Below are 63,904 nucleotides of genomic sequence, written 5' to 3'. Positions count from 1 at the left end.
GGGGGAGGGGGGAGGGGTGGGGGGGGGGCCGGGCCCCCCCTCGGTGCGCGGCCTCCGGGGGTCGGGGCCGGCCGGGGCCTGTGGCGGCTCCGCTCCGTCGGTCGGTGGCGGGGCCTTCGCCGCTCGGGCAAAAAACATGCGTTTTTCTGAGGAGATTTCTTTCAAATCTTTCAATAAGAGCCTGGAAGGCGCGGGGAGCCCCGGTAGCGCCGCCGGCCCCGGCCGCCGAGTGTTACTAAAATTGGGCAGAGGGAGCGAGCGAGGCTCGGTGGGTCGGGGCTGGGGGGGTGGGGGGGGAGGAGGGCTTTGCTGCCGGTAAAAAATAATAATCGGGTTTGCTTATTTTTGAATCGGGAACGGACGTGTTTCAGCTTAATCGGGATAATTTCCCTGCAGCTCAGGAGTCCCTCAAAACGGCTTTTTCTCTGTAAAAGCTTGCATTGGATGCCGATTTGCCCCACTCAACCTGGACAATAAGGCGTAAAAAAACAGCAAAGGAGTTAGAGAAACTGTTTTTCAAGAGTAAAATGTTGCCACCTGAGGTTGCCTTGATGGAATTGGAATGATTAATTCTTTTGGGCTCTGTGTCCTCTAGAAAGAACTACTTATGGGGGGGTGTGTGTGTGTTACCTGGTTCCCTTTTCAGTTTAAAGAGGGGTCTCGTGGACTAGAATTAAAAATTTAATTGCCCTAAGCCAGAACTTACTCGTATTTGCATATGGGCAAGGGAATTACTACTGCTGCCCGAAGTGCAGAGTTGCCTGGCTTTGTGGGCTACCACTTCGATGGCTCTTCCCTCCAACTACGTTTCGTTTTCGAAGACTGTCTTTCATTATTTAGGCCATCTGCATAATTAGTTCTTAGATTCACGTTGTAAATTCATACAGCGTTGCAAACGTTGCTCAAAGCAGAAGTTAAAGCAGCTCCATTTCCTTTCTACTCTGCTTTGATTTTGTAATATTTACAAAATACAACAAATACCCGCAGATCCATCAGTGGAATTCTCTTTTACCAAGAGAGTCATAGCGTTCTTCCATCTGTATTTTCTCGAAAGGAACCAACCAGATGGTACATATGCTTAAAATAGTTGAGAAGGAAGAAGTTGGATTTCCACGGAAGTGTTTCCCGAGGGCAATTGTGTTTGTAAACACAGGAGTGCAGAATGGAAAAAAAAAATTACAGCTTCATGGACCACTCCACCACGGCGTTGTGTGTTGTGTTGGGTCATGGCACAGCCACAAGCCCATCGCTCCTAATAGGAAAGATCTAACTTCGTTAGGATCAAATGGTCTGAATAACAATGCGTAATGGGCTGTATCATGCTCTGCTTTTCTTCCATCTTATTTTTGGATAACTAGTCTGGGAAGTACATGGGGTGGTTGACAGTAAGAGCTTGGCATCGCGGTTTGTCGTGACGCCTCTGGTGCGGCTGAAGCTCCTTGAGGGTGATTCTCTGCAGAGACCTCGCAGAAGGGGCTGTCACAGGTTTATTTCCCTGGGGAGAGCTCCTCAGCAGCCTTTAAAATATGGATACCTGCCTCTAATACTGAGAAATTTGCCTTTATCCGGGATAGCGGTGTCGGGGCTGGCTGCTGTGCGGGAGGCCCAGGCGAAGCGCTTGCCGCCGGCCCAGCTGCAGTCGAGTCTTTCCCTCGATCTGCTCTTTTTTCCTGCCTGTGTCACTTCCTTCCCCTGGCTCGCACGCGCACCCGGAGCCCAGCTTCAGCCGCACTGACACCCCCGGAGCCGGGCTCAGCCTGCAGGTTTGGACCAGCTGAAAATTTGGGGTTTTTCATCAGTGGGAGAGAAGCGGTACCCCAAATACACACCACAAGGCTCAGAGAGAAACTCTGATTTCTCTTCTAAGTCTACAAACTGTGTCACCCCCGGAGCCGGGCTCAGCCTGCAGGTTTGGACCAGCTGAAAATTTGGGGTTTTTCATCAGTGGGAGAGAAGCGGTACCCCAAATACACACCACAAGGCTCATAGAGAAACTCTGATTTCTCTTCTAAGTCTACAAACTATCAGTTGTGATTTCCTAAAAATTGGGCAGACCAGCCTTTTGTTACCACTGAGACTGTCCACGCGAAGGACTCAAAATTAAACTTTTTTAAAAATTTTTTTCAGAGCTTTAACATAGACTCTGTTTCTCTTCAAACTTGTGAAATTCCCTCCTTGCTCCTGGAGCCGCAGATCCCTTGCCCAAGCAACCAGCTTTGCTGTTGTGGTGGTAGATAACAAACACACACTTATTTGTTCACTATTTTCTTTTCTTTTATTTTTTTAGACAAACATGGCACCACGTCTTCTATTATCATGCTATATAAAATAGCATCCTGGTTTATAGGGGTTTACAGACTTCCTGTTTTTACCAACGTGCAGATGCTGTACTGTTTGAACTTCATGATTTTTTTTATTTTTTTTTTCAAAACTGTTTCCATTTCTGCCCCAGCAAATCCACTGACTTGCTCAGACCTGTGTAACAAACCACCTATTAGTTGAAATAAATGCTTTATGCAGAGGAATAGCTTTCTCTGGGAGTAGCAGTCCCCTTTTATCGATGTTATAAAAATCCTTGAGTGTAGTTTTTAAAACATGAAAAGCATTTCCTGGACAACATCTTTCCCGCACAAAGCAGAACTGTGTTTCCCAGACCTACTGGAGACCTGGCAAAACAGGGTCTCTCAGTGCTCTTCAAAAATTGCCTACTTCTCATTTGTAGTAACCTTTGCATTGTGTGATTAATGGGGATGCTGCTGCACGTGCTTCTTTCAAGTCAATCTATGGAAATCCTCTATTTTGATGGAAATAAAGAAGTATTCATGCTTCTCAACATTAAATCCATCGCATTGCTGTCCGAAACGGAAACATTTTTTCCATAGACAAGTTCAGATCAATATTTGGCCTTAATTTTGTGTTTTAAAAAGATAAATACTTCATTTCTTATCTCACCAACGTAGGGATGAGTTACATCGTGAATGTTTTGATACAGGGGAGCCAATAGCTCAGTGTAAGACTGTTAAAAAGTCTATCATCTGTAAGATTCAAATTCACCTGAAGTCGTTCCATCACTCTTTGATGGCACATTAAATGTTCCCTTTTGCATGGAGGCAAGTAAGATTTCAGCATCAGCTGCTCTGACTGGGGTTTAGATACTGGCCAGAAGATGCTCTTAAGAGTTTAATGTTTTAGTGTCGTTTTGCAGGTTGCCTTAGCTAATAAATGATTTCACTATGTAGATGAGCTACAATCTTTTAAGAGGTAGAGAATTGGTTACGTGCGTGTGCTCTTTGCCCACTTCCCCATACAAATCAGACACTGATTTTATACACAGCCTGGGCTTTGGCATCATAGAATTGTCTGGGTTGGAAGGGACCTTTAAGATCATCGAGTCCAACCATCAACCCAACTCTGATAAATTCCATCACTAACCCATGTCTCTAAGCTCTATGTCAACCCGGCTTGTAAATCCCTCCAGGGATGGGGCCTCAACCCCTTCCCTGGGCAGCCCATTCCAAGGCTTAAGAAGCCTTTCAGTGTCAAAATTCTTCCTCCCCTGGGCTCTGAACCTCCCCTGGGGCAACTTGAGGCCATTTCCTCTTGTCCCATCACCTGTTCCTTGGGAGAAGAGACCGACCCCCCCTGGCTACACCCTCCTTTCAGGGAGTTGTAGAGAGCGAGAAGGTCTCCCCTCAGCCTCCTTTTCTCCAGGCTGAACACCCCCAGCTCTCTCAGCCTCTCTTCATGAGATTTATTCTCCAGACCCCTCACCAGCTCCGTTGCCCTTCTCTGGACTCACATCAAACACCTGTAGCCCACGATTGCCTCGTAACCATTGATCCTTATTTTCAAGTGATGTGCAAATTCTCATTCATCGACATATTCCTTGATTGACTTGATTTCTTGTCATGAGCCCTCGGTTATAAACTGCTTTCATAGCTGTTTTGCTTCTTGCCCAAAGGAACTCTGCCAAGACAAGCTCTTCTTCATCCTCCTGGTATCTGGCCAAACCCAAACTGCACTGTAGTGGAAAACTTGTATCCCAGCTCTTCCCGGCGTGTTTTGGGTGGTAGGAGCTCCGGGGATGTGCCAGTCCAGAATTTGTAATATTTAGTTGTGCAAAGTTCTCGTCTTTGTCTGCCAGGTAACTCCTAGGCTGTGCTTAATATCAAACACGATGAAAGCATCAGAATAAATTGGAGACGCTCCAGTAAGGTAAAAGGTTAAACATTCAAATGTAAAGTTGGAAACAACTTTAAAAAAAAAAAAAAAGAAAAAAGGGGGTAAAAAAATAAAGTTGTGCTCTTGGTTACCTGGAACTTTAACTTGATTCACAACTGGTTTTTCACATTTTCCTCCCACAAGGGGTTACTCGGTGCTGAGATAGAGCCGAGCAGTTATTGCCTTTGGCTGATGTGCTTTTCAGAAAGCAACCTTTGCTTTGGTTGTGTTACTTATACCCCTCGCTCCTTGTGCATGCAGTTGGAATTTCAAGGAGTGCTCTCCCTTCTCCGCTGCCACAATGTAGGTATTGTCTCCTTGGGCTTATCTTGGACAGGAGAGATTTGGTGGGTTTTGATTTTGGCTTTTTTCGAGTAACTTTATTTTCACTGCTCTGCTCGCCTTTTTTTTTTTTTTAAGGAGTTTTACTCTAATTAACACCTTTTGCAAATGCATTGGGAGATTTCTGCCCTTTCCCCACTATACTCTGGATGTTTCTGGTAGGACATCCTGGAGTCCATGGTGGAAGTCCCTCTGCTCTAGTGCTTAATACTCTCAGAAAGCTACAGCAGAAGCTTCTGGGCAGAAGCTATTACCTGGTAATGTTTGTGTGACTTTTGTCCTGACTGGGACTTTTTTAGGTGCTGCCCCCCCCTTACAAATAGGTGTATTTTTTCCTCCTTTTTTGCTTCTCATTTTTGGTAGCATTCACTCCCTGCGTGCTGTAGGAGCTGGATGTCTCCCACATCTGTCATCTTAAAGCATTGCGAAAATCTTGTTTGTTATTCAGACATTGATTAATTAGGAACCCAGGATCCTGCATAAAACGTAAGCTTCATTAAGAGATACTCATAAGCAAATGCATGACATAAATTAAAGAAACAGATAGTCCCAATGAGTCCCCTTTAGAGAGAAATACAGATGTGAGACAGTCCATCATTATGCACAGCAGCTGGTCCCAGGATGACACTTCCAAATATAAGCCCTTACCCACCCGAACCAGTGCCATGGATCGAGGATGAGTGTGTAGCCATACTGGATTTTTAAAATCAAGTTTCAATTATTTAGAAATCAGCTTCAAAAATTCTAATTGCTGTTCAGGCACGTCGCAGTGACGTGTGTAAGGACTTTGGGGAGACAGGAGGACTGTAGCGTATCAGGCGCTGCACACCTGATCTGCTGTCGTAAGAGCAGGGATGTGATAACCCCACCTACACATTTACTGGTTTGCATCACTTCCAAAAATTCTAATGGTCAAAAGAAAAAAGCTTTTTATCCCAAGCCAGTGGTCAGATCCAAGCAGACTCTTCAGAAGGGCACATTCTTCTTCTGGGCATGTTCAGAGCTGATCTCATCGCTGCTTCAAATTTCATGCCTTTCTCTTAGTATTAGGAAGGATTGATCTGGACATGTTATTTGCCAAGGAAATAACGTGTGATCCCTAAAAACTGGAAGGAGTGTTGCTGTGTGAAGCAGCAGCCCAGCAGTCAGGAGGTGTGAGTGTGCCAGCGGCAGGTCGCTGAGTGGCAGCATCTCATGCTGCTTTGGTGGTTGGTGGCAGTTGGTGACACAGCACCCAGGAGCCACACAGCTCTTGCTATCCCCTTTCAAACTTCACCTTGTCACTTTTTTCCCTTTTGCAATATCGAGGAATTTAGGATTGTTGCCCTTAAAAGCAAAGGATTATTTTCAGTAGCTCTTGGGCACCTTGTTTTATGCTGTATCCATCACAGCCCAGCTCCTCTGCATTTCCCTCCTTTTATGTCTTTTTTTTTTTTTTCCTTTAGAACTTCATGCCAAGTTCTGCTAAACACCACTTCTGTCCTCAAAACAGAACACGTTAAATTTGTTACATTAAGAATCTTAGCCTCAGAAAGCAATTTTCAATAGGTAGTATGTGTAAGAAATATTTCAACGTGTGTTTTTTATTTCCTTGCATTTGCAAAAAGTCTTGAATTGAACCTGCTGCGTTTTACGCTGCCAGGAGACAGTTCTTAATGCTGGGCAATTCAGTAGATCTCAAAGTGTCATTAAATGGTTTGAACTTTGTTCCATCAGCTTGTTTTGGGGGAAGAGAGGAATGTGTTGGGGAAATCAGTGCAAGTGGATTTGAATTCAGAGCGATTCTAAGATGACTCTTTGTCCAGTTTTTCATTTTTCTTTCTGCTGGCCGTGGTTTGTTCCGCTAACAAGCAAGAATTCAAAGTTAACAGGATATAAAATTGGAAAGAACAGATTCTTACTGGGTTTTCCTTGGCAGAAGCACATCAGTTTGCCCTTCCTAAATGACCTATGATGATCTAGCAAATCTGTCCAAGTTGTATTGTTTGTTGAGAAGCGATTTGAACAGAACCAGGGGCCAGGGATATTTATTCTGAACTTTACTATGGCCAGATCCTTTTGTAACGTTGGACAAGTGACTTAAAATTTATCTGTCTGTTTACTACTTCGTGGTGTGAGGTTGACTCTGGGCTTTTTCTGACTAAATGAAATTACAGTGTATTTGTAAAGATCCTAAAAAGGATTGTCTTTCTATGAGCCAGGGGAAAACAAGCGCCAAAGTGTTATGGTTAATACCCCGGTAACTTACTGAAGTTCTTGTGCATCACAGATGAACAAGAGGCCTTGAAATCCATCATGAAGGACCTGGTAGCTCTCCAGATGGGCCGACGGCACAGGCTGCCTGGATATGATACCATGAAGAATAAAGACACGGCTCACTCCAACAAACAGGTAATGGGCCATTTATTGAGTACTTGCCATGGTTACCTGGAGGCAGAAGGGACAGAGGAGGTGACAGTGGATCTGCTGCCTGCCTCCTGCCTCGTGCTTCCCACTGCTGAAGCATCCCAGGTGGATTAGCTCCCTATTCTTGCTCGCTAACTATTTTATTTACTTAACCTTTATGGGCTAGGGAGGGCACACTTTTGATAATTTGCAACATTCTGCCTTCCTCCCAGATGTGTTTGTGATGGGGTTTGGTCTGTGTAGATTCACTAAAAGGTTTACCAAGTGGTTTTCTAGCTTCAGGATCATATTGCTATTTTTTTTTTAAACTTACTTTTATTATTTTTAAAGAAAAAACACAATGCCAGCAGTCCACCTGTCTTGGGCAGCCCTGCAATAACAAACCAGTGTGCCTCTGCAGTGGAAGAAAAAAAAATTCCGGTAAGAAAACTGGCTTCCCATTCAATATTGGCAATTAGATATTAGGAACATGTTTTCAGGTGGTGTGCAGTGACCTTTACAGAATTCACTTCAGCAGGGGGGAGGCCAGGAAGGCTTTTCTTTGCTGATGCTGTCATGATGTAGCACTATGATGTGCTTTTCGTTGTAGGGGAAATAAACTTTAAATTCAAAAGGAAGCAGGGAACTGAGCGGCATAATGATGAAAAGGAAACAAGTATTTCCATTTCTGCTGCAGTTTAAAGCTGCATAAAGGTGTCTGTGGGATAATTAACTAATGTTGGTCTCATCTTCACGTGATTCAGGCTGCACCTGAATACAGAATTGAGACCCCAATAAAAGGTGGTGAAGCTGAATTTGATCCAAGAAGAGTGGAGGGAATTGTCTAAAAGGCCCAACTTTAGTGAAACTGAAATAACTTTGCTTCAGTGAAAAAGGAAACAGTTATTTACAGGTGTCTGATTGGAGGCAGTGTCCCTATCAGGGAGGATTGTCTGGAGTTCCCCTGTCATCTGTCTCATGAGGAGGGGAATGAAACCAACCCTGATTTGGGTATGGGGATGAGAAGTCCATTTTCCAAAAGAAATTCCTTTCCCAAGCTAATAAGTGGCAGGGTCAATACTTGAAAGTCTCTCTGGGTTGGTTCAACGTTGCTAGAAACTTTTTTTTGTAATACTTGAAAGTCTCTCTGGGTTGGTTCAATGTTGCTAGAGACTCTTTTTTTTGCAGAGAAAATTATTGCATTGACTTTCTGGTAGAAAGAAAGGACAGAGTAATATTGCTCTGTCCGAATATGCTGCGTGTCATTTGAATGAAATACTTCAATGGCAAAGCAACAGTTTCAGTCAAGAATTGTGTGTTCATTGTTGTATTAAAGAATTAAATCAAGTTACTGGCAGTTAGACTAACGTTACCAGAAGTGGCCTATATCAGTAAAATAACTCTTTTCGGTTATATTCCTATTACAGGCTTAAGCTTTTTAGAGCAGGCTTTAAAGTTCATGTCTGTCTCTTCCTTATGCTTTGTCTGCTCATAATCTACTTGTTCAGCTGGGATCTGGGATTTCCTCGAATGTGCTGGACAAATCCGCAGACGGAGGAGTACAAAATGCTTTCCAAATCACTTTGAAACGTAAATTAAGAGATGTCTTAAATTGAAATTGCAATCGTTATTTATGATGCTGCATCGCAGACCTGGAGCGCTGAAGTACTAAACTTGGATTTGCTTTCTCACTCATCTCTCAGGACACTTGATGGCAGTTGCTTCAAAAAGTGGTTTATGTAGGTGATAGGTTCATGCTTTCAAAGGAAACAAGACTAGATATTTAACTCCTCTGGGTTCTCTCTGAAATGTAGCCACTAAGATCACTTTGAGTAGCTTTTCTTAGATCTCTGAAAAATAGACACAAATGGCCAGTGTCTGATCCTTTGGAAAAATGACAGGAGATGGATGCCAAATCCCACCCCCTTCCCTTTATTGCAAATTACATATTGCTACAAGTTGCACATTTAAAAGCTGCAGTGCCATTGAGAAAGATCTCTTGGTTTGCACAGGTACCAGGGAGTTGAAGGGAGGTTTGCAAAGAACTCTGAGGATCTTCTGGCGTTGTCTAATTTTAACTAGTGGGAGTTTTGTCACTCAGCTGTTTCATCACCTAAAACACATCTTGAGGCTAGAAATTTAATCTGAAAAATTACATTAATTCAATTTAATCCAAGCAATTCAGTTTAATCATGTTTAGTTCCCTTAGACTGGGCTACTTAGAATAGTGCAATATTTAAAAAAATAAAATAAAATAAAATAAAATAAAATAAAATAAAATCTAGGGCTTTACTTCCCTGAAAATCCTAATATAAAGGGGTCATTCCTCCAGCCATTATATCTAAGAAACAACTGTTTCAGCAGTAGTTGGCTGGTGGACATCTGTTATAATTGATTATTCCTACGCTGCTTGTTGCTTTTTTCCTCTACTGCTCATTTTAAGGGAGTTATGTAGAACTTGCTTCATTTTGGTGTCGTTCTAGAGTGAGTTCCTTCTCTTCCCCCACCTGAGAAAAGAGCTTGGGTGGGAATGACCCACCTGCAGGTGACGGTGGCTGTAATTGGGGAGCTCATTTGTCAGGCTCAGTTCTGTACCTGGGGTCTGGCTGCAGGAATAGTGTGTGCTCACAGTGATTGCACGGGTCCCTTTGAACTGCATTCTTGACCACTGGGCCTGCCAGATACTTCCTCTAGCTAAAGAGCATTTCCTGGCCACATTTTTTTGAAGTTCCTAGATGTATGATTGCCTATTGTCTTAAGGCTTTCACAGATGGCTTAATCTATTCCAATCGCATAAATTGTGCAGCAGAAATGATGGAGTCTTATCAGAGCAGATTTTTTTCCCCTTTTATTTTTATCTTTGTGACCTAAATTGGGATTTGAACTTTGATCTCTGGAGTTGAGAGTTCAGTGTGTTGACTCTTCCGTGCCACGCGGCGTCTTCGCAGTTTGCAGGGAAACACACAGGTTACATGGTCAGTGCTTTTAACCATCTGGCTGATAGGGATGATGACCCCTTGGCACTTTAAAAGATGGCACAAGGTCAACTTGCTTGGAACTTCGTAGTTGGAGTTTCAGGGGCTGTGTTGGTGCAAAGGCAAGATTTAGTCTGTGCCTTAAGAATCAAAATATAGCACATTCCCTGAATCTCTCTCTTTTTTTGCTATAGAAGAAAACATGCTGACATCAAGAATGCACAAAGAAAATTTAGCACATTCCCTGAATCTCTCTCTTTTTTTTGCTATAGAAGAAAGCATGCTGACATTGAGAATGCACAAAGAAAATGAGCTTCAGTTCAGAAGAATATTGTTTTTTCAATTCAATTTCAGATTTTTGCCATGCAGTGTTAAAGATGGATTGTTCTTTTTAGTTAAAGTATATTCAGCCTGGAGAAAAGGAGGCTGAGGGGAGACCTTCTCGCTCTCTCCAACTCCCTGAAAGGAGGGTGTAGCCAGGGGGGGTCGGTCTCTTCTCCCAAGGAACAGGCCATGGGACAAGAGGAAATGGCCTCAAGTTGCCCCAGGGGAGGTTCAGATTGGAGATTAGGAAAAATTTTGACACTGAAAGGGTTCTTAAGCCTTGGTTGAGGCCCCATCCCTGGAGGGATTTAAAAGAGGGGTTGACCTAGTGCTTAGAGCCATGGTTTAGTGATGGTTTTTATCAGAGTTAGGTTGATGGTTGGACTCGATGATCTTCAAGGTCCCTTCCAACCTTGACAGTTCTATGATTGCATATCTCAGGATCCTCTGTTTAAGTGACAGTTAATAAAAATTGCAATTTAGTTTTTACCCCTTTCCTTCTCTTTCTCCTTTCAATTTCTCTATTCCTCATGGAGCTGGGTTCACTTTCTGTCCACAGTCTGTATCAGCTTCCGTGGAGAAAGCCGTCAGACCTGTGTTCTGGTTAGACTTTTGAGGGGCTGATGCCTCCTGTGATCACAAATCTACCTGCTTCGTGTTTGGGCCTTAAAATCATTATATGATCTGGTTTTGTGTTTTTATGCATGTCAGAGTTTCATTGTGAACTAACCTTTTGTTCTTTCTTGTGCAGAATGATGTAAGGATAAAGTTTGAATATAACGGGGAAAGACGGTAAGTCTGTCTTCACTGCTTTGGTTCTTTGCTCAGTAGAATAATTTAGTCATCAGTAATTTAGGTTAAATGTTTTCTTGGCTTCACTTTCCTGGTTGCTGAATGAAAAACACACAGTAAAGGCAACAGGGAACAGGTCATACACAACTTGGTTATTTTTAAAAATCAGCGTATCATATAACACTTTTCTTTGATTTGTTTTGATAGTATCTATTTGTAAGTGAGTTGCAGCAATATTAAACAAGCTCTCCAGCCTGAAAGAAATTCAACCTGGTAGGAACACATCTGAAATAAGACTATTTGTTTCATTTAACTAAAATCAAATGAAACTGGTCAAATTAGTGTCATTCTTTTCTAGTTTCTCACTTCCTGATGACCTGTCGCTATCCCTGTCCTGCTGTGACTGGGCAACAGATACAGCAAGGGAAGATTTTTTTTCATTGGTCTAAAAGTTTCCTTGTTATTTCCTTTGATATTTAGTTTTGAGATGCTTTCTTTTACAAAAACTCAGCGTTTTTGGTGTTTGCAGTATTGTTTCCAATGGATAAAATTAGCTAAACATTTCAAAGCAGGTCTCAGAAAGCCATCTCACTGAGAGGAACTCTCGATGCTGCTGCAGCTGTTGAGTGGCTCCATGAACCTACAGAAAGGCTCCAAACTTGTTTGCAGCCTCTTAAAGGCTGTTTTTGAGCCCTCACTGAGGGAGAGAAAAAGGGATCTTGATGCAGGTTCCAGTTTCCTTTTTCTGAAGGAATTAATTGAATTGTAAGCACGAATTTATATGCTGCTCCTCACAGACATCCTATGGGAATCCTTTAGTTTCTCCCATCCCAGACAGTACTTTCAACATGAAGTAGTTCATGGTTTCATGATAAAATATGAATTTAGTGTTGATAGTACAACAGAGCAAGTTGTATGTAGTGATACCAATATCTTGTTACTAGCAAAGGTTACTGGCTGAGCTGCTTAAGCTCCTCCTCAGGTTTCCTCCTCTGTCAAATTAAGGGTTTTTTGTTAAAACAGAAAAGCAGAGGCACTCTTTGCTAGGAAAGCAGAGAATAATTTGTAAAGACTTCCTCAAAAATCAGACTGTTTCATTCCCCAAAGTAATACGTGGTGAATTCTGTCACTAAAAAAAAATCTGACTTTTGGGGCCTTGAGGAGAAAAATAGAAAAGTAATGGTAGCTGGGATCTGCTGCCACCTTTATCAGCCAGATCTCAGCACTCTGCTGTATCACAGGCATCGTGTGATGTGTGAGATATCACAATTGCTTGTGATACCGTGGTAGGACAAGGTAACTCAAAAGCAAAATCTTGTCACCTCAGCCCTATCATCTTGCCCGTCTTCTGCCCCGGGGCATTCAAGATGGCACAGAGCTCAGGGGAGAAGAAAGGGTTGGGTTTTTTTTTTTTTCTGCAGGAGCATTAAAATGAAAAGGTTGATTGTGTGTTAGTCTAATTATGCAGTTACGCTCGCCTGAATTCCCCATTCCCAAAGTGGTATGCAGTTACAGACAGCAGGCTCGCACCGAGAATGTAAGTGTGTGTGCTTGGTTTCAGAGGAGCTGCCAGATCTAACCACAAATATTTAAGGTGGTCAGGCAGGAATGGGCTCCTTAAACCCTGCAGTCCGTGATTTTGTGTTAGAAGAGGGCGCAGAGTTTTTTAAACTAATAGAATTTGTGGCACCTGAGAACAGCTCTGCTTTTTAATGCATTGAGTGTAGAATGGAAGCCTTTATAAGGGACTTCGGCTCGACTGAGAGCTAAATTACGTTTGTACGGTGCCAGAGTGCTATAATTTCATGGATGGGTTTCTTAGTAATATGTAGAAAATGTTATTGTGGGCTGCTTTTTAACAAGGACAATTATTTCTAAATAGCTGAACGTTGTAGGTCTGGGAGCAAGATGAACCCTTCCTGGGAAGGGGCTAAGGAAGCCAACTAACACTAGAGCTATTTAAAACAAAAGCTGCTTATCGTGCAAGGATGCTGAGTGCTGGCAGAGCAGCTGGATGGACATTTTGGAAACTAACTCTTCTATCTAAAGCACAGATTCAGCACGAAGTCTTGTGAGCTTCCCCGGAGGGTTTCGGTGAGCTCAGAGAGTTGTCCCAGTGAGCAAGAAGAAGTTTCTGTAGATAATCAAAATTTTTCTGGTAGCATTTCAGCTCTGGCAAAGCAGAGTTGTTCTGAGTTGCAGGGGTGGGGGATGCAGATATCCAAGGAGTCCCGGAGCTTGCCAAAGGCTGTGGCCCCAAGCAGTGAGTTTAACTTGTTGGTAGTGGAAATGCAGTGTAGTCTCGTTGCCCGTGGAAGCAGATGGTGAGAAGTCTGGTTGCAGGAGCCCCAAGGCAGGAAGAACCGACCATCTGGGCCTTGTGCTGCAGAGAGAGATGAAAAGCAGGTTTCTGAGCAGGAGATGTCCTTCGTGTGCTAGAACAGCAGGTTGGAAAGTATAGTTCACACTCGAGTCCTCCAGGTCTTGACTCAAGATATTTTACTCGCTGACTCTTCTGAAGAGGGTGAAAATTGTCCTTTTCCACAGCTGTCGAGGTAGCGACTTTCTGAGTATTTGGCATCTTCATACAAAAGAACATTCCAGCAAAATAAACAGTTTTCGATGCTTTGCTGGAGCTTCATGTTAGTACTTTGCCTAAAGCATTAGAGTTTCTATTCCAAGGTAGGCAAAACGGTAATAAAAACCCAACAAGGAAAAGTATACTGTCGTTTTCTGAAGAGCATGTGTGTGCCCCAGGATTGCGCAGGGTGGCCCTGGGACGGCTGTGCCTGTTGCCATTTTGGATTTCTTGAGGCTGCTTGTGTCTGAGAGTCTAAAACTCCTGCCATTCAGCTGGTGAGGAGACAGCTGAGGGCTGGAAGTGGGAGATCAGTGTGTCAGAAGGTCTGGGCTAAGGAAAGGGATCAGAATAATTTACATTTGTGCATATTTCGTGTGTCAGTCAGTCCATGAAGGTGCCCAGAGACGCGTTACGTATGAAGAATACACAAGGGAGGAAGCATGAGACTATGAGACATGAATATTCTGCTTAGATATCTGTCTTACAGGAATATTTGGAATTATTGCAAGTCAGCTGTGCTATATCTATTAGGTGTCTGTAATTAAAAAAAAAAAAAAGGCAGTTTTTTTAAAATAAAGCAAGCTGAGATTGACAAACAGTTGCCCGGTTCCAGTCGGATTTGCCTTCAGCTCTTGAAAAAAACCCTGCTGTGTTGTGCAGGATTTGAGGGATAATGGCAGAGCCTGTAGTTACTGGGATTCGGGTGTTTGGGGATGTTTGAGCTGGGCACGCAGAGGGCTAACGTGGAGCTAAGGCCACTGGCCACTCTTGGGAGAGAGGGTTTTCAGATTCCTTTGTGTCCCACTGGTGCCTTCCTGCAGGAGCCAGGACTAACTTTGCTCTGGGAATGCTTGTTGAAACCTTTCAACTGGAACGCCTTTTGGAAATTTTTAGGGAGTGAGTTGCGAGCATGGCAACTGGAGAACTTAAACTAAATCCTTTTTTGTTCTTTGGGCCTTCTGCAGCTTTTAATTCAACTCTCACTGAATGTATTTGTTTGTGTTTTGTGCCCGAGGCAGTATTCTTTACGCCAAAGTGCATAAGAGATTTGTATCCTGTAATGTGAAAGAAATTTATTCAGTAAAGGATACTTTTCTATCCAGGGACAAAGGAATTCTATTTGAAATCTTCAGTTGAACATTGCATTCTGACAAAATATTTGGAAATGGACGAGAGATGAAGAATTCCTTGCTAAAATACTTAATATCAGTTCAAATTAGAAAGGTTCGCTACCTACTTGAGGATGACAAGAGAACATTCAAATGTGTTTTTGATGGTTCAGGCATCTAATTTGATTGCGTTGTCAAGTATGTCTCTGAAATCAATCAGCGATTCTCTTTTGTTCCAGAATTATCCCATTTGTCCGTCCCGTGCGCTATGAAGACGTGCAACAGAAAGTGAAAACAGCCTTTGGGCAGCCCCTGGACCTCCACTACATGAACAACGAGGTACGGAGCCACGTTACCAGTGCTCAGAACCAGTAATGCTCTCTCTGAGTGACACCTCCTCTTCCCATCCCAAATTCTCTACCCTTACGTTTAATTTTCAGTCCTTCCCTTTAATACAGACCACAGCTCAGTCTCTCTGCTCCAGGGAAAACGTGCTGATAGTGACAAAACATCACACAGTGTTGTGTGAACATCAGCATCTTGCTTCCTTGCTCACTGGTGGGTTTTGGGAGACTGTCCTGGGGAAATAAGAAAAAGTATTTCAAGTATTATGACTGTTGACTGTTCAAGATACGACTGGACTGTAGAACAGAGAGCCTCTGAACATAATTCCATGGGATCTTGCTACCAAATTTAAAATTCTTCTTTGATTCCCTCTTTCAAAGTCTTAATCTACTTTGTACTATCTGAAACCAATTTTCACTTGCTTGTTAAGTCTGGATTGGTAAGTATTCTGAGCCAATGTTCTCATCAGGGAGTCAGGGGCCCATGTCTGACTTGTTCTTTGCAAACAACAAGCTCAGGTAGCAATTAATGGTTTTGTGGATGGTGTCTTGGGAGAAATTTGCATAAGGGCAGCCATTTCTCTGATGGCGTGGGAGGAAAACCTTGTAAAAAAGGACAGTAAAACAGTATTGTAAGGAAAATTTGTGGAATAATTGAACAATCAGAATCCTATCTTCTGATTTTTTTTCCTAACATTTGCTTCAATACCTATTGTGGAATTAGACTTATTTTTTCTGCCTTTTCTAATAACAATCAGAATCCTATCTTCTGATTTTTTTTTCCTAATGTTTCTTTCAATACTTATTGTGGAACTAGACTTATATTTTTCTGTCTTTTCTAATGTTTTTTTTTTTCTCCTGTTCTTTATTTTGCAGCTCTCTATTCCTTTGAAAAATCAAGATGACCTGGATAAAGCAGTAGATCTCTTAGACCGAAGCTCTAATGTGAAAAGCCTTAGAATATTGTTGCTGTCTCAGGACAGAAACCATGTAGGTAACAATTTCTGTCCCTGCAGGAAAATGATGGTTTTTACCCTTAAGTCTCTGAAATTTGATGGTTGCCTTATCTGAGAGTACAGGGATTAGTAAAATTACTCTTCACAGACACGAATGCGTATGTTTATCCTCTTTGCTTTGGCTTAGTTATAGATATGTCTTTTTTTTCTTTTTTTTTTTTTTTCTGGCTTCAGCAGCTGTTCAAGGACTAAAACATTGCAGCTTTTAAAGCTGTAATATGAAGGCCATTTTATATCAAGCACCCAATGACTGTATTCAGAAAACACTTAATGAGTTCGGTTCGCAGAGAACATTTTTTTACCTTTGATTAATGGCAGAGTGTTGAAAGAGCCTGTGATTATCTTGCCTGAAGAAAGCACAGGTTGTCCTTGAAGACAAGCAATTAGCACTTTTTTCCTGGGTGAGACGCCTGAGGACAGCTCCCAATGATTTTTCAATTCTGTAGCCTATTGCTCTGAATCCAGCCTTACTCTTAGTAAGACACTAAGTTGCTTTTAGCTAAATAATGGCATTTTCGCACCTGAGATGAATTTGATTGTGTCTTGGTTCACTCTCCTATAGCACAGGTGGCTGGGGCAGTGAGTGTCAATGCAGTTTTCAGCAGAAAAGATCATAACTTGAGATAAGTCTTGAAGTCAAGCACCCAAAGCTGCCCATTTTGGGCAGTGAATTGAGCTGCAACCTGAAAAGGGCAAAAAGAATCAGGAGTTTCCCTTATTCCTGATCTGTGAGTGGACAACTTTGTTTACTCCACCAGTGTCTTTTTGTCAGAATTAAGGTCATAAACTTTTTCAAGCCAAAGACCTTGATAGCTTAGATGTTTTATTTGCAATTTACTGAGTTCTCTTGAAGAGTGTGACACAAAAAGCTGTTTTGTCTTGAAAGCCCTATTGGTGGTAGCTTGTTGATCTTGAATGTTCATCCCTGTTCAAGTTCTGCAGACTGAGCTCAAACTCTTGAAATAATCACACCTGTAATTCTTGGAACTTACATGTACTTCTTACTATTGTTGAATTTGATACTCTATGTTAATGGAAATACAAAGACCTTCAGGAGTGTTAACGGCCTTTTCCCAAATGACTGGATGCCAAAAGCTGGAAAGGTGTAGGAGGGGATGATGCTGTTCCTTGTCCTGTGCCCTTTCCCCAAGCGTTCCTTCTGGCTGCTCTGAAGACAATACTTGGCAAGAAGGCCTTTGCTCTGACCTAGAGTAGTCAGACTTTGTTCTGCGTTGTCAGGAAACTGTAAAAGGTGGCCTCAACTTTTGGTAGAACACAGTCAAACAAACCTATTTTACAGCCCTCTATTAATTTTCAGTGTCTTCGGGCCGCAAATCAGATGTTAGATGACACCGTCTAAACTTTACATAAGCCACCTATTGTAAACACCTAGTAAATCTCACCCTACACCAGCCAGTAGCCAGTACTGTGGTGTTGTCCTTTTATTAGCTGTTTTTTCCTCTTTTGCTCAAAGCAGAAACAAACAGCGAAGTCTTCAGTAAGTGCCACTGTTTCCCCCCTCTCCTCCGACTTCCTCTTCGGCTCTGAGTTGCCTGACAGGAGAGCCCTCCATGTGATAAAGCCAAAGCCCACAAGGCTGAAGGAGGTTTCTTGGCTGCATGATCTCATCCCACTGAGGGAGCGGGAAGCATTATTTTTCCTGAAGTACAGGATGCAGATTTTGTTTTGGTTGTGCTCTTTTCTTTTTCTGGGGATGGAAAGGTAATGCCGTGACTTTGGCACAAATACGTATATAAAACAAATTAACTTTACAGCAGTAGCTGTATGACTAGCACTGAGAGCCTGTGTTTGTGAATAGCATTTATGTTAATTATATTAATTTTCTTGTGCCTCTTTCTGTGGCTCATTTGTGCTTTCTTTTATCAAGCAACTCACTTGTGTTGTCAGTCCTTTCTTTCTGTTTAGAAACTAATGGGAAGAAGTGGTGAAGTTGAACATCTAGAGTTCTAAAGCCAGACTGTCAACGTAAACGGTGGGACCTCTGCAGCCTTTATTCAGCTCCCATGAATCTATTCATGGTCGAGTTTATGTAGTTTAAATCAGGCTCCCTCCTTACTCTGTGCAGGGGAAAATGCTTATTAAAAGCAACTATTCGATATTTCACTTTTTTGATTGTGTGGCCTCACACTTTATTTGCCAGTCATATAATTTTCAGAAATCAGAATTAATTTCCTTGGGGTATCTTTGGTTCTGTTCATCTCAATACAGTACGTTAACATTAGTTAAATTCTGTAACACCCAAGAGGAAGAGAATATTATTTCCTCTTGTAAAAGCAGGTACTTTGGGACAAGAAGATTGAAATTGGAAGTGTCCCTGTATATTGAGCCCCTTCTTTGACATGCGTAGGGTCTCCTTTGCTTGGGAGAGGTTGGCAGTTCACAGTATTTGTGTGTTCAGACCTTAATGCACCATCCTCAGATGGTTAGTGGCCTGTTAAGAGACCACATTCCCTGTATCATCCATGGAGAGAGCACAGAGGTGTTGGCTGCCTGAAGCTAAATATTTCCAAGGAGGGACCAGTTCTCTCAGGCAGCATCCTATTGCCCTAAATTGCAAAACCATCCTGCAGTTCCTCTTCCTACAAAACCAGCTGGAGTTACCCCTTCCATCGTTCTCAACAAATGGAGAAATCCTCTGTGTCTCCTTTCATTCCTCTTCCTGATCTGAATGAGAAGATGACACTGTGGAAAAATGATCTTTTTCGATTATGTCTATGTACGTTCAGGGAAGGGTGAATAAAAGCAACACGAGCAGCATTCATCTTGGCATCTCCAAACTCTTTGTGCTCTCTGGAATTTATTTCGACTGAGACTGTCTGAATTGTCACTTCACTATTTTAAAAATTGTGAGGAGTCAGGCTGCTGTCTGACTGCTTCTGAAGGAGTAGAAGATCTGTAATTTACCTCTGCTGGCCAAGGAGGCTGATAGAAGTCGTAGGTTCTTCCATGGTCTGGTCCCTGGTATGAGCCCCTTCCTGGTGGTTTCATGGGCAGCTGCTAATGGAAGATGAACATTGAGACTTGGGAATCCTGCATTCCCTTGAGGCTGGAGGGCAGTGGGCTCTAGTTGTTCGACTCCTATTTTACGCAGTAACTATGAAGCTTGCTCTCTTGCTGCCTTTAATTGTTTGTGTTCTGTGAAGTTAATAAGATTTCAGGCTTTAGAACTGTTTTTCAGCTACTACTGTTTCTCTTGCTGCTAAACATAGTGATATTTTTGAAAGTACAGCCAAACTGCTTGAGCTCCTTAGCCTCATTTTATTTATTTATTATTTTTTTTTCATTTTACCCAACAGACCAGTTCTTCACCCCATTCTGGACTGCCCAAACAAGTCAGGATTAAAACTTCCCAATCTGTGGGGGATGTGAACGTACCCTACCAGCAGCCAGAACCCAGAAGTAGGCATCTGTCTGTCAGTGAGTATTTCTGCCACTTCTGCCTGTCTTTGCTATGTGAAATGCGTTTTTAGGGCACTAGTGTTTATGGTACAGCTTTATGAAAGCCACGAGAAATTGAAAGGTTATTCAAGGACAAGGCAGTTCATTTTCAAAAGCTCTTAATATGTTTACAATAGAATGTTTCAAAGTTCCTTACTGAGTTGTTGAACAGCTGAGGAGCTGCTAAAGGGGATGTCCTAAAGCCAGATTCATTGAGGTTAGAGATTTGGAAAGCTTACGTGAGTCCATTAAGCTTTTTATTTAGATTGGCAATTCCAGTTCATGAAACCTACATTTGTTTGGGGTTGGTTTTTTGTTGGTTTTGTTTTTTTTTTTTTAATGTTGGGCTTTGGAATCTGTCCTCACTCCTGTAATCAAGCATTTTAGTAGCAGCCCAGGAGTTGGCACTGCGTGTCTAAGCAGTGCCCTACGTACCGAGGTCCCTCACCTCTCACTCCTAATTACCAAGGCTAATACCATAGGTGATTGGCACAGCTGCACAAAAGATAATGAGAAAAGTCAGAGTAGCATGTAGCTTTATCGCATTTCCTTCATGTTTCTGTTAGCTTAGTGAACTCACGTTTAGTGGACAGGTCCACATAAGACTCCTGTAATTTTTATGATTTCTATCTCTGGTAGATTTGACGGAGTCATCCCAATTTCTGTGTTATAACCCCCTGTGTAACTGTGCAGTCCTGTTCAGATCTGTGGTTGAAGGATGCTCAAAGCTGTTAACTTTTTATATGAAAAACTAAAACATCTGAAACTGCTTCAGAGACTTGTGGGTCCAAAAAGAAAAAAAAAAGTCTGTGGTTTAGAATCTGGCTCCTTGGTGTGAAACTGAGCGAGCAGCGAAAGAGCAGGCAGAGGGTGAGCAGCAATAGGGATCTGCAGTATGAGGGCTGGAGCCTAAGATGATGTTCTATGGAAATTACTTTCACTTTAGAAGTGAGACAGGCTAAATTTTGCTGGAAACAGCAGCAGAGGATGGCTGTGTTTGTTACAACAGCTATTTTAGGGTTTGTCAGACCTAATGTTTCAGATGGCAGGTGCTGCAAATCACGAGGGCAGAACTAGGAGCTGGGAATGTCAGAGGTGGTTTGTTTCCAAGTTCCAAACCAGTTCCCTGTGTGGAAGAGGAGTGTTTTGGTTTCATTCACTGTGTAAGCTTGAGGCGTAAGCGTTACAGGATTTTTAGATCAGTATTTGAAATGCAATCTTAGTGTCAAATTAAATTCCAACAGTCTCCATATCGGGAGACCTAAACTGGACTCAGATCCTCACCATTCTGACCAAAAAGTAGTTGGGAGAGGAAGCTCAGTAGGGAAGGACGTGAGAAGGAGACCACTAGTTCTCAACACCAGACGTGCCAGCAAACCTTACTGTATCCTGTCTAGAGGCTGCCGATCCCCTTCTATAGTTTGCTTTCATGAAGCAGCAAACAAACAAATAGAGAAGTGCTGAAAGCTTGTGAAGTACGTGACTGAAACTGGGACAAAAAGGGGTTTCCCATCCTTTCTAGTTTGAAGTTAATATGCATAAAAAGAGCAACATTCCTCAGTCCTGTGAAGACGGTATCTGTGCAAGTCTGAACACCACGTTTCTTTTTTCACTGACAAATTCAATGCCAAAAATATTTAAAAAAAAAATAAAAATCATTCTCCTTTATTGGCATTCTAAGGTATCCAAATAATGATGCCAAAGCTAACAGACTGTACCGAGTGTCTGTCGTGGGTAAACTGTATAGTAATAAGGGGCCCCTTTGGTATCCCAGATGTACAGACTTTTTCCTCTTATCCGAGCTTGTGATGCTTTCTGATCAGGCTGTCATTCATCAATCAAGAAACCATCAGTTTTATTTTCTGAACATGTCAGAGTACCAGACTGTGAAATTACTAAGAGGTCCAGAAGAGCTCCGGTTCTGTCAGAGGTCTGATAGTCATTTGGCAAATAGCTCAGTCTTGAATCAGTTCTTTCTTCCTTCTCTTCTCCTATCTTTGATTTGGAAAAGGAATGTGCTCCTGTCTCCTGGTGTTTCAGCCACAGAGATTTTCCTATTCATACCACGTCATGCGATGAAAGTCGAAAGCGGAGTTCAACAGAAGCTGTTTGCATGCAGGAGATGTATCTGTGTAGTTCCTGTCCTCTTTAAGTGGTCGGGCCTCAAGCCTGCTGTCCCCAGTTCAGAGGTTTGGAAGTAAAGATAACTTTTATTTAAAAAAAAAAAAAAAAAAAGTTGCTAAGCATTCTGGCAGCTCTTGTGTTTTTTCCACTCACTTCCTTTGATATACATTGATTTAGTGCCGACTTCCTTTTCCTGCCCAGTGATGGTGGCCCCGTCCACAATAGCGGCTGGGCCGGTGCCAGCGGGACATGGGCTCCCTTTGGCCGGCCATGGCACCGCGTCGGAAAGAGTGAAAGTCTGCTCCCGTGACTCAGGGCCGCCCCAAAGCACGTTCTCTTGTTTATCTCCACGCCAGTTGGCTTGTGATGTCACGTGAGCCCCGCAGCGCTGCTTGGAAAATCAGCTGGTAGCTCCAAGCAGTAGATTTTAAATTTTTTTTTTTTTTTTGCATACAATTCACCCCCCTGCGCACTCTAAGCGGTGCCAACCTTGGGTTGGCTTTTCTTCCCTTCTGTGGTCCTCTGAAAGCTGTGTGAGCTGCTTTTCAGTTAGCTTAGAATCATAGAATGGTTTGGGTTGGAAGGGACCTTAAAGATCGTGGAGTTCCAACCCCCTGCCCTGGGCAGGGACACCTCCCACCAGCCCAGGTTGCTCCAAGCCCCCTCCAACCTGCCCTTCAACCCCTCCAGGGATGGGGCAGCCACAGCTTCTCTGGGCAACCTGGGCCAGGCTCTCCCCACCCTCACCCCAGAGAATTTCTTTCTAATATCTAATCTAAATCTCCCCTTTTTCATTTTAAAACCATTACCCCCTGTCCTATTGCTACAATTCCTCATGAAGAGTCCCTCCCCATCTCTCCTGTAGCCCCCTTCACGTACTGGAAGGCTGTTATAAGGTCTCCCCAGAGCCTTCTCCATGCTGAGCAACCCCAGCTCTCTCAACCTGTCCTCACAGCAGAGATACTCCATCCCTCTGATGACTTTCATGGCCCTCAGCTGGCCCCACTCCAACAGGTCCATGTACTTCCTGTGTTGAGGACTCCAGAGCTGGACACAGTGCTCCAGGTGGGGTCTCACAAGAGTAGAGTAGAGGGGTACTCTGCTTCTGCTGGTGTTTGCCTTCACTCTGTATTACAATAACTTCTGTAGAAAATATTTTCCTTGGGAGAGTGTTTGCTGATCTTTACCCATCTTTCATAGCACCTGAGTACACACAGTTAATTAAAGACAGCATCGTAAAGAGTTGATCTTAAAATGCTGTCTCTGGCTTCATGGGTGACCTTGAGCACCTTGGCTGGGCCACAAGGGTTTCTTGGCACTCACAGTCTGACTTGGTGGGAGCTGCAGGTGGGTAGGTCACTGCAAAAAGGGATTTTGTATCTTCCTGTTTCTGAAGTATCATTTTCTTTGAGGTCTGCAAGGAAAAAATAAGTCCTAGGGGGGAATTTTGAAGTTTCTCTCAGTAGGTAGCACAACATAAACTCTTGAGGTAGTACCGTTAACAGGTGATTAAAATGCTTTTCTCATCCTGCGGTCTCTAAATGTACTCTCTGTCCATCTGCTGATCTCATCCAATTTAAGAATGGGCCTCCATGTGTTTTTGCCCAGACTGGTCATAGAATCACAGAATTGTCTAGGTCAGAAGGGACCTTTCAGATCATCTAGTCCAACCATCAACCGGTTCCCATCGTACAGTTTCATTTTTTCACTCAGTACACCAGAAATTGGAGGGCTATTTACCAAGGTACCAGTGCTCCCATGTGATTCCAGAATTGCTCAGGGTCTGTATAATTAGCTCAGGTGACGATGATGAGCAGGGATGGTGCTGCCACTCAAGGTAAATGATACCAGTTGAGGCAAACTTATAATCAAGAGAGAAGATTGGTTGCCCTGACACGTGTGGTGGTTAGTGGAGATTAGTAGCAAAGTGAAGTTCATGCCCAAAATCCAGGGATTCCTGGGCTCCTCTTTCTTCCCTGAGATACTGAAGTTGTGCTTAAAAGGCTGAGAAGAGGTAAGAAATAGGCACTTGCTCTGTTAAAAGCTTCACCAGTAATAATACGTTGACCAAAATTTCAGTGCAGCTGCTCCTCAAACGATTTGCTTTTTGAGATGGCACCTCCTGGTTCCATTTCTGTCCAGCCTGTGAGGTTCACTCCAGAGTTGCTGTGATCAGAGAGGTGTAGTGTTAGAGGTTGAATGTTTGGATTTTGTGCATGTACGGTCTTGTTTCAGTGAGTGTAAATATCAAAAATGTCCTTCTTTCTAACCCAGGTTCCCAGAACACAGGCCGAAGTTCACCACCTCCTGGGTACGTTCCGGAGAGGCAGCAGCGCATCGCTCGGCAGGGCTCCTACACCAGCATAAATAGCGAAGGAGAATTCATCCCAGAAACCAATGAACAGTGTGTAAGTAGGAGCAGGAGGGTGAAAATAAGCAAGTCTGGCTGCTGAGGAGCTCTCTGGGCCCTCTTTTTCACTCCAGAATATTCCCCAGCTGCATTTGCATTAGCACCTACTAGTTCTGCTTTGTTCATTTGAACTGTGCTTCAAATCTGTTTGTAGTTGCATAGTTCAAAGCCTTTGTTGAACTGCCAGAAGCAGTTGCCCTGTGCCTTGGGCATTGGATCTTCAGCTCCGAGTGAGCAGTTGTGGTGTGTGTTACACACATATGCCCAGGTTTCCTATTCCTGGGTTTTTGTGACCCTCTTGACCCTCTTGTGATGCTTTGAAGCTGCACTTTCCATTCAAAAAAGTCGGAAGCAAGGCCAAAGGGCGACGTGCAGGTGGAGGCAGCGATGCAGCGGCACCAGCAGAGACCTTGTTCCTGAAGTCAGTTGGGATCAAAACAGAGCCCCAGGCTGACTTAAACTTTCATTTTTCCCAGTTTTAGGTCGACACCTAAAGCAATATCTCAAATTTGCTTTGTCCTTAATAATTTCTGTGGGAGATAAAGGAAAAATGTACATTCCAAGTAGTTTTAGAGTCCCCTTTTCATCTGGATGCCCTCCAGTCCTTGGGACCCTGATCCTCTTGCACAGCCTCTGTCAGGCCTTAGAGGGAACTGATGTTGCCATGTGATTTCTTCTGTGTTGCAGATGCTGGACCCGTTAAGCAGTGCCGAGAACTCGGTGTCAGGAAGCTGCCAGTCCTTGGACAGGTCAGGAGACAGGTACAAATGTACAAGCTGGTAGGAACTTCAGTGCTGAAAGTGAAATGCCACTTGTACTTATGCAAAAGTCTGGTTTCCATCTCGTAAATTTTCTTGGCAATAGGAAATAGGAACTTATTTCCTACCTATATCCCAGTATAATTCTTAGAGAGAATTAACGATGTCTTAAGGCTGTTTTATTTTCTGGAAAAACCATCCACCAACAAACTCGTGCCTCAGTAGCTCTGTGTTATAAATACAAAGTTCTAAACCGTGCTGTCTGTGCAGAGCCCAGGCTCCGAGAACATCTGGCTGCAGGGTATTTAAATCTCTTTTAAACAAGGCTCTACTTGTTCGTTAAAAAAAAAAAAAACAAAACTATTCTAAGGTTACAGAAATATATCATTACACTAGATTCCTATGTCCTGCAAGATACACTATTAATTCCAAAGGTAAATAGGGGAGCTCTTCCTTTGATGAAGAGTTTGTTTTAGTCTGATGCTCTAGATCTTTTTTCTTCCTTTTCTTTGCTGCTGCTTGAGATGTTGGTGGGCAGCCGTAGGTCCTACTGACTTGAAGAGCAACTGTGGCTTCCCAACACCTGCAATATCAGGCTTCAGCATATTTTTAATATTCCTCCATGCTGATTCCTGTAGGTAGTGTATGCTTTTATGGCAAGCACTTGAAGTTTGGTTTTGTAGCCATTCATGGAGTCACAAGGAAGCACTTAAGAGTTAACCTGCGTGTGTGTTTGCATTCATTTACTTGCTGGGGGACATTACTAATTTGTTACCTCTCCTTCTCTCCCCTTTCCCTGCCCTAAGTGGAGAAGGGGGGAAAATAAAAAAGCCTTCCTGGTTATTCCTTGTAGATGAGGCATCATCTGGGGAAGCTGTTGTTCTTTGTGTAGTTGGAAAGGAATCTCGTTTGGGAGTCTGAAAGCCGTATCAGGCTTACTCCATTTACACTGGTTAACAAAAAAAAAAAGTGCAAATAACATGGCTTTGGCACAGACTGAGTTTGTGTAATCTCTTAAGAGATGTTAAGGACCTTCTGCCAAACCAGGGGCCATACTTAGACTTGCTTGAGGAGTCCTGCTTAGTGGGGAGAAACGTGAGGGTTGTGAGCAATGTTTGTGTTCAGGCTCATCTGCTGCTGGTAGAGAGGAAAGCACACACAAGCTTTCATGGGAGGAATTCTTCCCCCTCAGGATAAATCACTGGGGGCCATAATCCCCATTATCCACTGCCCTGGGGGCAACATGCTGCCAGCTGTACCCTGTGCTGTTCTTCCTCTCAGCCTTGGTTTTACCCTTCTCCTTAAAGCACTGGGTCTTAGACCAGTGAATAAATGGCACAAACTGAGCAGAAAGGGTGACGCTGGGAAATAGCCTGGCTCACTGGGGCTTAGCTTGACTTTAGCTTTGCAGATGTAGTGTGAAATTATTGCAGGGCCACGGATTTGAGAATCACCCTTACTTAAAGTCCTTGTAGGTTTCGCTCCAGTAGATAGCAAAACTCATTCTTGCCTTCTCTCTTTAATAGTCCTTCTTTTCGGAAGTCACGGATGTCAAGGGCACAAAGCTTTCCTGATAATAGACAGGAGTTCTCAGGTATGTCAGTGTCCAATATAAAGATTATTTGATCCAGACATTTTCTACTGTTTGCTGGCTACCCTCCCTGCTTGCTGGGATTGTGTAAATAGAAGAACTGGGGCTATGTTGACTGAAAAGCTATGAAGTTATTTATGACCTTTTTCTAAAAAAGCTTGCTGTTAGAGGAAAATTCTGTCATTAGCACTTATGTTTTTTGAAGGAGCCTCACTTCTCTCTTTGCATCTCGTTCCAGAGCGTGAGAATCAGATCTATGACAAAGCAGGGAAAGGTGGGACCTACCCTCGGCGCTACAACGTCTCCATGCAGCACAAAGACTACAACGACGGTGAGTTGGCTTCAGACCTTCCATTCCAGGCTTGAAAAAGAAGATGAGGCAATGGCAACCTCCAGGGGCAAGTCTAACTCCTGGTTGAAGAGTCTGGAAGTGCCCAGGTCTTTGCAGTTAACGCTGGAGTTAATGCTGCCGTGCGCTGCCACGTTTTCGTAGCATCCCATGATGGATATTTGCAATTTTTGTTTATTTTGCCCTCATTAGTGACTTTTTTGATCCTCTGCTCAACACCTGCAGGCACCGATCAGTGACAAAGTCACTGATCGGTGCCTGCAGGTGTTGAGCAGAGGATGTAGTTATTAGTTTTGGTCATATATAGTGGGCTCCTACCCCAGGGGTTCATTACACTTTGCTAATTCACAGTGCACGCTTGCTTCTGGGTCTTCCCCAGGGGTTCATTACACTTTGCTAATTCACTTCTTGCTTGCTTCTGGGTCTTTTAAATATACCCATGACTTGAAGAATCACATCTCTGCTCATCAGGTGGCTTTATGCATATTAATTTCTCAGAGTTTCCTAAGAGGTGCACGTTGTCATAATCTTTGTTTATGGTTCTTTTTTGCGAGTCCAGGCACATTATTTAGAAAGCCATCCTGCCTGTGTAGTTGTTAACAAGCCTCAGAGCTTGTGGGGTAGCTTGTAAAATGGATTTGTGCTTTGGAAGGCAAGCGTAGATCTTGCACTGCTGCACTGAGGGCATTGCAAAGTGTTCTCTCCCTTCTACTTTGGGAGGGATCCAAAGCTGTGCTGAGCTCAAGCAGCATCAGCCCTGAAACTGTTATATTTTTGCATCTTGCCTGTTTGGCACTGGATTGTACTCTGCGGGAGCAAACCAGAACACGTTTTTTTTTTCTCTCCCTTCTCTTCATTGCTCAACCTCAAGCTATTACTTTTCGCTTCTAAGCACATGCTGTTTTGCTGTTTAAAAATGTTACTTTTTTTCTCCAGGCCGGAGGGTCATATATAGTGGGCTCCTACCCCAGGGGTTCATTACACTTTGCTAATTCACTTCTTGCTTGCTTCTGGGTCTTTTAAATATACCCATGACTTGAAGAATCACATCTCTGCTCGTCAGGTGGCTTTATGCATATTAATTTCTCAGAGTTTCCTAAGAGGTGCACGTTGTCATAATCTTTGTTTATGGTTCTTTTTTGCGAGTCCAGGCACATTATTTAGAAAGCCATCCTGCCTGTGTAGTTGTTAACAAGCCTCAGAGCTTGTGGGGTAGCTTGTAAAATGGATTTGTGCTTTGGAAGGCAAGCGTAGATCTTGCACTGCTGCACTGAGGGCATTGCAAAGTGTTCTCTCCCTTCTACTTTGGGAGGGATCCAAAGCTGTGCTGAGCTCAAGCAGCATCAGCCCTGAAACTGTTATATTTTTGCATCTTGCCTGTTTGGCACTGGATTGTACTCTGCGGGAGCAAACCAGAACACGTTTTTTTTCTCTCCCTTCTCTTCATTGCTCAACCTCAAGCTATTACTTTCCACTTCTAAGCACATACTGTTTTGCTATTTAAAAATGTTACATTTTTTTCTCCAGGCCGGAGAACATTTCCTCGGATACGGCGTCACCAAGGGAATCTTTTCACCTTGGTCCCTTCCAGTCGTTCCTTAAGCACCAACGGAGAAAACCTGGGGCTGGCCTTGCAGTACCTGGACCCCCGGGGCCGCCTGCGAAGTGCCGACAGCGAAAACGCCCTGGGTGTGCAGGAGAGGAACATCCCCACCAAATGTAAGCACTCACCCTGGCAGTGGCAATGGGGAAAGACCTTCCCCTTGTTCAGCCTGGAGAAGAGAAGGCTCCGGGGAGACCTTATAGCGGCCTTTCAATACCTGAAGGGTGCCTATAGAAGAGCTGGGGAGGGACTCTTTGCCAGGAGGTGTAATGATAGGACAAGGGGAAACGGTTTTAAATTGGAAGAAAAAAGATTCAGATTAGATCTCAGGAAGAAATTTTTTACTATGAGGGTGGTGAGACACTGGAACAGGTTGCCCAGAGAAGCTGTGGCTGCCCCATCACTGGAAGTGTTCAAGGCCAGGCTGGATGGGGCCTTGAGCAACCTGCTCTAGTGGGAGGTGTCCCTGCCCAGGGCAGGGGGGTTGGAACTAGATCATCTTTGAGGTCCCTTCCAACCCAAACCATTCTATGATTCTATGACCTCCTGGGGATACGGGCAAGAAAGGCTTTTAGAGATGAACTCCAGACCCAATATATTGCCATGGCTTGATTTTTAACAAGCCATTCAAACCCCACATAATAATAACCCCCTGCACCAAGACAGGTTGGGGGCTGGCCTGCTGGAAAGCAGCTCTGAGGAAAAAGACCTGGAAGTGCTGGTGGCCCATGAGCCAGCAATATGCCCTTGTGGCCAAGAAGGCCAACGGCATCCTGTGGTACGTCAGTAAGAGTGTGACCAGCAGGTGGAGGAAGGCCATCCTGCCCCTCTGCTCTGCCCTGGGGAAGCCATATCTGGAGTATTGTGTCCAGTTCTGGGCTCCCCAGTTCAAGAAGGACAGGGAACTGCTGGAGGGGGCACAGCAGAGGGCTACACAGATGATGAGGGGGCCTGGAGCATCTCTCTTATGAGGAGAGGCTGAGGGACTTGGGTCTTTTCAGTCTAGAGAAGAGAAGGCTGAGGGGGGATCTGATCAATGCCTATAAATACTTCAAGGGTGGGTGTCAGGAGGATGGGGCCGGTCTTTTTTCAGTGGTGCCCAGGGAAGGGACAAGAGGGAACAGGCACAAACTTGAACATAAGAAGTTCCACCTAAACATGAGGAGGATCTTCTTTCCTGTGAGGGTGGCAGAGCCCTGGAAGAGGCTGCCCAGGGAGGTGGTGGAGTCTCCATCACTGGAGACATTCAAACCCCACCTGGACACGTTCCTGTGGGACCTGCTCTGGGTGGACCTGCTCTGGCAGGGGGTTGGACCGGATGATCTCCAGAGGTCCCTTCCAACCCCATAGCATTCTGTGATTCTGTAATTACATGGCAGTGTTTTGAGACCAGTCTGTCTCACCTATAAGACGGGTCCTCCTCTTCTTCTAACAATATATAGTCTTGCACTGGAAGCTGGCCTTTCCTTTAGAAAGCATTGGAAATTCAGCAAAGAATTTACAAAAAAACTATAAGTTGATTGGATCTGGATGATCTACAGGGTTCTTAAGAGTCAGACAGGCTTGTTTATTTTCTTCATACATTAACATTTGTAGTCAGGCTTGTGGGTTACAGTTATTTTACTCATTAAGGGCTGTATTTATTTCACTTGCTCCTTAGTAGAAAGATTTACTTCTGTATTAATAGCATTCCTGGGTTGTTTTTGGGGGAACTTTATATTACGAAAAAAAGAAACGGAACATAAATCAGTACTGATGAACTTCAGATATCCTGTGCAGTAATTTAAGGATTAAAATGAAGACATTAATGCAGCAAAGTAAGCCACACACTAAAACACTGACTGGCAGTAAATCTGATTAAATTAGACATGGCAAAGCTAATCTCTAAGATCTTCTGTATTTTTCGCACTGTCCAGATGGCTGGTTCCTGTCTTTGTTTTTAGAGTTTCTTGTTAGATACAAGATAATGGGGTGCATTGTGCTGCCTGTGTCTTGTAGCATCGTTTTCAAGGCTCAAGCTAAAGAACTGATCTTTGAGCGGTGTGTTTGGGTACGAGGTGCAGTTTGGAAAACTGGGTTCAGGTGTTAATTTCTGGGTCAGGAGACTGTACAATGCGCTCGCCAGGGCAGTAGAACAATGAGAACTCATAATTCCCTGCTGGGGGATTGGTGGTGGATGTGTTACGTGGTTTTCATGTCTATTTTTATTAGACTCTGATTGCTCAGCAGGTAAAGAAGATACCTGTGCTGTTCTTACGTTATGGCCCTTACTGTATCCATTTCTAGCAGGGAATTATGACTTCTAATTTTTCTTCTGTAGAGCAGTGAAATCCTTCCAGCAGGAGAAGGAACCCCAAACTAACCAATGGTTGGCAAAGAACTCAGAAATAATGTCCTTCAGGTTGTCCCAGAAGCTTAACAGTCATTCCCAGCTGAGTGGGATTGATTTAGCAAGGCTGATCCAGCTCTTCTTCGTCTGCTGCGTGTAGTAAATACAGATCAAGGCTGGGAAGATGCTGTTTAACTGCTGCCCCATCTCTTCAGATAGCGATGTTGTAGAGTCCACCCTGCCAGTGGAATGAAATTTCATCTGCCTTATTGAATAACTTGTCTATAAGTATAGTTTTGCAAAATGTCTCGCAGTTTTGATTTAATGGGCCTTGAGTTTAGGAAAATTTAGGAAAAATTTTTTCACTGAAAGGGTTCTCAGCCCTTGGAATGGGCTGCCCAGGGAGGTGGTTGAGGCCCCATCCCTGGAGGTGTTCAAAAGACGGGTTGATGAAGTGCTGGGAGGTCTGGTTTAGTGATGATGCTCCTTGTTTGTTGTGTGGGTGTCTATTTTTGTCAGTCAGGTTGACGGTTGGACAAGATGATCTTTAAGGTCCCTTCCAACCTAGAAGATTCTGTGATTCTGAGTCAGCAGATCCTGAGGGTCTGAAGGGTTGGCTTCTGCTCAGAGTTCTGCCACTGACTCCCTTGTACCGGGAGAGCACCCCATGTCTGTTTCTTCAACTGCAAAATACCCGTTTCAATCCCAATATGATGGGGTTGATCTTTGAAAATATCACCGTTATCTTTAAATAGTAACAATTTCTCTTTTCATTATACTGTTCTTTTTTAGCTCCGAGTGCTCCAATAAACTGGCGCCGAGGAAAACTGCTGGGCCAGGGAGCCTTTGGCCGGGTGTATCTGTGCTACGATGTGGACACGGGCAGAGAGCTTGCAGCTAAGCAGGTCCAGTTTGACCCAGAGAGTCCTGAAACAAGCAAGGTAATTCTCATCACAGCTTCCAAAATTCATTCTGCAGACTTTGAGACCCTGTAAAGGGCCTGGAGCTGTCTGTCCTCGAAAGCTAGTACCTTATTTAGTTTGTACTGGGGTTTCAAGTCATGTGAAGAGGAGTAAGTCATTTAAAAATTACTTTTCCGTATTATTAACTTCAGCCTGAAACTAAAATCCATTTTCTGGCTTCGTTTTTGGCTCTCCCTTCTCAGCTTTTTGGTTTGTTGCCAGGTTACTTGAGGAATACTAGACTGCCCTGTGTTCCTGGTTAGACATGGATGTGAATGAAACTAAACCCAGAAAAAGTACAACTTTTTTTTCTTCTTTAAACAAAAAAAGCTGCATGCACTTGCAAAAAACCACTTTCTGGGCTTATGTGGTACGTCCTGTATAAGTGTATTAATTATCAATTCCTGCTTCTGAATTCTCCCTATTAATTACCAACTCCTCCCTGAATTCTCAAAACAGGCTGAACTGTGGTGAGTAAATTAATCAAGAACAGTGATGTGAGAACTCATTAGGAATAGTGGAGATGGGAAGGGGCACCTTGAAATGACAGGTCAGCACACAACTCCCTGCCTAATGGACACAGCTGGAACAGCTGTTAGGTTCTTTCCTAGTGCTTTAACAGTGGACCAGTCCCCAATACTCAACAAATTCACTTCAAGCTGGAATAACTGATCCGTAAAGATTTAATTACTCTAATTTCATATGCACTGTTAGTGCCAGGATAAGTCCTAACTTGGGAAGTTCTAAGTTATACCATGTCTCTGTTGTAAATCAGACAGTATCTCTGAGTGAAGGAAGAACAGGCTGGAATGTTCTTTGAAGCCACTGAAACTCTGAACATTAATCTATCAGTTGGCCTGATTTGGCAGCTCCCTCTGGTTCCCTGCGTCTCTGCAGCAGCCAAGTGCTTGCTCGTGAAGATCTACGTCCTCCCCCAAAGTGAGAGAGGTCAACCTGGCACTTTCCAGTGGCAGGAGTGAAGAGAGTTAAGTGGGACTAATTTTGGGGAAACCATCATTCCTTTTTCCATAAATCCTTGTGCTCCGGTGCCTTTGATGTTCAGCTTGTTCATTCCCTGGACTCAGCAAGAACCTGATACTGTTCCCGGGCAACAAACATCTCTGATTCAGTCTGAAATTGTTGGATAGTCTTTTTGTCTTTGCACCATGATACCCTGTTGTCTGTGGCAGGAATAAAGCAGAGAGTTGGTTTCATGTGCACAGCTGCAGATTCTTTGAGGGAAATAAGAGAGGAAGCTGTTTCTGAGGGTGATTCAAGTAAAATCATCAGTGTGAATCAGAACAGGTACTGGGTGACAAAAGAGGTTTAGGAGCTCTTAGCACCTGTAGTCTGGCTCCCTAATGGACTGAGGTTCCTACAGAAGGATTCCTAGCAATTCTGTAATTGTATTCAGAACTTTTTTGTCACTGCACTCAGCTAAGTGGTGAGAAGTAAGGTTATGTCTGTGTTGTGTAAAGAATGCTTTAACCTACTTGGCTAAAGCCAGTCAGCTGAGAGAATCAAGACAAGAAACGGTTTTTCTGGTACTAAATCCATGTGTGATACTGCCTGTGTTCTATCAAAGCTTCTGTATCAGTGCTTACCTGCTTATTATACAGTAAGGATTAAGGGGAAGCATTGGTAATGGTGCCTTTCCCAAGAGGTGGGTGAGCCAATGCCATGGATTAGGCTTCTTCAGCGTAGTAGTGACCTTTCCAGTGACATGGACAGATTTATTAGGATGGCATATTTCTCGGGAACAGAACCTTATTTTCTCTTTCAACATTTATAGGAAGTGAGTGCCCTGGAGTGTGAAATTCAGCTGCTGAAGAATCTCCAGCACGAACGGATCGTTCAGTATTACGGCTGCTTACGGGATCGGGCAGAGAAGACCTTGACCATCTTCATGGAGTACATGCCGGGGGTAAGAGAGGACAGGAGCAGCACAGTCACAGAGATGGGTGGTTTTCGTAGTTGGTTTATTAGTTGCTGTGATTACTCTGTGTAATCCACTTTATACCCTCTTAGGTATGCCCCCTTCTCATACTGGCATTGTAATGCCACCACTTCCTTTTTATTTATGCCCAAACCACCTCTTTGATATTTTTTCTTTGTCTTGTACTTGAAATACGTTCTCTTGATTAGTCACTAACACCAGTTCTTTTCTTCAGTCTAAATTTGTTCTAACAAAATACTTCAGAGGACTTAGGCCAACGTGTGGATCGGGCTGACTGAATTAGCAGAGTCCTGTAGTACAGCAAATTAGACTAAAACTGACCCTGCAAAACTTGTGACCCGGACCAGTCTGCTGAACTATTTTATTGCTTGTCTTCACCACCAGTTGTACCAGCACAGCTCAAGGATGGAGGAAGCAGACAGAACCCCCTTAAGCTATTTTTGCTGTAAAGCATGTCCTTGCTTTTCTTAAAAGGGGCTTCATAGGGCAAGATGTTTTGAGCGCCTCACAAAAAGGCTTTAGAAGAGGCCAGAATTCACTCCTGTGCTGGGTGGGTGTATAACACGGTCACAGCTCGTGGGAATTGAGTGGAGACTGCTAGATTTGTGGTTTGTCATTTCTTTGCCAATCCTTTCTGTTTGCTTTTGGTGCAGGGGTCAGTGAAAGACCAGCTGAAGGCGTACGGTGCTCTCACGGAAAACGTAACCCGCAAATACACTCGCCAGATCCTCGAGGGAGTCTCCTACCTTCACAGCAACATGATTGTGCACAGGGACATAAAGGGTGAGATCAGCTGGTGATTTATGTGTATACCACGTGCTAAAGGAATGCTGAAAAAAGAAACCAAGTGTTAATAATTCAGTATCCTTGCTGGGGCTTCTGTACATTGCTTTGCTCGTTTATCCCTTTTGGTCCTATGTCCTTGTATGGGTCTTAGGGAAGGTTGTGTTCGGTGCTGAGTAAGGGAAGTTGGGCTGTTTTCTCTACAGGACCCGAGACCCTGCTGGGTTGGTTATAGTAAGGTGGACTGGAAGCCTCTAATTCTTAGGAACACTCTTCATCTTCCTCTCACGCCCCAGCAAAATGAGGCTAAGTTGCCACCTGACTGTCACTGCCCCCATAAGGCACACTCTTTTCCCTCTGGATTCCCTTCTGATTTCCTTTCTGCTTGGCCAAAGTACCATTTCTCAGCTGGTAGGCACACCAGTTGCCATAGGAGCTCCATGCCTGCTCTTGACAGTCCTGCTCACCTCAGTCTCTGTACTGTCCTGCCTCCTCTGTGTAAGAAACCTCTAATCTTCCACGTAGAGCCTCTGGGATTAGTCCTTAATCTTCCTCTTCTCAATATAACCCTGTGGAGCCAGCCAGTCTCCTTAAGAGTTAATGTCAACAGATGTGGCAGACACCACACAAATTTTTCTGTGCTCTGTAGGGACCAGGAGGGTTGCTTGCTGCGGGGAAAAATACCCTCTTGTTTCTGCCTGTAAATCTTCATTGCATCCCCTCTAGGCTGGCAAAGGGAAACAAGCTGCTGATTCTTGAATAACACCTTGTTTACTGCTCATGTTGGTGCTTTTTACCAAATTATTTCCTACCTGGTGGGTTGTTCACTGGTTTGCACCCATCTAAGCCCAACTTAACTTGCCTCCAGGGTGCTGGATGGACACACTTGTTATTTTGAATTCAGCTTTTCCAGTGAAGTGATGAAGCTCTCTCCCAGCACAAGTTCATTTTATTTGAGGGCAGGAGGAGTTCATATAAGGCACATACCAGATAATGGCAACACAAGGTTCTCGATCTTAGTGCGGCTTTAGAGGAAGAATTATTTTTGATGTCTAAGCCTTAGTTAAGCTTAGCTAAGCTCTTAAGTTTGCTTTTTTCCCCTGGTGCTTCATGTTCAGGACCTCTGACCAAGTAAAGTGGAGATTGACTTGTTTATTGTAGGAGTTCAAAGGGGTTTAATTAGCTACATCTGTTACCCAGCTGACCAGAAAGCGATGCTTATGCTCCCCAAAGCAGCATCCCAAGAAAAACCCTTTCCTACACAGCCCTGTACTATCCCAGCCACTGGCCTGGGGGCCCTGCAGAGGCTGTTTACGGGCAGGGAAACAATGATGGTGCTGACTCAGCTCTCCTTTCCCTTCCCCCTTCACTTCCTTGTGTTTTTCCCCTGAAGTTTTTCCCATTTACAGCCATTAGCAATTGGCTTGTCTACAGCCCGAAATAAAGCAATGATGTTTAGCAGGTCACCTGAGGCTTAATGGGGGGAAAAAGCCGTAGCATGAGCAGGGGGTATTTCTGGGTTGGATATCAGCTCCGTCGGCTGTGGATCCAACAGCTGGATTGCATGAAAACAGCTGTCTCAATTCTTTGGTTTTTTGTCCAGGAGCCAATATTCTCCGTGACTCTGCTGGGAATGTGAAGCTTGGGGACTTTGGGGCCAGCAAACGGCTGCAGACGATCTGTGTGTCTGGAACAGGCATCCGCTCCGTCACCGGCACGCCGTACTGGATGAGCCCGGAGGTGATCAGCGGAGAAGGCTATGGAAGGAAAGCAGACGTATGGTGAGGCTTTAACTTTTCTGTCCATAGATCAATTTACAGCTTTTTTTTTCTGGCGCAAGATAAGACGTAGACATTCTGTCGTCTGTTACATCCAAAGTCAGATTTTGTCTGGATCAAAAGTTTAAGGCAAAGTCAAGACACGACCTGCCACGGGCTGTGCTTAAAGATGTCAACACACAATTGCTTGTTTAGGTTTTCAGGGACAATTTCCACTCTTTCCTCCCTTGAACTGAGAGCTGATTTTCTGTTCTCTGACTTTTTCTGGTGTGAGGTTTCCATCCATCTTATATCCGTGAGAAGAGAGAATGAAGTTTGTTTTAAGGAGCATCCATTTGTTTTGTTATAAAATGAGAGGTTGTCGTGGTTTAGGCCAAATTGGCCCGTGATGGCGACAGATGCTCTCCCCCCACTTCTCACTCCCAGGAGAAAAGGAGGAGGGTGCTTATAACATTGTGGAAATGAAAGGAATAGAATTGGAGTGTGTTGACAAAGCTCTAAAGATGCCCAAACCTGGGATAACACAGCAGATACAGGTGAGATCAGAGGTGACCTGCGATAGTGCATGGAAACTGTAGCCATGTTACTGTTGGCATCGCTGAGAAACAGCCTCTGGCGAAAGGAAAAAGCAAAGTGTTGGTTTTGGAGGCCTTAAAAAGGTGAGATTGTAAAACTAAGCTAAATGACAGTGACAAAAGGTGTGTTTGTCCCTCCCCAGTAAAGCAAGGCCTGTGCTATTTCCTGTACAAGCAGGGAGTGGAAACGGAGCAGGAATTTGTCTTGTTTGCAAAGAGTTAAGTTCCGCAGACGCTCCCGGTTGGGATGCTCGGGGAGAGAAGGGAACACGTGCCCTTCCCCCTGGGTTGATGCAGTTGTGGATTTCCTCTTGCTGCTCACATGGGTCCATTCCCATCAAAGAGACGCTGCCGTTGGCTGGGCTCCAGTTCCTACAATCCCCCTCGTTATTTAAGGGGGGGTCAGAATTTTCCAGGGCAGCGTTAGTCCCAGGGTGGATGCGTACAGCCGAGAGGCTCAAAGACGTAACAAATCTCACCACCTGGCTTTCTGCCATGGCTGCAGGCCCCTCTCCAATTTTCTTTTTCCTAAATAGCAGAAAATGTGAGCTATTTGTTATTGCTGGAGTGACTTGACATGAAAAACATTCCTGCTGTTTGCTGAATATCTTAAAGAAACCGGATCTGCTTAAACGGTATAAATCAGTCTAAACAATAATATATCCCTGCTTGCTCTTGAGCAAACCCCCAGCACTTGGGCACACATGGTTTGCATTTTCTGTACTCTCTTCTAGTAAGTCTTAAATGGCTGGAAACCAGTGTAAAATTTTCACGTTGGATTTCAAACCTTGTCAAGAAGTCATTTCTTGCATATTCACTGGATTTAATTCCTTTCCTTCCTTGTCTTGGCAGTTGATGCGAGTCTGCCTCTGAAAATGGCTTTGCTTTGCTTTTCACTTCAAAAGAGGGTTTAGTTTAAAGGTAGAAGAGGCAGTTTTTGCCTTTTTAATGGAACGCCGTGATCAAAACACGGGACTGGATATTAGAAGCTCACTGACTGCTTCTGCTTAATCTGTGGCCTGGAGGAAGCAATTAATCCTTTTTGAAACAAAACCCAATCACTGCAGTACTACAGAGACCCATCTTCCCCGGGAAGGTATTGGTGTCACACTTGCTTTGGAAAGGTGGCTCAGCCACGTCTGTCCCCGTAATCATCTACTTGCCTTGAGCTCCCTGCAGAGCCCCATTAACTTTACTAGAGTTTTGCCTTACTGTAGCATGTTTTTGCCTCGATTGGAAGCTGGTAAGACTTTAATTACTTTTTGACTCTCTATGATGCTTGATTTCTGGTGAAGTGGAGATGATAGGGTGTTTTGTTGTTTTTTTTTCCCCTGTGCTTTCTGAGGCTGCTCACTGGAAAGGGATTTTCCCAAAATGGCTTTGGTAGGGTCAACCAGCTGCGATTCACTGGACCGTGGTTAAAAAGTACATTTTCTACCTTGCAACTCAGCAAGTGCCTTTGAAACAGAACAGCAGCAGCAGCACCCAAAATACCACCGAGGTCAAATGGCGCCTTCGGGGACCTCTCGTCCCCTGCTGTTAGTGAAGATGTTACTGAGAGGAGGGTTTGAGGGAAGGAGAGATGGACAGATGGCACTTCACAGCTCTCAGGAAAGCAGCCTCAGCTCTTTTCTTCAAGCCTGAAGGTAGCAAACACAGCGATGTTGGCAGGGCCAGCTTGGGATCCACACACACCTGGGGTTTTCTGAGCACAAAGCCATTTCTGAGCTGTTTTTTGAGCTGTTTTCCAGCCGCTTGGAAGTTCTCTCTGCACACCTTGCAGCATTTGTGTGAGTCAGTTCTCACTTTGTTATTTTATCTGGTTTTTTTTTTTGTTTTTCCCCTGTCTGCTTTTCCAGGAGCCTGGGTTGTACTGTCGTGGAAATGCTGACGGAGAAGCCCCCCTGGGCCGAGTACGAGGCCATGGCTGCCATCTTCAAAATCGCCACCCAACCCACCAACCCCCAGCTCCCCTCCCACATATCAGAACATTGCCGGGACTTTCTAAAGCAGATCTTTGTGGAAGCCAGGCACAGACCCTCTGCTGAAGAGCTGCTCAGACATCAGTTTGCTCAGCTCCAGTACTGAATTACCTCCCTTTTTGCTCGCAGCTCCTGCTGGGCTTTCGGTGCCCCGTCTGGTCTAGTTGCAACTGCCCGTTGTGGTGCTGCATCTTCAAAATGCCAACTCAGCTGTCCTAGTCCTTTGGGGAAATGATGCCAAGGAACCTAGGGTCTGCTCTTGTGCCTGATACCTTTTGTTTGCTGGACTAATGTTTATTCTACCGACAGCTGTCCAAACAGAGCTGCATTTTTTGCCCTAGTTACCGTGATGTGAAATTGCAGCTGGCTGCATGTTTTCTGCGGGCCCAAAGAATGGGAAGCGAAGAAGCGTCTCGCTGGTTGAAGGTTAGAAGAAATCTGAACCCAAGTGGGGACTGGCAGAGCGACACTCTTCAGAACAGAAACGTGCCACAGTGTGGGTCACTGTTTTCCAGACTGCTCGGGCTCTAGAGGCGTCTGTAGTCCACGAATCCAGCAAGAAGCCATGTGTCATTGAGCATGCGCTCGCTATATGATGATATATTTTTTTTTTTCTTCTTAAGTATTCAGCATCTGAAGGTGTTCAGAAAATATTGATTCAAAAAAGTATGTGAATAGTGTTATTTTATAATGAAACCGTGGATTTTGGGGTGGGGGTGAAGGAGGTCTTAATAGCTAAATGTCAGGATAATCAGAAATGTTTCAGCAGAATGCAATCACTCCGGGGCCCAAGATACGGGCTCTCCCACTGATGTTAGAAAATCACATCCAGAGCTTGATTTCCAAGGCTTGATCTGTCCTGGCATTGACAGTGGCCATTACTTTGTGTCCTCGTAGCCACCAAGTCCATGCTCCTGCTTCGTCTCCCCGGGCTGCTGAGTCTAAACAAAACCCTTCCCGGAGGCAGTTCTGCGGCACAACTTGCTGTCACACCAATCTTTTGGGCTGGTAACTATTTACCATCCCTTAAACCAAAGAGAGAGTTCATCTGGTCCCAGGAATTTACTTCAGGAAAAGCTGAAAGTGTTTCTCTGAGGACCTGGCCTAATGGAAAACAGTTTTTCACTGGGAGAATTTGCTGAGCACTAGTACTTGTGCACAGTAAGTTAGAATCGAGCTCAACCCTCCGTTGGTTGACCTGGCCTAATGGAAAACAGTTTTTCACTGGGAGAATTTGCTGAGCACTAGTGCTTGTGCACAGTAAGTTAGAAATCGAGCTCAACCCTCTGTTGGGTGTTGTGTGTTTTGTTTTACCAGTGCACAAGTGTTCATTTAAGGTTTCCATAAAATACTAGGGCCCTGTTTAAATAAGCTTTTGTACGAGTTCAGTCAAGCAGTGAACCAGAGAGAACATTTGTTAATGTTAGTGTATTCCTAAATTAACTGGGGATCCCCACAGAGGTACCAGCAAGTGATTTTTGCCTGTCAAAGGTACCGCGTCTCTGAGAACTCACCAGCCTCAAACGCTGTGTGTTTTGGGGCACTGAGTCCTTATTTCACTCAGAGGCAGCAGTTTTTAACTGGGGATTCGTGGAGTAATTATGAGTTACCCGTGTGAAATGAAACTAAGAAAAGCAAATATATTATTAGCTAAAATACTGCTTTATGGAGCAAAGGTGTGCTGCTCTTGTGTTGGGAACCGTATTAAGGGTCCACCTGCCTCCACTCTTCCCCCCCCAGAAAGAAAACTTGAAAATTTCTTTCATAATGCAGTAAAATTAACAGTTTTAAGTGAATGCTTATAGCAGGAAAAGACAAGTTTTAATGAAACCAAGCTCCTTGAATACAGGATAAATAATGTGTTTCGTTAAAAGACAGGGGGGAAAAAAAGAAACTAAAAAGAAACCCCAAACAACCAAAAAGCCCTGAAAGGGTTTAACAATCTGAAGTGGTTTTTCTGTGCCAACCCCAGAGCAATGTGTAATCAGTGAAAGTAAGCTAGCGGCGGGTTCACTTTCAGGCTCTCCTGCACTACTACGAGGATGCACTGTTCAGGTTGCAGGCACTTAGGGGTATATCTTCTCATGAAAGCCCTCGTTCCATAATTTATTTAAATCTAATCGAGAGCACTTCTGTCGATCTTTTTTGCAAACCTGGAACTTGACTCCACGTTGTCCAGACACGTGGCCTGACTTTGGGCCTGCACTTCACTGTGGCTTTGCACCGAAGGGATGTGAGGACGTGACACTACTGCTCTGGTTTAGGGAGCTTTTTGACGCCGCTTGGCCGCGGTGTGAGTGGCTGCGAATGCTGCAGAGGGAATGGGGAACCATTCCTGGCGTCTTGGTGAGAGGAGTAGGGTGGTCAGCACTCCTGTGGGGCTCTTCAAGCCTTGCAACTAGCACCTAAAATATACCAAAGATTGGAAGCTTTTTGCTCCTCACGCTTTGCCCTGCAGACGTGCAGCAGCAACCGAGAGCGCGGTGATCCTGTCTGCGGAGGTTTCTCTCTACCCTTGGCTTGTCCTCACCCAACCGAGACCTTCTTTTCCTTTGCTAATCCCGCACGTCGTGTTTTTGGGAGAGAACAGGGCATGAGGAAACAGTGGAACTTTCCATGTTTCAAAGCAACTAAATCCTCAGGATCCGTTGTGGCTTTTTACCTCATAACGTGTCACGGAAGGCTGTTCCGGAGCAGAGCAAAGAGCATCGTGGGCTGATGGGCTCCGTCCTCTCCCCGCCAGAGCTTCTGGTCCTTCCCACCACCTACGCTGAAATGTGCCTACTCTGTGTATACACACTTGTATTCCAGTCCGTAGTAATGAAAAGTAATTAGCGATTGTAGAGTGACAGAGAACACGGGGTGCCAGCTTGGACTTCTCGTATCCCAGTACCTGACCCAATGCCACCCGTTCGGCACAGGAACAAGCCAAAGCATTACTTGTATGTTTGGAGATGCACTTTTATGAATGTAGTTTATATCGCTCTTTTTTAGCTCTTTTTACATCATGTAAACAGTGATGCCTCATACATTTTTTTTTTTTGTTTTAATTTATATCGTAAAAAGATCATATTTGGTGATTTTTATATATATCGACTCGACTGTTACGGGGTAGGGGGGAGGATGGGAATAAATTTGACGCCTTTATGAATTTACAAAGGAAAAAAAAAAAAAAAGCAGCTGGTTTTGCAGAGAATTTGCTGATGGTTTATAACAAGTAGAGCCGAGCCAAAATGCCTTCTTTGTTTCCTCACAGCCCTCTTGATCGTGGAAAAGGAAGATCTGGGTTCCTAAGACATGGGGAATGACTTAGGAGTGGGGGAATTGGGGAGTGTTGGGGCCAACATTTATACTGCAGTCTCTTAACAACGCCCTGGCAGCAAAAAAAGTTTCAAGTAGACATAAGTGGAATTATATCTCTAAATTGAATTACATCTGGCCTCTTTGTCCTGGCAGAATTTGAAAAAAAACTGGGAATAAATTCATTTAGAGAGAGCGAAGGAAGAGTGCCAGGCTCACAATAAGCTATTGTGTCCCTTCCAAATGTCACTTCATGTTTTCTGCAGTTCCTTCCAGGCAGTGAATATATGGGATCCTTGGTGGAAGATGCTGCAGAAATGGAGAATATTCCATGTGAAGAAAAATATCTTCTAGGAGTCTCATTATCCTGAAACAGTTGGAGCTGTGACCAGGAGAATGTCTGAGATTCCCATCAGAGAGTACCGTGGGGGAATGGGGGATTCGACTGTCCCTGAGCTTGTTAGGAAACAAACTGGTGGCATTTTGGGCTCGGTGTGACGATTCTGTGCATTCCAGGTTATTTGCTTGTTCTCCAGTAAACCTGATCTTTGCCTGTTCTAGTGGCAGTAGGTTGCAGCAATTTGATTATTTTATTTTAGATTTTTTATTCGTATTTTTGGAGTAGTAAGATGCTCCAAATGGTTCCCATTGCCATTAATTACCAAAACAAATTGACTGAGGGGGAAATTGGTACCTGCTCAGGTGCCACGTGTTATTTCCAAGTGCCCAGAGAGCCAGGAGAACTTGTGAAACCTCAGTAAATACGTAGAGCCCTGCTGTAAAGCTCGCTCTGGTGAGCAAAGGCCAGATCCCTGGAGCTGTGCAGGGGGCTGGATGAGATCCCAGTGATTGGTGCTTAGGTCAATAGCTGCTGGATGGAAAGGTTTTATAGATTTCAATACTTAAAAGTCCTGTGGCTGCTGCCTTGGTGCCTGCCCTTGGAGCCGGGAGTATTCAGTCTGTCTTTAATTTTCAGAAGAAAAAAAAAAAAAAAAAGAAAAGGTGTCCTCTGTGGTTTAATGGAGTTTGGGCTTCGGGTCTTTAAACTCCAGCCTTGTTTAGAAGCAAATCTCACTGGGCAGCTCGGAATTTCCCAGTTAGAAAGGGCAGACGTGCCAATGGTGCAGTCCAGAAATGAAGAAAAGGACTTTATTGTCTGACACAAACCGTGCAGAGCAGGGAGAAATTGCTTTAACCTGGATTGTGCAGAAGACCTTGAACCAGTAGTCTATATATACCGACCGGGGGCTTGCAGTGCAAAGCCAGGCCAATGTATCGTTTTATTTACAATAAAATTATCATTTATATGAAAGCCCTTTTTGGTGGTGGTTTGCAGTGCAGTGTCTCTTTCTTCCTATGTAAATGGTGCCTCCAAAATAAGAGAATAAGACAATTAACTAGTTTTCCTTCTAACCAAGGACTTTAACTGAAGGAGGAAATTTTTCCTTTCAGGAATTTATTCTCGGGGACAGCTGGAGAGGTGTCCTGTTGGCGAAGCGTTGGTTCTTGGATGGGGTAAGTGTGTGTCCTCTGCAAGGCAGCCTCCGGAGAAGGTCACGTTCATCCATTTTCACTCTCCAAAGGGAAGAAGCAGAACAGCTCCATCCCTCTCGTTAGCGGGTAAAAATAGCACCATCTTCATTTCACCTCACAGGAGGGTAGCTGGGCTGGCTTATTGGCTCTTCAGGTGGAGATCTTACTGATGGAGAGCAGGAGCTGAGGTTTGCAGTTAGAGTTTGGTGGTGAGTTCTTTACTCCAGGTCTTGGTCTGTAGATGTTCTTAGTTCATCAGCGCTTAACGAGGTAGATGGTCATCAGGTGGGGAGAAGGCACTTGGTAACAGGGCCAGGAGGAGATGGTCAGTGTGATGATGTCTGATTTCTTGCTGTGTTTTGCTTCAGCTGGGAGCTCTGGGGAATACCCTGGAGCAGTGTGTTAAGGGGGTGACTCCAGCTCTCGCTTGTGAAGCTCAAGCTCCTTGAGAATGTATTTACTCTAAATACCTGGAGACTGTTACAGAATCATGGAATGGTTTAGGTTGGAAAGGACCTTAAAGATCCCTACTGGGTCATGATCTTTAGGTCCCCTCCAACTCAAACCATTCTTTGGTTCTACAATCATCTCGTTCCACCCCCCTGCCCTGGGCAGGGACACCTCCCACTAGACTGGACTGCTCGAAGCCCCCCAGTTAAAGGTTCCTGAATTGTTTCTCCTTTGAATGTGTTGTCATTTTAGAAAGCAAAAAAAAAATAGGAGAATTGAGGTCTCTGGACTTCAGACAAATGGGAGATACCATGAGCTCCCTTCCAGAACTGAAGCCTCCCAGCAGGAGTGGAGGAAACTGGGCATTCCTGCGTTGAGCATACCAAGGGTTTGGGACAGGATAAGCTTTGCTGTCCCAGAGTAGGGAAAGGGAATGGGTAACCGCATTTCCAAATATTTTCAGGCTTTATTTTTTTTCCTGCAAACTATCTTAGGAAAGGACAGAAATAGTACTCCTATAAAATTCGTCTACGCTACTTGCTGAAATGCTCATTTTTTCCTGGTGCTGCTCTGTCTGTTTATGCAGCTCCCGGTCCTCAGTGTCACACTCACTTAAGCAGTGATGGATGGGAATGCCACCGGGGTCCCTCGGGGTGCTGTCCTCCCCGGTCCCTGACCACAGCCTTCCCTCAAACCGCCTTTTCCCAGGCCATGGTGTAGCCGGTTGCTATGTCAATTAAATACTGCAGTGTTTGTTAATGTCAAATAGGAACAAATAAGAATAAATGGGTTAAGAAGCTGATGCAATAGAAAGCCCTGCACATGAAACAAGCACATGTGGCGTGCTCTTCCAGGACAGATGAGAACCAGACAACTGAAGTTGTCCCAGAACAAAAAAACTGTCTTGTGGAACCAGAAATAACCACCTCCCGCTGGTCCCCGACACCCTCCTGGTGTGTGTCAGGACCTGAAAATCCTGCTCTTGCTGAAGGAGGATCTTAGAAATTCTCAGTTACCTTTACTTGAGGAGGTCCTTCCCAAAGCTGATGCACTCACTCAGCTGAGGCTGTTCATTTGCTTTATGAACATGAGAATCATAGAATCATTCAGGTTGGAAGAGACCCTTGGGATCATCGAGTCCAACCATCAACTCCCCTCTACAAAGTTCTCCCCTACACCATATCCCCCAACACCACATCTAAAGGACTCTTCAAGGGATGGTCGCTCAACCATCTCCCTGGGCAGCCTGTTCCAGTCTCTGACCACTCTTGGTGAAGAACTTTTTTCCTCATGTGCAGGCTCAACATACCCTGTTGCAGCTTGAAGCCATTCCCTCTTGTTCTATCACTAATTACCTGTGAGAAGAGACCAGCACCGACAGGGTCCTTTCAAGTAGTTGTACGGAGTGATGAGGTCTCCCCTCAGCCTCCTCTTCCTCAGACTGAATAGTCCCAGCTCCTTCCATTGCTCCTCATAAGATTGATGCTCCAGATTCACATCCTGAGCCTGTGTGATGGCAGGTTTTCCCTGGACTCCCCCCGACTGACCCCTCGCACAAGTAGCTCCGTAGTAATTCTGCTTTCCATCCATCCGGAGTCTGTGGTCCTGGTTTGAACCTTCACCATCCCTGTCGGGTGGTGGTGGCTGAGCAGGGGCTGGGAGAGGGAAGGCTCTGGAGGCTTGGGCTGAAGGTAGAAACCAGCAGCCACAAAACACTGCCCAACACACAAAAGAAACAGCTGGAAATCTCTGCTGCCTCTTTCATTTCTGGTCATTTCAGTGCAGCTCGGGGGAAGGTGACTTAAGGTGTTTCCTCTCTAAATCCAGTTCTGAAGCTCATATAATTTAAAATCTCTGCAGAGGTTGGCTGCGCTACCCTACTGTGGCTCTTTTTATTAGGATAGAAAAGTCTAATCCAGGAGCAATGTCTTCTGGAATTAATCCTGCCCGGGTGTGGGTGTATTGCGTTATATCCAGGAAATGCTGGCACGGTTTGCTGTCATCTCACTTGTTCTTCTGATGCTGATCTCTGCCCAGTGCTCTGTGCCTTGTCCAGAACTGGACATCTGGATGGTATGAATGGATATGAATTCTTACTGATTTTTTTTTTTATTTATTTTTTGTCCCAAGAACAAGTTTTTTATTATGTGAATCTGTTGGCTTGAATTTTTAGGCTCCGGAAAATGGCCTTTCTTGAGCTAAAAGGTTGGTAACTCGGGTGGAAATGCAGAAGGTGGTTGTGGAGTGTGTTTAAATAAATACAGTTTATTTGTTGCTCCTCAGTCCTATTGTTTCTGCGGTGGCAGGTCCGGATCCTCCTCTTTGGAGGAGAGGAAGCGCGGGTGGCTGTGTGCCATCCTCTGTGCTTTGGATTAAGGGTTGTGCCGTTTTCTGTGCTCCAGGTTAAGGGTTGGAGCATCATCAAAACGCCCTGGACCAGCCCTTGGGCTGCTGTTAAACCCTCTGTTCCTGAGCTCTCGCTGCATCACTTGGATCCCAGGAAAGCCGCAGCGTGCTCTGCCCCAGCTGCCACTTTTGCTGCTTTTCTAGCTCCTCTGCTGGGGATATTTTCCCCCAGAGCTGCTGTGTGGCTTTCACCGAGCTGCAGAAAGAAACCCCATCAAGGACCTGTCATGGCTTGAAAGAAACTTTAGGTAGTTGGTCTCCACCGAGCACAAACTCTGTGCATCACCCTCCAGTAGGTCGCAGGCAGTGTCTGTCTGCCTGGATCTTCCTTTCCCCCCCCGAGATGCTTCTCTGGGAGCCCGGCTCCTGTCTCCACATCCCTCTGGACCATCCTTGTCCCCAGCCGGCGTGGGCTGCTGGCTGTGTGCCATCCTCTGTGCTTTGGATTAAGGGTTGTGCCGTTTTCTGTGCTCCAGGTTAAGGGTTGGAGCATCATCAAAACGCCCTGGACCAGCCCTTGGGCTGCTGTTAAACCCTCTGTTCCTGAGCTCTCGCTGCATCACTTGGAGCCCAGGAAAGCTGCAGTGTGCTCTGCCTGGGTGCCACTTTTGCTGCTTTTCTAGCTCCTCTGCTGGGGATATTTTCCCCCAGAGCTGCTGCGTGGCTTTCACTGAGCTGCAGAAAGAAGCCTCATGTCCCACAAGAAGCCCCATCAAGGACCTGTCATGGCTTGAAAGAAACTTTAGGTAGTTGGTCTCCACCGAGCACAAACTCTGTGCAGCACCCTCCAGTAGGTCACGGGCGGCATCTGTCTCCCTGGATCTTCCTTTCCCCCCCCAGATGCTTCTCTGGGAGCCCAGCTCCTGTCTCCACATCCCTCTGGACCATCCTTGTCCCCGGCCGGCGTGGGCTGCCACTGTGCAGAGCCGCTCTGCAGTGCGGCTCAGCCTCAGCAGGGGGAGGCAGGATGCTCCCCCCACCGCGATGGCTGGTGTCCGGCCACCCAGAAATTTGGAATCAAAAAGCCATAACAACTGGCAGCTAGACACGCTGAAAACCCGCCGCCCTCCTTCTCTTCGTGGGTATCGTTTTCACTGAAAGGGTTCTCAGCCCTTGGAATGGGCTGCCCAGGGAGGTGGTTGAGGCACCATCCCTGGAGGTGTTCAAAAGACGGGTTGATGTAGTGCTGGGAGGTCTGGTTTAGTGATGATGCTCCTTGTTTGTTGTGCGGGTGTCTATTTTTGTCAGTGAGGTTGACGGTTGGACAAGATGATCTTTAAGGTCCCTTCCAACCTAGAAGATTCTGTGATTCTGTATTTACATCGTTAAATCTTACCCCAACTGTGAGGTCGGAACATCCTGAGTCCTGCTGACCCCAGCCACACCGACAGCCGGGTCAGGGGAGGCTGCTGGCAGCTGGGGTGAGAAAAGACAGCCCTTGTGCTGCAGGGTGGAGATGTGAAGCAAAGGTGTTGCAGTGAGAAGTCACCGAGTCTGCTCAGAAACAGGATTTTTTGAGTGTGCGTTGCCCAAAAGGTCTGCTCAGGGTTTGGGTGGATCAGAAAGGAGGGTTCCATCCAGCCCCAGCGGAGTGAGACGAGGGCTCGTCATAAAATCAGCTGGATTTCAGCCCAACATTATGGACAAAGAGATAATCAAAGAGATAATGTTTAGGGCTTGGTCTTTTTTTTTTTTTTAATCTGTTTTACAGAAGCTGCTCAGTCTGAGACATTTTAAGCTGGGGTTTCTGCAGCTCTGCTTCTCTGGGTACCCCCTGGGAAAGCAGGCACTGTCCTGTGTGCAGTGTGCTGCCTTTGAGATGTACCGGGCAGGTGAAATAAACTCAAAGTGGTGGAATAAAAACCCCTTCCCACGTGTGTCACCAGCAGGGTGTCCCTGTGTCCCCAGCCCAGCGTTAATCGGGGGAGCAGGAGCTCAGTGCTGGGTGTGCAGCAACCCTTCTGCCAAAGGGAGCAGCATCAAACATCCCTCCCTGAAGCCCATCGGATCCTCATCGGAGCCGCTTCCCTCCCCTGAATGGTGGAGCCCGGGTAGGGTTGCTGCAGCCTGTTTCAGTAATGTCTAGCCTGGTGGTTGGTCCTCAACATCAGAAAAATGATCTCTGAATGGTCTCAAAATCAGAAAACCCATCGTATCACAGGCTGGAGAGCTCACGCCTCTTGTGCTGCCACATGCTCTCTCCATTTCTGCCACATCAACGAGAGTTTTCTGTGCAAAGACAACTTTGAGTGCTGCTGCCTTTAGACAAAACCCCAAATTTCAATTTTTGGGGAGGGAAGGAGAGAAATGGAACCTCATTGTTCTTCTTGCTTAATGTTCTCTTTCTAACTGAAAGGCCAACGTTTAAAAGCTGGGTTTGTAGGGGGTTTTTTTCTCCCTCTCCTACCCCAAAGTCATCTGGTGGTGTTAAAAATGCTTTCTGCCGAGGTGAGGGAATGGGGAAGTGAGGCCAGCAGGAAAGAGGAAGCGAAACTGAGGAGCCCGCTTACGTTTTTGAGGCCAGGAAGGGGCCACAACTCCAGCAGCATCACAAGACCCTCCACCGCAGAGCGGCCACCGCTTGGTTTCTCTTTGGTGACAGCAAGTGCTCAGGGCTGCTCAGGAACCAGCTTTTGGCCTGGTGTAAAGCTGCTGTCAGTGTGTCGGTGTGAGGAGAGGTCAGCTTGTCCAAATAACTTGTCCAACGAGAGGGACATCAAGGCTCCTGGGGTCATCCAACATCTATCTCCCCCAGGATCAGGTGTGACTGTGGCTTTGCTGGCCAAGGGGAGCTGGGGTGATGCACAAATCCAAGAGACACACACACACACACACCAGTGCTGCCTCCTGCTCTGGGGCCACCAACAGCAGAAGGACATGGAGCTGTTGGAGCGGGGCCAGGGGAGGCCATGGAGATGCTGGGAGGGCAGGAGCCCCTCTGCTGGGAGGGGGGGCTGAGAGTTGGGGGGGTTCAGCCTGGAGAAGAGAAGGCTCCGGGGAGACCTTAGAGCCCCTTCCAGTCCCTAAAGGGGCTCCAGGAGAGATGGGGAGGGACTCTGGATCAGGGAGGGAGGTGATAGGACAAGGGGGAAGGGTTTGACACTGAAAGAGGGGAGATGGAGCTGAGATGTGGGGAAGAACTTGTTTGGTGTGAGGGTGGGGAGAACCTGGCCCAGGTTGCCCAGAGAAGCTGTGGCTGCCCCATCCCTGGAGGGGTTCAAGGGCAGGTTGGAGGGGGCTTGGAGCAACGTGGTGTGGTGGGAGGTGTCCCTGCCCAGGGCAGGGGGTTGGAACGAGTTGATCTTTAAGGTCCCTTCCAACTCAAACCATTCTTTACCCTGGGAAGGAGGTCTGGGCTCCATGTGGGGGCTGGTTCCCAGTTAGGGCTGGGGTTTGTAGCTCGGAGGGCAGCAATGCTGCGTGTGTGCAACCTGAAATCCCATGTTCCATCCCCAAAAGACTCGGCTGCCTCAGTCAGAACGTTACACACACGTATCCAGGAATAGTTTCTCAATCCTGCATGGGCAGAAGGTCTTCCCACAGTCACTGGGGACAGTGACAGAGCTGACCCTTCCTCCCACCCACCCGGGTCCCTGGGAAGACAGGACAAGACAGGGAAGGCTTGGAAACCTTGTATTACAAAAATAAAAGAGCGCCTGGCGCAGTGTCACGCGTGAAGCTGCCGTGCCAGGCTCCAGCGCAGAACGTACCAATTAAAGGCAAATATAAAAAAGACAGACACTGTTAAACAGTCGCAGGGCAGCATCCTTAAGGCTGAACAATCCCAGCTGAACTGAGCTGATGTAAACCAAGGACCCTCCTTACTCGGAGCCCCAGCAAGGCAGGATTGGTGTGGCAGGAGCTGGTACAGGGTGGGGAAAGCCCCTGGGTCATCTCCTTTTCCATGGTGACAGGCCTGAAACGAGTGAACGGGGCTGGGGGTCCCGTGGGGCAAGTGCTTCTGATCTGATTTCATGGGGGAGAGGGACCTGTGGCGAGAAAACTCCAGGTCTTGGGGGTCTACCCCAGTCTCCTCTACCCTGGCTCCCCCCTAAGCATCCTCCAAAGAGGGCTGGGCTGCCTCCCTTCCCCTCCCCACAGCCCCCTGGGTCCCCTTTGCTTTACATCAGCTCAGTTAGCCCCCGGCTCAGCGCCGCTCCGTGCCGTCTCTGCTGGGCTCCGGGGAAAAGGGGGGTGGTGGGACTGGCCCCGCTCACGCCGACTTGGTCCCGCTCTCCACCTCCTTGTGCACCCACAGCTCCTTGTGCTGCTTGCGCCCGAAGCCCTCGTCGTAGTTGCCTTTACTCTTGAAGAGCTGCTGGAAGTGGGGCTTGCAGTAGAATTCCCCGTGGAGCGCCGCGTAGCTGCCCAGGCTGGGGAAAGAGGAGGACAGGGTGAGCTGGGGGCTCGGCTGCAGGTCAGGGGGAGTGTTTGAGGCTCAGGGGCACCAGGACAGGGGAGGACAGGGTGAGCTGGGGGCTCAGCTCTGGGTTGGGAGGAGTGTTTGAGGCTCAGGGGCACTGGGACAGGGCAAAAAGGAGGAGAGAACATGCAGAAAGGGCCAACTATTCCCTCCAGCCAGCTCAGCATCTTAGGGACTGCCTTAAAGGTCTGTAAAGAGGGAGGGGGTCCCACAGGGCAGGTCAGCCTTGGCTCAATGTCACCTCGGAGGATGCTCTGGCTCAGCTCCATGTTACTTTGGGGCTGCTCTTGAGGGGAAAAAACCCTTTTCTTCCAAACCAGTCTCTTAGCTGATACTCAGGACCAGGTGGGTGAATAAGCTCTTTTTTTTGGCTGCTATGAGTGGGCTTGGGGGGTTTTTAGGTACCCGAGAAGAGGAGGGGCTGTGATGGGTGGGTGGGTGACACCCGTCCACCTCGCTGTTGGTGGCCTCCTGGCCTGGCTCACCTGAGCTTGGTGTGGCAGTGCTTGCAGCAGAAGCAGGCGTTGTGGAAGACAAATTTATCCGCCACCAGCCGCTCCATGGGGTAGACGGTTTTCTGGCAGGCGGTGCACATCTCCTTCACCTGCGCCTTCAGGCTGAAGGACTGGGCGAGGGGAGAGCAGAGGGAAAGAGGGTGAGGAAGGGGTTTGGGGGATCCTGCACCCACCACAGCCTGTTCTTCCCTACCTACCAGCCATGCTGCTGGAGCACTGGTTGGCGTGAAGCCCCCCCACCTCCCCTCGCCCTCCCCCTACTGCTCCTCTCTGGGTCCTTCCCCCCTCACTGAGCATCAGTAGGATGAGGTGAAGCCACGGGTACCTTGGAGCGCTGCACCGTGCTGCCTCCTGAGTTGTTCTTTGCCTCCTAAGGAAGGAAGGAAGAAGAGAAATGAAAGTGAGAGCTTGGCCTGACAAGGCTGGACACCAGCTGGGCTCAAGGAGGAGCAGCAGAGGATGGGTACAGGCAGCTGAGCTGCAGGACCTTGGGACACACGACAGCCTCTGCCTCTGTCACGGGCACCCAGTGGCCCTCTCTGAACTCGCCCAGAGGCCATGACCTCCCTCGGGTCCTTGTGTTCGAGTTACTTCCTGCCCTGTGGTGCTTCTCCCAGAGAGAGGAGAAGAAAGGAAGGATAATAGAAAAAGAGGAAAAGCCATTTACATATCGCAGAGAGGGAACTAGGCAGCAGGGGGCTGTGAGACGTGCCTGGGGCCATGGGGGCAGAGCAGCCAGCTCCCATCCAGCAGGACAGGACAGGAGTGTGCCATGGCTTTGTTTCCTCCATGGCCCAAGGCATAGCTGACCTCTTTTGAGGTGGTAGCTCCCAGGCAGAGATCAAAGGGATGGCACTCCATGGCTTTGTTTCCTCCATGGCCCAAGGCCTAGCTGACCTATTTTGAGGTGGTAGCCCCCAGGCAGAGATCAAAGGGATGGCACAGTGTAGGCTTTGCAGAGGACAACCCCAGGGTGACAGCCCTCCCTTGCTCCCGGCCACCACTGATGAGCAGCTCTCGCCGTCCGCAGCCATCGATTACTGTCCTTGGTGAACCACTGCCACCACCATGGGTGCCTCAGACCATGGAGGGCTGGCACCAGCCTCTTGGGAATAACAACAGAGAGGGGGAAAGGTCGCAGATGCTGCTCTCCCTCCTTCCAACCAACATCTACCCCACAGGGCTGGAGGGTGATAATTCACCCGTCTCAACCCCAGGGTGACAGCCCTCCCTTGCTCCCGGCCACCACTGATGAGCAGCTCTCGCCGTCCGCAGCCATCGATTACTGTCCTTGGTGAACCACTGCCACCACCATGGGTGCCTCAGACCATGGAGGGCTGGCACCAGCCTCTTGGGAATAACAACAGAGAGGGGGAAAGGTGCCAGATGACGCTCTCCCTCCTTCTAACCAACATCTACCCCACAGGGCTGGAGGGTGATAATTCACCCGTCTCTCTCTGGAGGCACACGGGGCTCTGGCAGCGCTGCCGGTGGGGTCCTTATTCACCCGTCTCTCTCTGGAGGCACACGGGGCTCTGGCAGCACTGCCGGTGGGGGTCTACGCCTGCAGGTGGAGGGTGGTAGCCCACCAGTCCTCCCAGGGCATAACTGGGGTGCTCTGGTGGAGCACGTGATGCTGGTTCCCCCTCAGCGGATGTTTTGTTTCTGAGTTCCTCCTCTCGCCCCGTTACCAGCCCGAGGCGCTGCGCAGGAAACGCCTGCGCCGTGGGGGAGAGCAAAAAGCCCTCTTGAGTCCCCGCGGGCTGTGTCTGTGTGTGTGTGGGGAGAACAGGAGGGCAGCGGGGCACGCTCGGGGCTGAAGACCTCCTCCGTGGTGTCCTGCAGCTTGGTGGGGCTGATAGATCCCAACACTGAGGTGTCTGTATCTCTGCCTCCGGGATCTCGGAGCGGGGTGTCTCCACGCTCTCCCCCATCTGCAGCTGCAACAACTTGTCTCCTCCCAAATCACCCCCTGGTCCTTCCCCTCACTGGCTGTTTGTCCGTGTATCCCCTGGGTGCCCCTGCAAGGATTTTAGCCTGTCTCTGCACTGACAAAAATACTCTCTCCTCCTTTCACACAGCCAGGACCAAGGGGGTAAACACACTTTTAGGAAGATGGACCAGTCAGGGCCGCTTTCCAACAGACTATCTCCCCCTCTGCACTCTTTGTTCCCAAGGCTGGGGCAGTGGGACCCCAGAACATCACCCCAACACCTCCTTGTCCTTCCTCTTGATGCTGGTGGACTCTGCTTAGCCAGCTCTGCCCCTTCCCTCTGCCCCCAGGGCTCATCTTCCCTCCCCGTTCCTCCTGCTTTGTCCTTCTCCACCGTTTCTCCTCCATATTTTTGGAAACGGCTCGTCTAAGAGACGCACAGGAAACTCTCACTTCGCTGAGCTGCCTCTTCAGACGTTTCCCAGCTGCTCTCGTTGCCTGAGGTCAGGGACACGATTTTCCTCTCACTCCCACAAGGCTGGAAGAGGGAGCCAAAGTCAACAGCGGGACACGGGGCAGCGAGGAGACTCGGGCCGTGTAAAACCAGTTGCGTCCCTCGGCGCTGGTAAAACAACCGCAGGTGCTCTCCCGGGGTTAGCATTTAATATATTGTTTCCAGGCTCAGCTGACCAGAGCTAAAGGAAAACGCTGCCTCCTTGGAGCTGGAATACATCCGTTCCCAAGGCTACAGGCAACCCGCCGTTGCTCGTCACTTCTCGGCAGCCTTCTGGCTCCGATCAGGCACACTATCTATTTCATATCAGATATATCCTCCCTCGGGGAAGGGGCCATATCCTGTCCCAGCAGGAGATGTTCTTGAGCCTTTATGTTTTTCCATCTCCAATCACTCCGAGCCTGAGCCGCTCGCATGCTCCCAATTGTGAGCACGGAAAGCCATGGAAACACAAACAAACAAGAAGGCAACCGGAGAGGGGAGCGGGGTGAGCGGCTCTGAACGGACCATGGACGCTGGCGTTGCGATGTGCTCAGCAAACAGCACCTTCTGCTGGAACATTCCTGTCCCCAGCTTTGTTCTTTGAGCAGCCATGACTGTGCCTTTGATCACCAGAAAGTGTCAGGTCCAGAATACAGCTTCTGTACACAACCCTCCCTCCCTGAGAACCAAAACCCGGGTTGAAATTCCCACACCGACGGCGGGGGATGCTACGTACGTGAGTTGGGGGTGGGCTGGCAGGTCCCGTGGCCTGGAACATGGTTCCTTCCCCTCCTCCGTCTATTTAATCCTGAGCTTGAAATTTGTGGGCCGGTGTTCCCTGGGGAGGTGTCTAAGACAGACCTCTTGCAACACCTGGAAAGGAGATGTCAACAGGAGCGTGGTTGGTTTCATCACCCCAAACCAAGCAGCTGCAGGAGCTGGTGCGTGGCAGTGACACGCTCAGAGCTTCCTCCATGGGGTCAGGGCAGCCCCTTTGGGTCTAGAGGTTTCTTGAGGGGTCCAAGAGATTTAGGCACACCAGACTGGACTGGCAGATAGGAAATGTGGGGCTGGAATACTGCTGGGTTTTAAGAAGCTGGTAGGTGATCTGGGGCACTGAGCTCAGCAGCTCTGGTCCTCTGCTCCCATACAAAAATACTCATAGAATGGTTTGGGTTGGAAGGGACCTTAAAGATCATCTTGTTCCAACCCCCTGCCCTGGGTAGGGACACCTCCCACCAGACCAGGTTGCTGAAAACCCCAGTCTAGTGGGATGAGGTGGGACAGGGTGGGAGAGAGTGGCTGGAAACACGAGCAGAAGGTGATGTGATGGCTTCTGCTCCCAACCCACCTGTGGAAGGCAATTGCCAGGCAATGGCCAAGCCCTTAGCAGCAAGGCTGCACCTCCCAGCCAGAGCCACCATCCTGCCCACACAGCAAAACCAGCACCCAGTGTTGCTAGAGCCACTAAAGCACTGGTGTTGCTGGAGCAAGGACTGTGATTTTAGTCTAATTTTAGCCCAGAAAAGGCTTGCTGAATCACAGCTCAGCAGAGCGAGTGATGGGGATTTTTGTCTTCTCCGGGGAGCCCACGTTGCCTTCGGGCTGAGACCCGTGAGCCGTGGCTGCTGTGAGCTGTGCTGAGTGCCCGGGGGGGTGAGTCTGACAGATCTCAGACCAGTTTTAATGCAGCACAGGAAAAAATAATTAAAAAAAAAACCAAAACAAAAAACCACCAGCGCTGCAAATCACCCCTTTTGGTAAAAATCAGCTGAAAAGGCACTGACAGATCCTCTGGGGTTTTTCCCCATTGCGCCTTTACCTTCAAAACACCCATAAAAGGTCAGGCTTGATAAGCCCTGTTTTGCACATGCGAGAGAGATGTGGGGCTGAGCGAGTGATGCTGAGGGAAGAGCTGAGCAGGGGACAGGAGGGCGAAGGGGTGGCTCTGCAGCTCTGCAATGACAGGGATGCACTGGGGGCTGGAAAACCAGCACCCCCACCCCCCGTCTGGGGCTTCTTTTCTCTCCCACTGAAACCTCTCGGCCTCATGTTGTCACCCCAAAAACACTCCTGCTGCCCAAGGATAGACCCTGCGAAAGGGCAAGGAGACACGCCGGGGTGGAGGGCTTGGGGCAGAGGATGTCTCCACCGTGCCAATCTCATATTTGCAAACATGTCCTGGGGTTTTTGGGGGGCTCTTTGGCTGCCTAAAAAGTCCCAACCCCAACGGCTGACAGCAGGCTCGGCAAAGCACCCCAAATTAGTGGCTGCATTCAGAGTTGAGAGCCCTGTGCTCCAGGTCCCGAGCAGTGGGGTGGATAAGGGGGGGCTGGGCTCCCCTTCGCAGCCTTTGGAGGGGGGGCTGGACGCGGTCCCCCGTCGTAAACATTTCACAGCCTCGTCTGAGAATACGGCTCCTCTTTTACCTAAATCATTTCCCGTCTCCTCTGCGGTTGGGTTGTTATTTCCTGCTCGGGGCGGGTGGCAGCACGCAGCCGGCTGCTGGGGGCTGGGGGCCGGGGCAGAACCAGCCCAGGAGCCACCCTGGGGGCAGGGGCAGGTGGCCCAAGCCCACAGCCCCATCTCTGCCCCCCCTTCCCTGGGGCAGGACCTTCCCTCTCACGTCTCTGGGGTCTGTATGGTGCCTCCATCCCAGCGCACACCCCTCTGGTCCTTACCCCACGCACGCCTCTAACGCGGGTGCACAACCCTCCCCCTTTTCACCTGCCTTTCACCTTCTCCCCTGCCTTTGCCACAAACATTTCTCCACCCCCAGCTTCCCTTCCTCTTCTCTCACAGCTCATCTTCCTCCCCTACCCCAGCCACCTCCTTTCCCTCGGTTTCCCCCATTCTCTCCATCATCCCCCTCTTGCGTTTTCCACAAGCACACGATCCCTGGCTCCTTCCACCTACTCTTTGTTCCTTTTCCTTCTCTTGCCCCCAAACCCTGTTCCCTTCATCGCCACCCGACTCATCCTACCCCACGGCTTGATGTTCTCCATCCAGCCCCATCCTCCAGGTCTCCTTCCTCTTAACATCCCCCTGCCCCTCCGTGCACGTACCCCGCCGGCAGCCCCGTGCCCACGCTCTCCCAGCCTTGGGTTCAAACAAGAGGTCCCCTCGGTGTGGTTGCCCTCTGGGCACGTGAGTAGAAGTTGCTAAACGTCCTTCCTGCCGAAGGACAGGAGGCAAGAGCAGAAATCTCAAAGGGGAAGGGTGTGCTGAAGCGATAAGGGAAACAGAACAAGTTAGAAACCGTGGGAGGGTTTCTAAGAGGCCCCCAGCTGCTGTCATCGCTCTTCCAAGGAGGCATTAGGATGGGATTCAAGCCCAAGGCAGTCAACACAAGCCTCCACGAGTGGAGGAACCCCAGTGGAACAGGCTTTGCTTAAGGACATGCTGCCACATTGATGTGATGAAGGCTTCACAATTAGTAGGGCAACCCTCCAGCGCACGGGGGGACTCGCTGATTTTCTGAGGAGCGCAGAGGGCATCTGTGACAAAGCAAGCAAGCCAAGTCCAAGCCTCCACGGTGGAGGCTGGCACCGCAACTGCTAGATCTCATTTCTCCAAACCTCTGTTCCCTAAGGCTCCTAGCCATCTGCACAGTCTGGGGAAAGGACTGTCCTCTCCTAGTCATGTAGCCAGCAATTTCAGGTGTTTGGCTCAGGTCAAGGTGAGAACCCCTTTGCCTTACAGCCTCCATTCTTCCTGCCCCTCCTGGGAGTATCTATTGGCTGGTGTGGACAAAAAAACCCCAAGGGATCTGGGCTTGTGCCATCTGTTCAGAGAGATGGAGCAGCTTCTGGTGGCCGCAGCGTGGCAGGCACAGAGGGAGGTGGCTCTTGGTGTCCTCCAGAGACGTGGCACCAGAGCCAGGAGGATGCATGTGGTGCCCAAGCTGCCAGCTCTGCCTGTCCAGGTCATCACCAGCAGATGCTGGTCCTGCTTTGGGGGCTTTTTAGTGATCGACTGGTGATCGACTCAGGACCTTGGGGTTGGAGCTTGTTTGGCGTCCCCAGGGGACACGTGCCTGCTGCCATGTGAGAGCAGCTGGAGAGAGGGGATCCAGCTCTGCCTTTTAGCACCAAACGGGGAGCAGATTGGGGTGAAGAGGGCAATGTCCATCCCAGAAGCTGCTTCATCACAGAACCTTTGCAGAGCAGCCTCTCCCATCCCCTCTCACCCCCCTGCCTGACCCTGGGGGGCAGACAGAGAGAGAGGGAAGCATCTGGGGTGGCCCCTCAAGCAATTTCCCCACTCCCCCAGATGGTGACCTGCCTCTGAAGCATCACCTTTCCCGCAGCCAGGGTGGGTGCTGGGAGCTTTTCCCCCCTTTCCCCTCAGCGCTGCCAAGCCGGCCTGCTCCCCACGGGCCCCCAGCCCAGCGCTGCCTAATGGCCTCTCCGAAAGCCGATGGGTTTCCGGCAGAGGGAAGCAGCGTGACTGCGGAGGGCGAGAGGCCCCTCTCTGCCATATGGTTCCCATTAGCAGCCCTGTGAAGTCTATGTTTACTGCTGGGATCACTGCACCGGTGCGAGAGGCTTTTCCCAAAGGCACCGCGCGGCGTGGGGGAGCCGGGCCCCTTCCTCCTCCATCCTGGGAGGACGCGGAGTATCCCCGGCAGCACGGCGAGGCACGGGCAGGGGCTCAACGCCTCGCTCCCCAAGGACATCGTGGGCTGAGCTGGTCACCACGGGGACTGATGTCCCCAAGATTGTGTGCAGGATTAGTGCGGCCTACACAGAGGGGACAGCCGCTGACCCTCCAGCTCCATGGCCAGCCTAAACCCATGGTCTCTCAGCAGGACTGTGTGGGGAGGAGGTGGAGAGGAGCTGGAAAAACCCATCTCCTGAGCCTGGGAATCCCCCCAGCTCACAGCCCAGCTGGCTCCAGGTTCTGCAGCCTTGGGGCCTCACGGCCAACCCACATCATGAAGCCAAGTGTGGTGTAGAGTCGGCATCAAAGGGGCCAGCACTAGAACTGGGCACAGCACCACCAGGGAAGGGGGCACAGTGTCCCCAGTGCTGCTTCAGCTTCTCAAGAGTGGAAAGAGACGGCAAGATGCAGTTTGGAGGGGATGATGGAGCCAGCCTGGTGGCCACGGTTCCAGCTTCAGCCATCAAAGACCCTAATTCAGCTTCAGATCTTGGCTCCTTGTGTGGCTTTGAGCCAACCACTTGACTTGGCCAGTATTTAGGACCCAGGGCAGGTCCCTGCTAGCTTGGTGCAGGATGGAGGGACACCAAGGAAGAGCAGCTGGGCCACTTCTGTGGACATCATGACCCTGTTCATCAGGTTTCTGGAGAGCAGCCCCACCAGAGGGACCTGTCCTTGCCTACAATCCACGGCACGGAACTACCTTCCACCAGCGTGTCCCACTAATCCGCTTTCCATCCACGTCCTGCGCCCGGGCTGCCTCTTGAAAGGCTGCCAGTGGGCAGGAAATCTGCAGCCGAAATGCCGAAGGATGCTGACAAGGAATAGTTGTGGGGAGGAACAGGGCTGCCTTTGTCAGGGCAACAATGGAGGACCCGCAGAAGCCAGGAGGGAGCCCGAGGGAAGCCCCTACCCGCCCACTCAGCTCTCTCATCTTCATCCCTGCTTCACCTGGTCTCCCCTGAGGAGGAGGTGCACGGCCCTGGAAGGACCAGGGCCAAGGGGGACCGGGCTGGTCCCCAGCCCTTGCCTCTCGGCGAGGGGAGAGATGGGGAGGAGGATGCTGCCGGGATTCAGCCTTTTTCCAGAAGTGGAAACTGAAGCAAGGAACAGCCCGTTCCCGGGAGCGTGGCCGTGTTTAATGGCATCCATTAAAAATCATGGTCTAAAGGGAGTCTCTGCTCCCTGGGATCTCCTGCCTTGATAGGAGCTCAGATACAGTAAATGCAGCAGGAATCCTGCTGGGAGGACGAGAAGAGCCTCTTTCCAGAAAGAGACAAATCCTCCTCGGCAGTGCCAGGTGACAGAGCAAGCGGCAATGGCCAAAAATTGCAGTTTGGGAGGTTCGGGGTGGACATTAGGGAAGACTGGAGAAAGACTTGGAAGCTCTGCAGCCTGGTACTAATTAAGGGTGATATAAACCTGGTGCAAACAAGCACGATGGGAAAATAGCAATTCATTCTCCTTCCCCTCCCTTTTCAGTTTTTCCATAGTCTCTTCCATAAATCATGCTACACCTGGAAACCTCACCTCCTGGTTTCCTTCATAACCATATAGCCTTTTATCCTTATACTGGCATTATGTTCCTAGTTCTTCTCACACTGTAATATTTGCCTCTCAGAGGGATTCATAAAGAGTAATTACACTCTTTATCAGTCTTTTTGTAGCAGGAGAACTAAATTCCTTTTAATCTGTTCTCATAAGGTGGGTTTTCCCTGTTCCTACAGCCACCTTGGTGGCCTGCTGCAGGTAGGTCTCCTGGTGGCCTCCTGCACTGAAGGACATCTTAAGCCTTTGTATTCTGGTACGAATATGTCTCTGGCAGCCCTGAAAACATCTGCGCTGATGTGTTCTTCCTCCGTTACCTCTGCCAGAAACCCTAGATGCTCTTTCTGCCTCAGTGCCCACCACTTGCTGAGGTCCCTCCAGGTTACAGCAGTTTCATGCTGCAGCTCCCCAGGTGCCTGCTCCGACACGACTCTTCTCCAGCCATTTCTAGGACTCCAGTCTCATCCTCCTGGCTGCTGATCTGGGTTTCCTCACCGTGGGCAGATCTCCTGACTTCTAAAGGAACTGTTTACAAGTTCAGTCCCTAGATCTCTCCTTGTGGAAGGATCCAAGTGTCCTCCTTCCATTTTGCTGTCCCTTCCTTATCCTCTTTCCTGTCTCCACCTAAAATAATTGTTTCCCTGGGGCATTGTATCAAGCGCTTTCCTTAAATCCAGATTCACGAGGCCCTGTTGTTTCAGAAGTCAGTTATCATATCCAAGGAAGATATTGAGCCAACTTGACGTGATCTGTCTTAAAACCACGCTGCATTTTACTCTGCTTCCCCACGTCTCTGATTACTCTTCCAAAACCTATTCTAGAAACTCACCTTTTATTGTACTTCAATTAACAGACCTGTAATTGCCTATAATTTCCTCTCTCCCCAAACACAACCTGTAAATGTTATGTTGGCTGATCTCTTCTGGAGGACTATCAGCTGTAAAACACCAGACTTTGGACTGACGTTTCCTATGTGGTTTAGCCCATCCCTTGTGTTCCGAGAGAGCCCCTCCCGAGAGCTTCTGCTGTTTCACCATCTGCAGATGCAATGAGAGCGGGTCCTGTTCCAGGCACCCCAAAACACAGCACAAAACACAGCACAACCACTTCTCGTGGTCCCTGACCCCCGTGAGAGCTGCTGTGTCCACTGTCCGAACGCAGATTGTGTCCAAAAAGACCCACCAAAATCACGTTCATGGGTTAAATCTCTCAAAAAATCATACTTTTTGAGCTGCCCTGTCTATTTTCAGTCTTCACCTCCATCATCCCTTGTAGGATCCAAGACGCCATACCACCCAGTGTAGGGTTGGATGCTCTGCAAGGCCATGGGATTTCAGTGGGATAAGGAGAGCACTGGGAAAAGCGAGCCCTGGAGAGGCACATCAGGGGCTGCTGGGGCTCCTTGTGTCTGAAAACCCTGGAGTGACCATATGGAGAGGGTTCCGGGCACACCAGAGGGGTGAGAAATATATCTAAAGTGTGCTTAATATTGATTGCAATAATCTCTTCCCCCAGATTTAATGTTTTCCATCCCGGAGATTTTGCTAACAGCTAGGTAAGCTCTGCAACACCCCCAGATGGCAGATAAAAATGAATTAACCGGAAAGCGAAAGGCAGACACCTCTGGGGGAACGTGGCAGCTGCCTGACAATGGACAACAACCCTGCAAAAGCTGAGGAGGGACAAAAAGGACAAGAGAAACTCCATCGCCATGAAGGACCGGAGGGGGTAGTTGTAGGTTCACAGGACTGACCGGCTGAAGGAAACCAGAAGAGGAACTCCCTTCCCTAATGAGAGGTCTCGTGGGATTTGTGTTGACCAAAAAAGGTCAGGAACCCAGTTTTGAGCTGTGTGAAAAAAAGAAGATGCATCCAGTCGCTTTGCAAAGCCCAAGGGGCTGGTTCTGACAGACCCTCACTCCTTCACTGGGAATTTGCTTCTCGCAGGGCTCCCATTTAAAAAAGGCTGTTACCGGTGGGGCCGTTTGGGACTAGGCTTGGTTGATTGCCCCACAATTATTTTGTAATCTACGTTAATAATGCTGCAGATGTGCTGCTCCTGGCCTTAAATACACAACAGCTCAGCTGAGGCACCAGATGTCTTCCCTGCGAGAGCCCTCACACGATGTCTTCGGTGGACAAAGCCCAGTTTCCAAGGCATGATCCAGGCTGCTGAATTATCAGGGGTTTGGGTTTTTTTGGTTTTTTTTTCAAAACTGATGCCCACCCCATGAACAAAAATCAGGAGAAAATTGATCAAATATATGACCCACGAGGTAGCTTAGCTGGTCTCAAGTGATCCAAGGGGATTAGACAGATCAGACTGGCTCAAAACATGGTAGGTAGAGCGCCAGATTGGGACTTGGGAGACCTGGGCTTAATTCCCAGCTCTGCTGCTAATTTTGGGGTGACAGTGGAGAAATAATTTCATTTTTTTTTCTGTTCCTTTTCCCCCTCCCCACCCAAGGAAAACAGAGCGGCTCTCCTTTGTGAAGCCCTGGGAGATCCCTGGCTGTTCAGGGTTATGTCAGAGCTCAGGGTATTTGTGTTGTTATTAAATCTCACAGTCGTGCAACAGCCTCCCCAGGGAAGTGATGAAAAGACCTGTCGCTGGAAAAGGTTTAAAGCCAGGCTGGCTGAGGCGACAGGAGAGACACACCAGTGAGAATTAGCCAGCATTAACGAAGGGGGATAAGGGAGTCGGGATCTAACAGGTTTTCTTCCATCTCTGCTCTTTCTGATCAGCTTAATAAAATGGATCTCTCCAGCAGCCCCCCTCCGGCACGTACCGCAGCACACAACAAAGGGGGAATCACAGCCCCAACAGGGGGGACGTGAGCCCCGAAATGCTGCACCCCGAGGTGCCCGCTCCAGCGAACACAGGCCTCCGCTCGCTCTCGTCCCCGTGATATTCTGGGGGCAAGCCCCTCACCCCCCCAGCTCCCAGGGGGCACGGGGTGCTGCCCCCCCTTCCCCCCCCATTTCCTTCAGCAGCATCACTCCCCAACAGGCTCCCACAGCTCAGACAGTGTCCCCTTGCCCCCGCCTGACCCTGGCCAGGCCACCCAGGGCCGAGGACAGACCCCCCCTTGTATTTCCCCCCCACTCCATCTGCTTCACCTCGACCGAGCCACCTCCCAAAGCCAAAAAGTTCCCGGTGTCTCCAGGTAGCACCTCCTCCTCCCCGGGGGGGGGCTGTGCATGAACCCCCCAGCTGCTGGGTGGCTCCTGGCCAGCGGTGCTGCTTCCACGGGGCTCTCCCTCTCTTTTCATCCCTCTCTCCTCTCCATCCCTTTCTCCCCTTTCCCTCCCCACCGCTCGGTCGTGGCTTTCTCCCCCACCATCTCCCCCTCTTCCCATCGCCGAGCGGTACCCGGCGGCCATCCCCAGGGGGAGGGGGGGTGTGAGGGGGTGGATGGACCCCCCCACTTCTCTCCCCACATCTCGGGGAACCATCATTGTCTCCCGCCGAGCCCCTTCGCCGCCCTCTCAGCCCCGTTGTTCTCCACGAGCGAGGGCTCACCATATGCCTGGGCTCCTCACGGCGATGCCCAAACGGGAGGGCTTCACCCTAATTATGGGTGGATGGATGGATGGATGGATGGGTGGGTGGATGGATGGGTGGCCGGTGGGTACCTCCAGCCGGCCCTGATGGCGGGGTGTTTCTGGCTCCCCTTCTCCCCGCTGCGGAGGCCGGGGCTGTGGGAGAGGGAGCCGTTTCCTGCGAGCTCCCACGGCCGCCTTCGCCGAGCCCTTTTATCGCCGGGCCGCCGCCGTGATTGGCTCCGCCGTCGTTACCGTCTTCCAGCCGCTTGCTCCTTTGTGTGAAGCCAACCTCTAACCCCAGACCTTCCCCAGCCCCTCTCTTCCCCGGGCTCCCTCTCCCCAGA

The 63,904-nt window shown here is 47.6% G+C and overlaps 2 protein-coding genes across 4 annotated transcripts; one reads left to right on the top strand and one right to left on the bottom strand.

The window, feature by feature from the left end:
* Positions 1-6,837: 6,837 nt before the first annotated feature.
* On the top strand, positions 6,838-39,418 carry MAP3K3 (mitogen-activated protein kinase kinase kinase 3). 2 transcript variants are annotated; one of them, XM_014956549.1, is made up of 16 exons: positions 6,838-6,954; positions 7,300-7,389; positions 10,999-11,039; positions 14,969-15,068; positions 15,950-16,063; positions 19,407-19,527; positions 23,947-24,080; positions 24,770-24,831; positions 26,367-26,434; positions 26,670-26,762; positions 28,308-28,499; positions 31,505-31,653; positions 33,467-33,598; positions 34,285-34,414; positions 36,018-36,195; positions 38,627-39,418. In XM_014956549.1, exons 1-16 carry the CDS (start codon positions 6,859-6,861, stop codon positions 38,853-38,855), a joined length of 1,929 nt encoding a protein of 642 aa, XP_014812035.1. In that variant the 5' UTR covers positions 6,838-6,858; the 3' UTR covers positions 38,856-39,418. The 2 variants fall into 2 exon arrangements, with proteins under 2 accessions (XP_014812035.1, XP_014812034.1); XM_014956548.1 differs by having other exon boundaries at positions 24,770-24,843.
* A 10,636-nt stretch (positions 39,419-50,054) lies between these two features.
* Positions 50,055-63,586, bottom strand: LIMD2 (LIM domain containing 2). 2 transcript variants are annotated; one of them, XM_014956560.1, is made up of 5 exons: positions 63,538-63,586; positions 54,542-54,678; positions 51,702-51,746; positions 51,347-51,486; positions 50,055-50,811 (listed from the first exon to the last, which is right to left on the bottom strand). In XM_014956560.1, the coding sequence occupies exons 2-5, from the start codon at positions 54,581-54,583 to the stop codon at positions 50,652-50,654; spliced, it is 387 nt and encodes a 128-aa protein (XP_014812046.1). In that variant the 5' UTR covers positions 54,584-54,678; positions 63,538-63,586; the 3' UTR covers positions 50,055-50,651. The 2 variants fall into 2 exon arrangements, with proteins under 2 accessions (XP_014812046.1, XP_014812047.1); XM_014956561.1 differs by lacking the exon at positions 63,538-63,586 and adding an exon at positions 56,871-57,143.
* Positions 63,587-63,904: the final 318 nt, after the last annotated feature.

This window comes from Calidris pugnax, unplaced genomic scaffold, assembly GCF_001431845.1.
Source record: "Calidris pugnax isolate Ruff unplaced genomic scaffold, ASM143184v1 scaffold167, whole genome shotgun sequence".
NCBI lineage: Eukaryota > Metazoa > Chordata > Aves > Charadriiformes > Scolopacidae > Calidris > Calidris pugnax.
This window is presented reverse-complemented; position numbering and strand designations above follow the sequence as displayed.

What these genes read in the sequence shown, in the direction of transcription:
- MAP3K3 (XM_014956548.1), top strand. Translation starts at nt 6,859, where the DNA reads ATGAAGGACCTGGTAGCTCTCCAGATGGGCCGACGGCACAGGCTGCCT. An exon ending in TTGGACAGGTCAGGAGACAG is followed by an intron (nt 24,844 to 26,366) that starts GTACAAATGTAC and finishes TCTCTTTAATAG; the next exon opens with TCCTTCTTTTCGGAAGTCAC. An exon ending in AGAGTCCTGAAACAAGCAAG is followed by an intron (nt 31,654 to 33,466) that starts GTAATTCTCATC and finishes CAACATTTATAG; the next exon opens with GAAGTGAGTGCCCTGGAGTG.
- LIMD2 (XM_014956560.1), bottom strand. Translation starts at nt 54,583, where the DNA reads ATGTTCCAGGCCACGGGACCTGCCAGCCCACCCCCAACTCAC. An exon ending in CCAGCCCACCCCCAACTCAC is followed by an intron (nt 51,747 to 54,541) that starts GTACGTAGCATC and finishes TTCCTTCCTTAG; the next exon opens with GAGGCAAAGAACAACTCAGG. An exon ending in GCACGGTGCAGCGCTCCAAG is followed by an intron (nt 51,487 to 51,701) that starts GTACCCGTGGCT and finishes CCCCTCGCCCAG; the next exon opens with TCCTTCAGCCTGAAGGCGCA.